At 37.1% G+C, this 72,089-nt stretch overlaps 1 protein-coding gene across 4 annotated transcripts; it reads right to left on the reverse strand.

Annotated features, from left to right (window-relative positions):
* Window positions 1–16,355: 16,355 nt before the first annotated feature.
* Window positions 16,356–55,693, reverse strand: CTXN3 (cortexin 3). Of its 4 annotated transcripts, XM_072413784.1 has the most exons (4): window positions 55,495–55,690; window positions 54,614–54,797; window positions 53,593–53,773; window positions 16,356–17,113 (listed from the first exon to the last, which is right to left on the reverse strand). In XM_072413784.1, the coding sequence occupies exon 4, from the start codon at window positions 17,064–17,066 to the stop codon at window positions 16,773–16,775; it is 294 nt and encodes a 97-aa protein (XP_072269885.1). In that variant the 5' UTR covers window positions 17,067–17,113; window positions 53,593–53,773; window positions 54,614–54,797; window positions 55,495–55,690; the 3' UTR covers window positions 16,356–16,772. The 4 variants fall into 4 exon arrangements, with proteins under 4 accessions (XP_072269885.1, XP_072269886.1, XP_072269887.1 ...); XM_072413785.1 differs by lacking the exons at window positions 53,593–53,773; window positions 54,614–54,797 and having other exon boundaries at window positions 55,495–55,693; XM_072413786.1 differs by lacking the exons at window positions 53,593–53,773; window positions 54,614–54,797; window positions 55,495–55,690 and adding an exon at window positions 35,774–35,951.
* Between the last annotated feature and the right edge of the window lie 16,396 nt (window positions 55,694–72,089).

The following is a 72,089-nucleotide window of genomic DNA, read 5'->3' on the forward strand; positions in this document are numbered from 1 at the left end:
TGGCAGTCCACCAGTGGCAGTATCCAAGGGCAAAAGCTGAGATAGTAGTCAACAGAGATAGCCAAGGTCAACCATGGGTACCATTCCGCTGAATACAGCATCCAAGGGCTAAATGTTAGAGAGTAGCCAGGAGAAGTTACTGGAACTGGACACAGCTGCCAGATGCTTAAGTGTTGTATATAATTTATACCTGCCTACTCAAATAGGGATCAGGTGGGGTCAGGATTGGGCATGTCGTTGGCTTGGAGATGAGAGAAGCAGATCCCCTAGGCAGAACATGTGCCCACCACCTCTTGCAGCTAGCTCAGTGTCTCTAGAGACTGTGAAGTGAAAAGGCAAGCACATGCAACTGCACATGGCCACCAAAGGTAACATGGAAAACCCTCATAAGAAGCCAACAACCGGGGAGCAGCATAGACACCACGGGGACAGTTCTGGCACAATTATTGCTTAGCCATTATCTTCCCTGTATAAGATGCTGTAAGGGTGTTTTCACTATATTTTGTATATATATATTTTTTCACTATATTTTTCACTATATTTTACATACACTGTGTATCTATTGTATAGAAGAGGTTAGGCACCTAAATAAGGATTTATGCAACTCCCAAAATGCATTGGCCTCAAATAAAATATTATAAAAGCATACCATGCATCCATTCTTTTTGCACACTTTTTGTGAGAAAAACAAGAAACTCACAGTAGATTTTTTGGGACTTTTTTGCAATAAGGAGAGGTAATCAAAGGGGGTTCCCAGAATACAGATGGGAGCTGAAAATAATAAAATGTTGACCATGTAAACTGTGAAAACTTTGGTAATGTATTTGACAACAGCATATCTCAGACTTTTCCTGTAAAAGCTTTAATTAGCTAAACTTTACTTCTAACATGGAAATATAAAAATATGAAAAATATGTTGAATATCTAGTTTCCATCTAAACATGGGTGGGACAGTGCTGAAGGAAATGATGAAAAAAATTTGTACTTAGCAATATTAAGCAATAGGGCTTTCAAGGTCAGACTGTACTGAATCAAAAGCCCTATGGTCTTCACGGGCACCATTACTGTAATCCACAAACAATATGTCATTGTTCTAGTATCCTTCTTTTTTCCTTTTAATACTCAAAAGGGTAATGTTCTTTTATCACATATATTATTCAACACCCATTTACCCAAAAACGTAAAACATGATGTCAGATTCAATATACTTTGTACTGTAACTAATTTAGTTTTAATTCATAATTTGACAATGCAAAGAATCACTAAGCATAATAAAAATATTAATACATTTACATAAAAAAGTATCTAAAAATTATATCTATAAAAAAATTTCAGGAATATATTGAAACTGAAGACAACAGAACTTAATAAGTCAAGGTTTGCTATTTTACTTGGACCACCTAGCAGTACTATGGCCCCATAGTTTTATATCTACAGTATGGGATCATTGAGGCATTACTGCTTCCAATCACCATTTTCACAATTTGGAGTTTGTGATCAATACTGTGCTGCCCTGTTGTTATTGCTAAAAAGAAAGCTACTGTGCAAGGATCTCTTTGTTTCTGCTTCATTGATTCTGTGGATTGGTGATGTCTGTATCTCACCTGCTTTTCTTAAATATTTCTTACCTCAACAAAAATGTTTTTAAAGGGACATGTTGAGTTTACTAAGCCTATCATGTCTATTGCCTAGAAGAAGAAGAAATCTGACCCTGGGCATTTGAATGAAAATTATTACTTTTTTTTCCAGATAATAGCTTATTCCAGTGGATTTTGGACAGGTCTCATTTAAAATGAACTAGTCACAATGGCTTGCATGCCCCAGCAGCAGCTACCCTTTTTGATATTTGAGGACAACTCCCCACCAGATAACAAACCTTCAGTTATTCTTTATTCTATTTCAGCCTACTTGTTCATCATATGCCATTTTATTTCAGGCTTTGATTGCATGCTTTTTCAAATTTAACATGTGGATAGAATACGCTGTTTCATCTACCTTTATTCTCGTCCAGGCCTTTTTTTACACATGTCCCTAGGAATGCCAGCAAGGCATCTCTTCATCTAAACATAATGTCATTGTGATAGATTGCATTCATTAGGAGATCAGTGCTTTGTAATAACAAAGCACTTACATAAATGTACAAGCGTTTATTTAATAAACCACAGTAATACAGAGCTAATACCAAAGCTTCAAAAATAGAATTTTCTCTTGAAATCCTTCATCTTTGGTTTAATTGGGATTGTTTACATGAACTATAAATAAATTGTGTATTTCTATAGACAGAATATAGGAGATTACAATATTTATTAAAACATTACAATGATGTCTTTAGAGAAGGGAAACTACCGTTTGTTTTAGCCTTTAGTATCCATGTTGTTGAAGAATTAGCTTATTTAAAAGTAATATTACTTTCTAGCAGATTTATCTTCCCACCTACAAATCCTGGCCTTCTCCTGGTTTTGTCCACACACAATAGAATCTAATTGAGAGCAATACAATATCCTTGTAAATCAGACTCCATAGATCAAGCATGTCAAACTGAAATTAAATAGCTTACTGAACTGTGTGAACTAAGCTCCAAGCAAACATCTAATTACATAGATAAGCCCATATATAAGCACATATAAAAACCCGCCCAAGGTGTGGCAGAATTGTTAGTGGCCAGAAGAAATCTCAATGAAATAATCAATAAAAGATTGCAAGTAAAGTTTTTCTATAGTTACATGCTAGACAGTCTAATTTCCTGTCTACAGTCTAAAACCTGTCACACACCTTTACTTTTTACAGAAACAGTCTGTGAAACTATACTTATCACAACACCAAAAAAAGTTTACATAAACTGAATTCTTTATCTGTAATTTGGTAGCCTGAAACACGATCCACTTACTGGCCCTTCACTCTTAATTTTTAGGTCCCACAACAAACTGAAGGGTAGGAACTACAAAGGCCCGAGCCCCTTTCCCTAACCAGCAGGGCCTTTGTCCCTAACAGTTTCAGAACTCGCCTCTGAACTCCCCAGGGGTCTAGCCAGCATGTAAAAACCTTGCCCCAAGACGGCCAACTCCATGACATGACAGTGCGGACCAATAAAAAACATACATTGACTCAGGCCCACTTAAAATAGCTGCTCTGTGACTGCAGACCTAGATGTGATGGAGACATAACTCAGTAAAAGGCCACTACTGTCTAAATACCAAAGGCATATGTATTGATAGTTGAATCTTCTTGTACTTTATATACATCTCCTTTTGATAAGAATTTTTCTTTATTAAAGGTCAGTCACTACAGCTCTCTATTTCTTTTCTTGTGTCTGACCCCTACTGTAGTTTTCTGCAGGCAATCCTAAGTAGTTGGGCTTGCTGGATGCCTCTCGTAGCACTTCTCTCAGCACAGGCCATGTTCAGCAAAGTTTTGATGTCACTGCTTCATTTATATGTTAATATTTTGGTTAGCAAAGGCATCTGGTGTACACAAAGTGGATTTATATCTTTTGTAACTGTTAAAGAATATATTTGTAGAGACATGATCCCTAAGGCCTATTTAAATTTCCACTTGTACTTTTGGTTTTACTGTAGCACAGTGGTTTCTACAATATGATGTTTTTAGAGGCTTCTTATTGTAATAAATCTCTAGGAAATGGACCCTTTGAGTTATCTGCATGTGTGAAAAAAGCTAAGGCACAGGAACTGCCTGGTGTTCACCAAAGATATTTCCAAAGGGTGATGGGCTTTGCTGTGGACTGCTACCAGCTTGCGGCCCTCAGACACACCTGTGCAGTGGACCAGGAATGGAACCAGACATGGTACACAGTCAAAGGGAGTCTGAGATGAGGGACAAAACAAAAGGTTGCATCTGGTGGTGTACAATTGTAGTCAAAAAGTTAGTAACCAGAAAGGCAGGAATGCAGGAACAAACATGGACTAAAGCATTACTGCAGAAGGTACAGTAGAGTAACAACGATTCCTGGGAATGAGGTCAATCTCAATTGGATTCCCAGTTGCACTACACAAGAGGTAACTAAGTGGAGGCACTCCCATTTTCATGATTTCACATTGCAGATTCCCATCATTCAAGTTACTATATAGGTGCATTGTATTTTAGCAGCCTGAACAGAGAAACATCTAGGGTTACATACTGAGAGCCAAACAGGGAAGAGAGAAAACTACCCTTCCAGTAGAGTTACCCCATGCTTCTACTTTCCTTGTCTCTTCTGCAAGCTTCTTCCTCCAGCATAAACAGCCTCCCAAAACCTCTTCTCTTTTGAATTCCACCTATCAACCATAGACTTTATGTCATCATGTACAATGTAAGACCAGCAGTTCTGCATTGAAGGCGATATCTCTAAAGATCTGTATACAGTCCTGAATGTCAAGGAAGAAGTAAGCTTTAGGTGTCAAGAAAATGACCTATAATGATTTTTTTACACTCTATTACTTTACTCTATGTTGTTTTTTTTTGTTTTTTTTTATAATTAAGCATTTCTTGGTATAATTTTGTTTATGTAAAACTTTGTCATACTGGTATGCTTCTCCAGGTGATGAGATTCTGATGTCCAGATATCCTTGCTGCATTTTATGCTCACATGTAACAACCTCCACATGGATTATTCTATAATATGTGGTTTGGGATCTTCTTGATGACCTACACTAAACAGCCATGGAAATCAGATAATCTCTCTAGCATTCAGGAAAATAATCAGATTATTTTGATTTTGAATGGTGAGCTTTTTTAAAAGCAACTTGTTTGTACGGTGCAAAAATGGATGAGCATTGTCAATACTAATGATCTACACTTCAGGTTAAATAATCAGGTTTGAAAGAACCATTTACATAAAGAAAAAACAAATTTATAGCTCCATCATTGTCTTTTCAAAGATATTTGGCATTTTACACAAAGTCATTCTTAAATAAATTTGACAATGAAATTAGGTAAAAGCTAAATATATGTAAACATAGATGCCATTGATTGACTGTGACCATTAAATTGAGTCTATGATGAGTTGTAGTGTCAATAAAGCTGGGTTTACATTTTAGGAAAAATATTGTTTTGATTCTGAGTTGATGGGGGCTGCTTAAGCTCTGGACAGTGTAAGGTAAGGTCCAGCACCAGTGCTCGTCAGATGCAATTCCCCGACACTCCTAGCCGCTCAGGCTCAGAAGACTACCTGTGCTGTCCAAGGATGGAGTCTGGGGAGGGACTGAGCAAAGACCAGGATTCCACAGATAATGAAGAACAAAAGTTTCCATTAGAGACAACTCCAGAATACAGAGTCAGAGGTTATTCACAGTTAATCAGTCCACCATACATGTATCCAGGCGTAAAGGTAAAGGAGAGTCAGGGTCACAGGCAAAAGGTCAGTCCAGGCAGCATACCATTGCAGGGTCAGAAACAGTAAATCTATCAAATAACAGTCCAGCTGCAGCTCAGCCCAGTTTATTCCTACAAAAGACACTAGTGACTGAAGCAGAAAGGCTATAAAGTTCTATGAGCCAATGGGAGCGAAGGATTGAGACCAGAAACTACTCTGCTCATTGACCGCAGCATAAAGTCCAAATCCCCTTCAGCTGCACACGGTCCCAGAACAGGGGATTCCGAGAAACTATTCAGAGCTAAAGGAAAACTGGGGATGCCAAAGACTGCAGAGCAGGGGACTGAAACTGAACTGAATATATTTTTTTTTGATGGATGCATTACTATAGAAAAAAATTATAAGATTGTAGCAAACTATTAAATTGATCTTCTCTGCGGCTGTAAGCAGCGCCTTTGGAGGCATTAAACAGGGAGTGCTGAACTGCGGTGGCTTACAAAACAGGATCGATGGCCAGCTAACTGTCTCATAACAGTTTCTTTGGTTTGGTGTGTATGGATCTCTGTATTCCAGAATGGTAATTGCTTCTTCCAACTACTGTTAAAGTACTCCAGTGGTTTGTTTGGAAAGGTTGTTATTCTGAGCTCCAAATATGTACTTGCCTGTGCAATAGTCTAGCCTTGAGCCTAAACTAGTGAGTCGGACGTAATTGGAAAAAATATTAATATGATACTTACCATTCTGCACATATTTTTGTGCAAAATGATAAGAACAGTATTAAAGACTCATCAAGGGAGTTTCATTGAGAGGTGCTTTCTGAGCAGAAATCCCACTTCCCTGTTTCCAGAGTTTCACAGATTCCCACCCAGAGTCCCACAGATTCAGAGCGTGCCCTAGAGTCAAGCATTAGAACGCTCTTTCGGGCACCTAGTACTCCTGGTATTTGACTGTCATTGGACACCAATAATTGGGCTAGAGGAAAAATAATTTTTAACTTAAACTCCTTACTAAAGGTTTACATGTATAGTTTAGTAATTTAAGGCATTTTGTGTGGATATATTACATTTAGACTCAACATAGCTGTGCACCTTAACGCACCCTGTATTCTGCACAAGGTAGCTCTTGTGTAACCTCTTTTTGCAATCTGTGTAAGCATGTCTTTGATCAGGTTTTCAAAGTGGGAGGTAAAGGTACAATCTTCAAAATATTTTTTTATTCTGGTTGAAGGCATACTCTGGTTTTTTTAGTTGAAACATTGGGCAAGTGCACACTCCAGAGCCAGGAGGCCTACGTTAACAATTTGCAACTAGCTTATAACTTTTTTTCTATATTAATCTAACTGTCAAATATTGTTGTGTTTGGCCTGGAGTTCTCTTTTAGCTACCATTCAATATAAGTGTTCTAGATTCAGAACACAGGACACAGTAACCGCTCTTTTGATGAGAAAACGAGTTGCAAAGGATATTGTTTTTTTTTTCTTGCAGCTATTTTCAAATAAAATTGGACAACCCTGGCTTTTGTTCCACTAAGAACACCATTAATGTTTTCCTTGCACCTATTGCCAACTGTTATTTTAGACTTATTGTTTATAATTTATCATAAATATTCTTTAACAATAGATCTCATTTAATCTCTTGCAGCATCATTAAAACAAACTGATGATTCATTTATTTCAATGTGTGTGATTTTATTCCTGCATGCACCAATTTTTAGCCATAGTGACATCTAGTGGTGAAAAAGAAAAAGGCAGTTATGATTTGTATATCATACCTGAAAAAAATACTGAATACTAGACTAGATGTTACTAGCATTGAAGTGCAACTCAAAATAAGGCCAGAAAAACCCCTTTAACTTTAAGTGAGCAGTATACATGGCAGTTCAGGGACTGCAGATGACCCCTTGTGAGTTGACCTGCATTTCTTTGCATGCAGCATTATGTATTTATATGAAAACTCCAGGTCAGTGCTAAAATATGTGTTATAGCTTAAAAGCAATTATTTACAATTTCCAGGTAGATGATGTATAGAAGAATAGATGAAGTGCTCTTATGATGTAAGAAAGCAACACATATCCTGCCACTGACATATACTATCTATATGTAACAGAAAGAAACTGTCAATGTGTGCTGCTGCTAATGAAGTGTGTGAATCATGAGGTTTTTGTGGACACAAAAGAAGTCTGAAAATGAAAAAATGATTTCCATTTCCCCTTTAAAAAATGCTAGCTACTTGGCTACCATGCTGACCCTACTGCTTGTCTTTTAATTTTGGATTCATCGGGCCGAGTGTCTACTGATCAGTTACCCATTGTGTGTGGACCTGAGCTATTGAGTATTACAGTGCTGCATAATATGTTGGCACTATATCAATTCTGTTTATTATTATTATTAATATTATTAATAATATAATTATATAAGAAACAGAGTTCTTTAATTAAAGAATCAAATTGAAAAAATATGTTTCCCAGATCTCATCACATCAGAAGGACATGGCTTTTTCTGCATCTAGGGGTGGATTCCCTTGTTTTCATTCCCATGACAATCCTATTTTGTTTATGTTATCATTTACCCTATACACAGGATTTAGGGTATACAATTTTTTCCTCTTTTGGTGTTGTTGGTCCCAGTTATCTTGGCAGTCCTATACTGTATGTTCTCTGGATAAACACACCCCTCGTCCATATACAAGACAAGCTCTATACAACATATGTGTACCCCATTATCCTGAGGAAGTGACAGAGAAACATGCTCAGATACCCAAGGACATACTTATCTTTGTTGGAATAAAATATTTGTGAAATTTTTAATGTTCTGTAGTGGGTGACAGTTGTATAGTTCGCTCATATGGGATATTATGTAATAGTGTGCCTCAATATGTTTATTTTAAACTGTATGTTATAAAACATTTGTTCTTAAATATTCTTGTTCAAATTAATTGGTACCTTAAAAAGTTGCCATTGAATCTTCATCTTTTTCCTAAGCAGTTTTAAGTCATAGGGATGATGATTCCAAGTGGCTTGTGCAGTAACCATTGAAAATCATGGGGACAATTGATAGACCTACCTCTTCTTACAGGAATAGAAAACGAGGGGGAAGTGAAAGGGGGAATAACAGCAGCAACTGCAGTACAACCCTACAACTGGGGTATTTCCTTATAATCCCTTATTATTATGCAATCATAAATGCTTGCTAAACACTCTAGTAAGCAGATGTGGTTCTCTTGCCAGACACAGCTCTTAACAGCTTTGCAACTGCTTGACCACCAATGTAAGGGAACACCTCCTAATTTACTACCAACGTAAGGAAACTCTTCCCCACTGACCACTAATGTAAAGAGTTTTTTCTCTCTCCAACAATCTAAGAAGGGATGTCACTATCCAGCCAATTAGGAAGGCACTTCTTTACTGACCACCAATGTCAGATGACATTTTTGTTTTTTTCATATATGTAATGGGACATTTCTTTATAGACCACAGTTATAGGGAAGCTCCTCTCCATCAACCACCAATATGGATAGGCATTTCCCCACTGCCCCCCAATGGTAATGGGAACTGTTTTCAGTACTTCCCTACTGTCCACTTCTGAACCTCATTACCATGTAATAAGACACTCCTTAAGTGATCAACAATGTAAGTGAAAACAACAATTCTGCATTTAATAATTTGGAAATTCATATTTTTTATTTCCAAAATTATACCCTAAGAAAGGGATGCTCGTTTTTTGTCAGTACAGTTTTAAGAACCTCTAAAATGTCAAGTTCCTAAATTTACCATTTATGCTATTTGAATTCATCTCTATTTAACTGTATTCTTATTATTATTTAAAATTGAAAATGTCTAACGGTTTAATGTGAAAGGTTTTTATCAAGCATTGCTAGAAACTTTTTCCATTGACCCAAAGGTCAGATCGCTAATAACCTGTCAGCCATGGACTTACTGTGATACATTTTATTTTCTGTCTAAAAACTGTTTTAGAAGTGGTTACTTCTCACATATCTAGTATGCCACTGACAGTAACCTTGCCTGCATGAAAGGTGACATAATTCTTGCTGGTCAGGGCACATCCTGATAGATTTAAGCCTTGTCTCTCTACAAAAGTAATGTCTTACTGCCCTGATGGCAACACTATAGCATTTTATGTACTTTTGTGTCTGAATACTGCCCATAATTAGCTGTTTTATAAAGAAGCAATACACCCTGCAGCTAAGCCACACAACAAGTTACTTTGTTAGAGATGAATAAGTTTACTTATGTATAGAGTAAAAGAACCAATAAAAGGTAAGAGGCTAGTCATCAGCATTGCTTGTTAACTGATATTTTATCCACCACAGAATGTGAAAACAGGAGATAGGATACTTGGGTAAATAAGAACTTCCACCGATTTGTCACTATTGTAAATTAGCACAAATAAAAACAACATAATTTATGAAGTCCACCATAAACTTGTTTGTTGCGGAAGTCTTCAGCTTTGTTTGTCCCATACCGTCTTTTTGACTACTACTTCTGCACATTTGCAGCCTTTTCCCAATGACAATGCTTAAACACACTCATGTGCATGATAGCCATTGCAGGGTGCTGCCTACCGGTATGTAAACTCACAATATTTCTACAATACTTTCTGTATCCGTCTGCAATATATGATATAATTATCCCAGGAGGCTGCAGGTAGCCCAGCATGCATTATTCTTGTTTAGGTGAGAAAGGTGGACAAGGTAGGTTAAGTGAAGATATTTACCCCCAAAAATTTAAACTTGCAACGTTTTTGTAATTTGTAGGGGGTAGGAATGCAAAGAAACTATATTGAATGAAATAAACAATATAAATATAAAATAAAAATATACATTTACTTAAAAAATAAAATAAAGACAAGAAACGTTCTCTATAAGTTCCCCTTTTAAAAAGTGCAATCACACCCTCCTGTTGACAGGCAGTGATGTTGTCTGTTTACGTAGACAGTATTCCAAGAAAGTATGTACGGGGAGGAAAAGAATAATATGTCAGTCAGGGCTGTTACCAGAAAAAAGTAAGGCCTGCCTGAACCAGTTCCTGAAAAATTAATACATTTTCTGTTCCTCGGCATTGTTTGTGGGTACTCTGAAAGTTGTACAGTATAATGCTTCAAAGGAAGAAATCAGAGACAGAGCAGATAAAGTGCTTCTTAAAGTCAATAGAAGAAAACAGCAAGGAAGCGGCACCGGAGCTCCGGCAGCTCTGGCTCCGGTAGCTCCTAACGCCCCCTGGCCGATCTGGCATTAGGCCAGAACGAACTACCGGCTAGGCCATATCTGGCCTAAAGGCCGGAGTTTGCCAACCCTTGCTGTAAGCAAAGGATATATATTTACATTTCTGGATGTTTCCTATACCACAGCAAATCTTCCTAAATCTTCTTTTTTTTAAATTTAAGTTTACTTTAAATGTAGGATGGAATATTATGGGGATTTTATCTATGTTGTTGCTTTAATTCTATTTCGGGCCATGTTGTTCCAAAATGCAGAGCCATTGCCTTCCTTAATGCAGCATTGATAATTCCAAAGCATTCAGATATGCCTGGCACTAAGCACGTTCAAAAGTACAAATCATCAAAGTGGAATAAATTGCTGTATTTAAATGATAAGCATTGTGTATGCACAGGCACAGATATTGATATATTTGTTTCAATCACTTATCAAAGATTGTGTATTCAGCTTAGGTAGCCTCAGTCGAGCCAGTGCATTTAATCAGATTTCTTACTGTCTCCAGTCATTAGTTTTTCTTGACATGCATAGGTCTTCTTCTGGGCAGCAGCTTGCTTTTTTTTGCAAAAGTACAAGGAGATTGTCAATTTAGATGAAATAAAAGGGTAAACACAGCTGGAATGGCACTTCACCAACCTGCATGGCAAAATGTCTACTTTACCCCTGCAGCCAAAGTGTAGTTATGCTGTTGTTTTTAAATTCTGTAATATGAATAAAACCCCTATGGAAATGAATGTAATATATACCTAAAAGCACAAATCTGAACTCAAGACAAATAGCTAAAGCTGTATATGACACATACAATATCTTTTTTGCCAAAAGATTCTTAGTAGCCTATTTTGTGTCCCATCTACCCCCACTAGAAAGCAGGTTTGTTTCATTAATTGCAGATAAAGAACCACAGCTAGGGTTCATGGTTAGTGAAATATGGGGAGACGTGCTAATTAAAAACAAATTTACTGGCCTATGAAAGGCCTTTCTTTTCCTTAACCAGAGCACACGTGTGCTTTTTCTCAGGTCACACAAAACCTAATGTGTATTGTGATATATTGCTTGTCTGAAAGTCACAGTAAGGCAGGGTACATTAAGCTTTTTAATGCTGGGCCCCAATTTGAATGCTGATACTATACTGGGACCCACAGTGCCATCACTTGGGTTAGTATCACCTGTCAAAGGAACTTGTAGGCAGTGCAAAGATTGTGAAATATCTCTGGCACTTTTGGGCTGTAATGTTGCATATGGTGGGTGAGGCCAAAGTGCAATGGATGGGGGACATATACACACTGCATACATGTGCTCATACAATCACTTACCCATCTATAGTCATGGCTGGCTTTCCCCATTATCTTGCATGTATAACTGTGATCCACCATATCACTACTGCTACCAGCATGCACTATGGCATCTCCTGCTCCCAGCTATCCGCTGCCAGCTGGAGTCTATGTATGGGTGATCCAAGACCCAGGATAGAAGGGGTCATGATGCCAGCCAGCAAAATTACCATTTCATTTTAGCCCAACAAGCATATGTGTGCAAAGCCTTGAAAAGAGAAGTTTCAGTTTTCCTTTTGAAAGGAATGCCAGAACACTAGCATTTACCTGAATTTCTAACTGTGTATATGGTATATTGTGGTGGTGACTGGCAGTTTAGAATAGGCTCATTTATTACTGTGCTTACTGAGATACTCATTTCCCAGAACAACTGCTGGTAGACTATTGAATTTCCCCTAAGCAGGACTGTGAATGCTACGTGATAATTTACGGTATACTTTGTGATCCAGCACTGTAATTAAAATGAATCTGGCCTTACCAGTGATAGTTATATATTTGAATATTGACCACACAATGACTGGCATGTTCAGAGCTGATTCACTTTTCGTTAATGACATGTATATACTTAGGGGGTCTATTTAAAAATGTTTTTATCCAAAATTCACCCAGATTTTACACTAAATGTACACATTGATAACTTTGGTTATACATAGATCAACTTTTACTAATGATTAATATATTTTCTAAATGAATCCAGTGTAAAAAAGGGGAACACTTTGCTTAAACGTTGGGTGAATCTTAGCAAAAACATTTAGGTAGACCCCTTAGTGTGTTTGATAGTTGCTCTTAAAGGATCACCAATATAACATTAATTTTAGTGTATTGTGGTAATGAGCCTCTTTAAAACACACATCCGTTTCATAAATAAATAAAAGTCTAGTAATAAAAAACAGCATATTAACTACTGGTATTTCATTTTTTTTTAGCTTGCTACCATGCAATGCAAGCCAATCAGATTGCCTTTACCTGTCCTATTAAGACTTGCTGCTCCCTGAATGGCTCTTCTAACTGCTCATAGAAGTAAGGTCATGTCCGTATAATATTAAAGTGAAGCCTTGAGCAACTGTGTGAATGGGCTGCACCTTTCATTGACTTGTGCAGCTCTTGCAATAGGGGAACACACCAATCTAAGCAGCACCAAGAGGGAATTCATAAAGAAATTATTGTACTAAGCTAGGGAAGGGAGCCATGTAGACAGCGCTCCATGTTTTTACTGCACACGCCACATTTCTTTAAGGGCTGTTACTAAACTTGCTCTTAATAAATAGGTGGTTCAGCATACAGAATGGCACCCAACACCCACCCTAACTAAATAAACCTATTCTATATGAATGGTCAAGTCAAGGCCCATTAACGTGTAACATAATGCTTGTTAACACAATGCTCCAGAATGGCAAAGTGTAAATGAATCAGTTTGTTATTAAATGGATTTCCTCATACTAATATGGATATTAATTACAGCTACTTCAGCTGCTGTGCTGTCATTACCCATCATCTTTGCTATAAGTCTGCAGTACAAGTTGCTTTCTTCATTCTCCCTTTACCCCTAATACAACTATGAGTAATGAGTATCTGGGGTTAATATAACTGCATTTTTTGACGGTGTTGGGGGGGGGAATGTGCCCCAGAGAAATCCAATGTGAACATGGGGAAATTCCTTGAACCTATCAGCCAGCACTGCAGAGGAGAGCAATTCTGAGCCATCCATGCTGCCCATTTGCAGGTGTATTACTTTGTTTTCTTGGCCATCCTAGGACTTTATTGCTTTAAATCACCATTAAAACACTAGTCATTTTTTAAGGCCACAGCCAGCGGTTTATTTTATTTATTTATTTTGCTGTGAATGTGGCAATCCTTCAACACAAGTCATGTGCAGCCTGAGAATGCTGGGATTACCTGATTGGCTGCATGCTATGATACACATTAGTCTGATATGAAATGTGGGATTATGGCACTGCAGGTTTGGATGTCATCAAATATTAGGCATAATTCTGTCCTAGGGTGACAACGTTCGCTGCACTGTGCCTATAGAGCAGCAATGTTGTCACCCTAGCAAGGACTGGTTTTAACTAAAACGAACGGAGTGAAAGTTATGCATAACTCCATATCTTGGACAAAAGGGAATGTTATAAAACTGGACACTTCATATCTTTCCAGTTATAAACGTGTATATTATACAGGTCTCCCGTATTGTGGTGCAATAGTCACCAATGATTTGGTAAAATTTGGCTCCTTGATTTGATCTTTTGTTTCATTTCAGAATTTGTCAGCTGCATTCAATTTGGTGGTTCTGCTATTAGGTGAAATACCACTCTGTTTGGTTTTATATTTGGCTTACTCCTTCTGTTCATAGAGGTACAAAGGGCTTAGTTTAGCATGTTGTGCACAGGAAAATGACATTATCATTTTATCATGGTTAATTTGAATCCTAAATATGATTGGTTTACTTTAATTGTCCCTAATGTCTTGCTGAAGGGGCCCTGCACAAGATGCCAGCTGCAGCTGTAAACAAGCAATAATTCTACTGATCTAAAATATATAAGCAGCACTTTGTAACACAGAAAATGGAAAGCCAAACCTAAAATTTAAACTACAATTATTAAAAATTTAAAATTAAATAAAAATTTACAAATTTTTAAATAGCAATATTAAACTGAAAATTGTCTTTGAATCCTGCAGTCAAAGACATGTCTACCTACTAATTTGTGATGTGATTGCCAATGCCCATTCTCCTTTCAAGATCTTCCATGATTGACTTTGTATGACTTCTTCATTACAGTTGTTTGCATAGTCAGTACAAAAGTGATTGTTACAACATACAAACAACAGCAATCAAGACTCAATTTAATGAGAAGAAGGTAATGCAAATCAACAGCAGAAATTAACAATCATTCACATTAATAGTGCCTATGCAACTCTTGGTACAAGCAACCTTTATTAGTTCTTGATGATTTTATTGCAATGTTTACTTTTAAGGTTATATAGAGTTACATATGGATGCAGAATATTTTGAAACTGGAAGTTATGGGTCAATAGGTGTCAATATTAAGACAGATTAAGAGAATATTAAAACAGACAGAGAATATATCTAGCACTCTCCCACTAGTTATGTTGGATTATTTTATATATAGGCAGCATCTACAGGAATATTCAATTCAAGCAAGACTTTTGGATACAGTGATGCGATAAAGTGCATAGTAAAATGCAGATGGATAATATTTTTTTGTGTGCAGACTTGGTGATTGCACTTAAAATATAAGTTAAAATAAAATAGTAAATAAAAGTACAGATGGGCAAAGTGTTATAATGTACTTTAAAAGGTGGACAGGGGGCAAGTGTACTGACAAGTTTTAATTCCATGTAAATGTATATGGAATGGAATGTGCTCTCACTTTGTATTACAACCGGGGCTTTTTTTTCTCATTTAACGCACCGGAATTCCGAGTTCCGGCACCTTTTTTCGACAGATTTTCGTCCGTAAAAGACTGTGAAGGGAAACAGCAGTTGGTGAAAATGACAGATCAGCATGTGAATACAAGCTGTGCATGTATGCTTCAATACTGGACAGTGGCTGAGCAGCCTAAGTGCTTGGAAAGTGTCATCACGTGCAGCGTGAGCTACCTGACCTGTGACAACATTTGAGGAGGGCGGGTTGTTTAAATGTGCCGGACAATTTCGCGCCAACACGGTGATTTAGAGCATTCAGCTCACGGTGCAGTGATACATGCCAGCTTGTCTGAGGAAAAGGTAAAGGAGAATTACAACTCTAAAGCCCTTATAAAAGCTTCTCTTACTTTCTTTTCCTCAAATACCTTTGCATGAAGTGCTCTATGGGGAAAGGTCTGGTGTAGTATCCAGAAGGGGGGGGGGACCTGTGTCTGGACTTTGGAGGATTAACAAGATGTGAGTTCCTGCACTTTTTTTTTCTTTTACAAAAAAAATACTGACTACATATATTCACATGGAGCAGTAAACAAGCTTTAAAGAAGCCCTATTTTGACCTTTCTAGGTGCTTTTAATATGAAGTTATTCTTTCTCCTTCCCTCTTAAGATCACAGCCAACACAAGTTTTTGTTCCTCACAGCTTAGAAACATCTGCTGGTTGTGTGCATCAGAGGGCTGTCAGACTGCCTATATTTTGTTCTCATAGGAAAATACCTTGACAGATTTCCAATAAATTCTTACAGATACAGCAGTATATGAGAACTTATTTTAAAGTACTTTTACTGTTTCTTTAAAACATGAAATTACTTGATAATGTATAGTTTGACAAGTTCACTTTAATGCAGCACACACATAAAATCAATATACCTTTCCACATGTATACAGAATCTGTATAACAAACCACCTAAATTCCAATAATGTTTTCTATAGGATTTCCTTTAAAAAAAAGGATAAAAACACATTCATGGTTAAAACTGTAGTGGAGCTCACCATGCTAGCTTTCTAAACACCAAACTACAGGCAGAGAGAAAAAGGGAGAAGTTTTTCAGAAGAGTGTATTTATTATCACAGATTTTATTTTAACAATTTTAACTGCGTTTTTAGACATGGTGTTTTTTTTTATTTCATGGTAACACATCTGAAACTTTTTAGGCAATCGCCTTTATGGAATCACGCAAAAATAAGAATCTTGGCTCAACCACAGAAAATCTGTCTATCTAGTATATTTGTGTTATAATACAGCAGTGATCTACACATTCATCATTGAAAACATGATTATTGGAAATACTGTTGTAAAAAATCCCTGTAACACTAATATTTCAGATACGTGTCTCTACTACAAAAACTCTTTCCTTTATTGTATTCAGGACGACTGGTTTACAGCCCCATGTGTAATGATATCCCTTTTATCTTGGAATTATTTTGCCAAGTCCAGGAAAGCACTAGTGGGTTTGGTCACTATGCAAGAGCATAGTCAAACTGCCCTTTTTCAAGTCCGTCTACTCCATCTGCCCAGGTGGAAGTTGGCATACTCCGGTACGGGTCAAGAAGGATCCTGAAACACCTAACAATAAGGACACCCAAAATGATAAATAGTAAAACGACAAAGGCAAATGTGGTCTTTTGTTCCAGTGTCATTGAGGAGCCATAGGAGGCGTTCAGCGTGGGTAACATTGTGGAAGATAAAGTCTCTCCATCCATCGTCCAGGAAAATGGAAAAAAACAATTCCAGAATGTCTTTTTCCTCTTCATAACGTCTCCGAAGTCATGATGGAAGTACTTTGACTTGAACTGGGAGTCTATAAAAGAAAAAATCTTAGGTCATGTATAACGATTTTATTGCCGTTTTTACACATATTAGCGTTGCAGTAATGCACCTTCTCCAGCACACTGTATAGTACAGTGTACTGACTAAAATAGTGCAGGTCTAATTATTGCACAAATGAATGGGCTGTCTTGACACAGTTGCAGCACATGTGTCTGAATGGGCCCAAAGTGACAGTCACAACTGAGAAAACACAAATTACCTCACTACCCTCAATCAAAAATATAGCTGTTCAGACCACAACACAGATGTTCAGTATGCTGTTCCTACTTTAGTACCTGTGCATTGGATATCCCACTTGCAGATGCACATTTTGTATGAGGGCTAGGAATAAATATTGATGCACAAAAACTGCTCTGGAATATTTCAGATGTTTGTTTTGCTTGATGTTTCAGATGCAGATGGTTGTGTGTTTTGGCAATGTGCTGAAAATTTCCTTTGTAAAGAATACCCAATCACAAGCAATGACAAGTAAAAAAAAAACATTTTTTACTTGCACACAATTGTATGGTGGAATTCATTGAAGCTTCACCTCAATATCTAAGCTAATATGAACTCCCTTGCAAGGTTATTATTTACTTTGTTAAGTAAACAAAATATATTCCTATGGTCAATCAGCCTCAATAATAATATTTTGTCATCTAAATTGTCTGGCAATGTTGCAAACTGTCATACTTTTTATTATCATTAGCCAGTATGTGAATTAGTGCCGACATATTACACATCACTTTACGAAGTCCATAGTCATATCACTATCCCCCTGAAAGGGATTCACAATCCAATGTCCCTACCATAGTCATATGGCATATCATATTAATGTAGTCTATAGAAATTTTGTTTTGTAAAAGATTAAAATATTTGTGATTAGCTAATTAACGTCTGATGTCTTTTCAGCAGATTGATATTTTCTGATATGCTTGCAGTTATAGGACATGCCAGATCATACTTGACACATTTTCTAGTTTCTTAGCATTGTCAAATTTTGTAGGGTAATTTATATTATCATTTATCATATTTTGATTGAGAATTACAAACTTTATTGAATTTGTGTGCATTTTTTATTAATTGTTTTTAGACAAAATAGCAAAATTAAAGAAATCAACAGACATTGTTTGAATTAAATCTCATAACGCCCGAATTAAACAAAACTGCAATGTTGTAACATTAACCACCAGTCATTTTTACACAATATATTTTTTCCTGTTTCCCTATACAAATAGAAAAATTTACAAAATGAACTCCAGCGACTCTGGCCCCCTGGATGTTTGAGGAAATGTCAGATTCCCTCTTTTATAAATAGAGCCCCAGGACTAAACTGCAGGTGCCGACGAACCTTTTTTTGTCTTCCCCAGTGTTCTAAAACTCTCATTTGTATATATTTTATACATATAAAATATTTTTGGATATTTTACAGAGGGTCTTAAGTCCTCCAGTTAGGAAGTAGAGTTAGTTACAAGGTTATGTAATAGACTGTATTGTATTGTGCTTTTTTATGTGAGTTCCTATTTTATTTATGCTGATTGCCCTACTTCCCAGGTCTTGAGAAATCTTCAGTTTGAGCTTATTCTTATTCTTATTGAGAAAAGACAACAATGGGTATAGTTTGGTTTGGAAAAGGAGCACCCTTTAGGTTGTGATCACCTTGTTGGAACATAACTATTTTACCTGAACAATATTATTTTAGTACAAAAGTTTGTTTTAGCCTGCAGTTGCACTGGCCATTCCTTTATTTAAAAATGGGCTAAATTACATTCTCCTGCTGAAGCGTGGCACAGAAAGGAGCCTGGTGAGTAATATTTGTTTGTCTTTGGATAGGCTTTGTAATAGGCTGCTTGGCCAATATTCTCTGGAATCCACTTATTGTGGCACATGAAAATAATTATGGTGCAGCCTGTAACCAGCCAACCAACACAGAGGGATCCTGGTAGACCTAATAGTCCATGGAACTTTAGATGGTTCATCCTCTAAAGGCATGGGAGACCAAATTACTGCTGAAAGCACCTGTCAGAAGCAGGATCTTACAAATATGATATATGATATAGTTGGCAGGATAGCTCATTGGTGGAATATCAAATACTCTAATTGGACAGTATATTAACTAGATAAAAGTTGAGGGCTGGGAACGAGTAGCTGGGGTCTTCAAGACTTTATATGAGTAGGATTTATTGTGTTATCATCTGCCTACTATGATAGATATGTGTTAGAAAAAACTGAGAATGACATGGACTTCAGTTTATGGTATGGGGTAATGGGGTAACTATGTTTAATACTGGCCTTTGCATTGGGCCTTTACAAGGCCTGGCTTTCTCTTGGCTTGGAAGCATTGGTATTATGAGCTCCACATCTGGAGAGATTACCCAAGTGCAACCCTAGGATCACTGTTCCAAGTGCTATTACTGTTTATATGACTTGTTGGCAGGGTTTGGAAATTCCCAGAAAATGGGGACTTGGAGCAAATTGAAGTGGAAACATTTAAGGAGCATGACTGGTCTACCAGCCTGCAGTCTCCAGAGTCAATGTGGTGAAATTGGGGAGTCTGGTGGAAATGGTGGACTCAGGCCTTCAAACGAGTCCTGGGGGGGAAGTACTGTGGTACTACATAAAAATACTACATAGTAGCCTCCTAGAAGTACCATTGCAGCTGAGCATCCTAGCTACTAATTGTTGTAATATTAGCAAGTTAGTTATTCCAAAAAAAAATACTATTTTTTAGTGAGAAATTGCCTAAATAAACAAATGAACGTATTTGAATTAATTCTCAGCATGACACATGCCTAATTGTTAAGCTGTCTCTAGACTTTGTATTGTGACACAGGAAGCTACCTGGCTAAGCAGTGACTGAACCACCTACCTGGCTAAGCAGTAACTGAAGTTTAATCTGCTAATGTCTTCACTAGTTCCTTCTTCCTTCTTCTCCCTGAATAACACGCTAATGAAACTAAAGCTAATTGAATTTAAAAATTTCCATCTTAATTATCTACCTTATTATAGACAGCATGACATCATCACTTTGTCTCTTTACGTCTCTGTGCAATCCAAGTACATTGGTGAGAGGGGCAGTAGCATTTTGTACATAACTTCCACAAAACCATCACAGCACCCTGCTTCCATATTTCTTTCAAGAACCTCAAACCTGATACAAACAGTAGACTGGGAGGGGTTATACAAATAATCAAAATGGTTGGATGTCATTCTGAATTAGTTGGCATTACTAGGCAAGCAGTATTTGCATACAGATCACCTCACATCTGTAACGGAGCCTCCATTAATGAAACGATTGAACTCCAATGAATGAAAGCAGTAGGTCAGGGGCAGTAAGGTTAAGACTGAAAGGGATAGATGATGCTGGACATCCAGCAGCCGGGAAATTCGATGGGCAGTTCTTGATGTGCTGCAGCTTCTAATGCCAACTTGAACTTGATTTTGTGTATGAAATCATAGCAATCATTTTTGGTACAAGAGACTGTAAAACTGTGCAAAGGTAAGACTGCAGTTCAGCCTCGAGGCGTGATTAAGCTTCTTATCTTGAATTTATTTTTCCACCTAATGTTCTTCTTTTTATGTATGCACAACAATGAATTACAGCAAGAAATGGCATTCCAAGTGACTTCTAATAAAAAGAATAGATACAAAAACCCTATGGATTTTAGGGGCAAATGTCACACTTCTTTCAACAGCTATCTGGTAATTCAGATTTGCACCACAGTCAGTGTACAAATAAAATCAAATGCCAGCAAATAAAGGATGTTTTTTCCTGAAAAATGTTATAAGGTTTCCTCTAACTAAAAACCCTGTACATTTTAACTGGCTATGTTTATTTCTGATTTACACTTACAGGTTCCTTTCCCAGCCTGTCTGAACTAAAAAGAAAAGCAGAAGCCTAATAAATGAATCTCTCTGTCACTTCACTTTAAAAACATATATATTTAATAATGTATTAAATAATACAGGGCTGCATTAATTTGTGTAATTTATATCTGCCTGCAATTCCATGAGGTAATGCCTGCAAATATCCATCTTTAATTCATTGCCCAGCCTGTGATCTGTAATAGGTAAAATGATGGCACACATTGCTGCTACCAGCCACTGAAACTTATAAAGTGATAAAAGTTTCCAGAATTCATCATCTGAGAGTTTTGTAACTCTGCAATAAGATCCTCACTTCTGTTTATACTGTATAGCACTGAAGTCTGGAATACTAAGACATTTTCCCCCTGAGGCGTTCTTTCTCAAATGACTAAGCAAAAGTAATGGTATCAAAATATTAGTAGTTCCGAAGTTAGTAGCAGCACGCTGGAGGGTAATATATTGTATATTCTCTGTATGGGCAGTCAATATCAGTGATTTTCCATGTAAATTAAAACATTTTAGGCTGAGTAAACATGCTAAGTAAAAACAATGGAAAATGTCATTATTAGGTATTTCCCAGTGGAGGGACTGGATGATATATAAGGTCACTTCGTCTTTTATTGGATCATTTGGTCTGTTACATAAACCTAAGGCAGGATCAACAGGTAAGAGAACTATGTTACAAGGGGATTCATAAAAAAACAAAGACTGCTGTGTTAATGCTGGTGACATATGGCATCATACACCAATATTGGTTACACAAGTTACCATGTATTGTGTTACCAACACTCTGTACCATATAATTATGTGAAAGGGCACTGAATCACTGTGCAAGGTCAAATATGCATTTAAGGCTTCTGACTTGTTTTCAAACTCTTCTGATTTGCAAATATTTGCATAGTCAGTGATTGAAGACTAACTAATGACTTAACATAACGGCAATTCAACCAGTATTTTAAGAAGGGGGGGTCAAAGGTAGATTGTGTTTAGGCGTGATTGCAGTAATTTGGCATACACCCCCTAAGGACCAAAATGTACACCTCTCAAAAATAATATCTGTGTTCATTTGGGTACAGTTTAGTTAAAGGTGTAATTCACATCAGTGAGTTATAATGCAGTTTCTGTACACATAAACAAAATGTTATCTCTACTCTGTGATTTGAAAAAAAAATCCTATTTTTGTCTTTTTTTGTCTGTTTTTAGAACTGTATGCTGGAAACAGGTTACATGGCACCATCATGGTTTAAATTAAATGTGAATAGTGAAAAGTGAAAAAGTGAAAAATATCCCATGTTTACAAAAATACCCTAAATCAGGCTTTGCTAGCACTAGTTAGACTTACAGTTTTATGCTACACTGTATAAGTCAATAATATGCATTTATTCCACAAAAATACAATTCAATATAACGTTATTGTGTCTACAGCCTGGAAATAGGAGAATAGAATTGGTCAACCACACAAGATATCACTGGGAAATGATTCTGCACCTGTTCCCAACCTAGGCCCACTCCAAGCCAAAAGTGGGCTCTCAGTAATGGTAAAAAAACATTCTGTAATGGTTTCTGAGTGGTGTGGGGGACAAGTTTAGAAGTATGGTTTAGATAACTGTGTAAAGCCTGCCAGTGTTCAGGTTCATGTTATACTTATTTGTAAAAAAAACGTAAACATGTAATATGAACAGGTATGGAATGCTAGGACTTGGTCCAAGTACAGAAGTGGTCGGGAGGCTTCTGTGTGTATAATCCACTGTACCCTTCAATTCTGAAAAATAAAATAGGTATGCAAAATATTAAAAGGACAAAACGATAGATTCCTTTTTAAAAAAAACAACCCCCTTTAAATTTATCTTTGGGTTTACCCTAATTATCATTGAGATCCTTGGGTATAGCCCAAGGTATACAGTGTCAGACCTAGGTGGCCATTTGCTAGGCCTTAAAACATGAGGAGGAGCAGAAGAGAAAAGAACCATTGTGTAAACTCAAACACCATACGAGACACATCGTACAACACAACAAGTTTGACTTCTACCTTCAATAAGGAATGGGGGGCTCATTAGAAGATGAATAAAGGAAGGAGGACTGAGTGGGGGTTCTAGCCTAAATCCTACCTAAACTTTACATAAAAGAGTAGACAATGTTTTTATGTAAGGTAAAAATTCTGTTTGTTTTTTTTTTGTTTTTTTTTTTTTAAAAAAAGGATGCAGCACCACCCCCTAAATGAATGGGAGCGCAAAGCCTCTCGGGATACCTATGTCACGCATCCTGGGAGGCTCTTGGTTGCTTCTTCTGTGTATGCCCGAGTATCTCGAGCATGCGCAGAAAGAGCCCTTTCATCAAAAGGGAAAAGAACTCACACACATGTGCAGTGGGATCGGCAATTTTTTTTCTCATCTATGCCACCTGATCTCATAGGAAGAAGAACCCGCAAAAAGAGGAGAAGATGTCGACGCCTGGCATGCCGGCCCGAAGACGGATGCTGGGACGACGCGGAACCCAATGGAAGAGACCTCCAGCCGATCAACTGCTCTACGGGATTGAAGGTAGGTGTATTTTTTTTGTTTTGGGTGAGGTTTGCGTTTACTTCCTCCTTTCAGACATTTAGTAAAGACAGCCATGTTAACACATTTGAACTTCACCTGCGCATCTCTCAATTTGCTGCAAGACTTACTAAATGTGGATGGAACCCCCAAAGCCCTATCAAATCTTTACATTCACCTGCATTAGCAGAGATAGGAGATATGTCTGCACCTACCTACCTATTAGGTACTTTTTCCATGTTATAGAATTAAATCATTTTTCAGCAGAGATTACCTTTTAAAACCAATCATGTGTAAAAACATTTAAAAAATGAATTTTCATGCACGTGACAGGAGCTGCGTAATCACCATACTTAGTGAACAATCTCTCTTAGCGAATAGATCTTTTCCTTAAAATAAATACTCCATATACCTAAATAAATTAACTCATTTTTTGTGAGTTACCAGAAAAATGAGAAAGAACAATTCTGCTTCCAGGGGCACAATCAGGGACTTTTTCAGTTAAAGCAGCACCCATGCTCCCCGCTTTCTTCTATAATTCAGCAGCTAGAGCACTCCAACTTGTCAGCATGATCTGAAATTTCTTCAGGTGTGTGTGTAAGGGGGGGAAGTTAATGAGCAAATAATAATATTAGGTATTACAGTAAAAATGATATCACTCCACTTGTTTGTTGAATATATGGGCTAAAATAGAATATTTATATATGCTTTAAGATCACTATTTGTTGGGATAACGTCATATGGTTTAAAATTGTTTAAAATGCAAGCTTCATAGGTCTATCACCATAAAATAAATTGGTAATCTACTCAGAAAACCTAGCAAAATACACATTAGAATAATGATTTATACATGAACAATGCTCCAGGTCTGGTCTATACACAAAAATCCTCTTTACAAAAATGTTATATTCTGTGACCACAGATTGACAATATTAAAATTAGATTAAGCCTTATTTTATATATCATACCAGAACTACTTTCTTGTAGCCATAGTAAAAAAAGCAATGGTATCTAACATGACTGATGCCTTAATCTTATGTGTTGAATAATGCAAATGTTTTTTTTGTATAAGAGACATATCGGTAGTACAACTTTTTCAGCCCACCTTGTTTATCTTACTCATATGCTGTATGTACAGAAGTAAAATACATTATCTTTATTTTGAGCAGATATGGTTCCAGATGAGGTCTTTGAATAACTATTTGGATTTTTAAATAAATGTATATATCACTGACCCTAGTTTAGGTTGGATTTTTGCTTTATAGGTATCTAAAACAATAGAAAACTGATAGCTAGTGTCCCAGAGAAAATTTGCTATTGCACATTAGACTAAGCAATGTTGGTTTACCTAGCTCTTTCCTTGAAATGGCTGTTTCTTCTTTCCAGTATTTGTATTCAACAGTTTCCAACAGATAATAAAGCAGATGTACTTGCACTAAGTTTGAAAATTTTCAATCTAAGCGGATTTTTAAAGTATTGATAATTATAGATACAAAGGAATAATCAAGTGTCTCTTTTAATTATCTCAAGTTCAATAGATAAATTACCTATGCTTAATTGAAAAAGGAACTTATTTATGCCAAAATCCTAAAATGAATACATTCATATAGTAGACATTGTGACATTTGCAAATGTTCAATGCAGGTGAATCTTCCTGGTGCGTGAGTTTTAAATGACAGTGATTGATTTACCTGCAGCGAATGTTTGCTGAAAGTCACATTCACTGCTATATAAATATTTCTCCAAGTGTCAGAATCTCTACCCCTTCCTGGAACCTCAAGATTAGTTTTCTTTTTAGACTCATATATATCACATTTGCATCAAAAGACTTGGGGACCCTAAAATGTTAGTTCTAAGAGCAACAAATGCTGAATATTTCTGTGTATTCAATCCCGCCCTTTTAAATAGCAGTTTAGTGGTGATACATTTGTGTTATATTTCAAGATAAAATTTCAAGATAAATGCAAAAATATTTGTTTCTTTGCATTGTCACTCTTGCTAAGAATTGCAATAATGCTGTTGTTTTGTTTATAGCAAATCCAGGGTATTTAACAGCCTCCCTATTTTTCTATAAAGCCTTGGCAATGCTCTGACAAATCCAATTATTGTATATTTTGGAAGTACTTACATTGAGATTACCTCTAATGCCTCTGCATGAAACCAAACTCCTTCTGCCATCAATTCTTGTCACAATTACAAAACTAATCAGAAGAAATGCCTTCTTCACCTGCACATCCTAATCCTATATTAAGCTTGTAGCCCTCACCCTTCCATTCTATGCATCTGTGTTGCTGGATCTGCCAAAGATTCCCCTTCGAGCCCATAGTTAGTATCATGAGAATTACTTTTACCATTTGCTTATCAAATAAGAATGCCTTCCTGTAAATCTGCCACCTATTAAAAAAAACAGAGCACTAGTAAATCAGGCTTTTTAAAACTTTCATTTGATACACTAAATCATCACAATGCCTTTCAAATAATGTCTTATTCATTCATATAGTGCTATTATTATCACACTGTAATATTAATTTTCTTCTACTGCATGTCCTGTTGATATAACCCAATGATACTATGTTGTAATTAGCAAAAGTTTTTAAGGGCAGATATAGCATCTAGTATACTCTCAAGTTTTAAAATGGTGCTTGCTGCACATACCAATATTAATATATAAATGTGATATATTTATAATATTGTAATCATAGGAAGTGACATATATCCTGTGTGATTGGAACAGCATTGTGATTAACTCTATAACCTGAAAATTATCCAATTGTATATTGGATAATATAGCACCTGATTCACAGGTTTCTTACAGCATCTTTTATGGAATGTTGCAGTGTCATATACTCTACATTGTACATTCTGATGGTGATTCTACTAGCATAATATTCTGTAAGGGTTATTTTAACATTCACATATACACCTGTAATCCTTACTATATGAAATCAACCACAGGAACCTTCTGCCAACTAGAAGCTATATTATGTGTCATTAAGTTTTATGTATCGCAGTTAAAATTAAGCATGCAACACTTTGAAACCTGAGCTAAGCAATTTATTGCAATAGAGAATAACATGTTGCTAAGCTTGTATGATTTTTAACTCCGGTACCTTGTTCTAGTCGATAGAAAACTTGGTCCATTCCCAGGAGTATGTGTTATGTACGCAAATCTTCAAGTTTTATTCCTGCAAAATCATTTTCCACACAGCCTGGAGAGAGCAGCTTAAAGCCGGACATTTTGGCCATTGTGGTCGGTGAGCAATAAAATGGAAGTAACTTTTCGGTCAGCTCGTATCTAGTAAATGTTAGATGTCAAGAGCTGATGTTGCTGCATGTTCTGAAACGCAGAGTCTGATTTCCATTCTATCTCAGCAGCCCTTCGCTTCAATGTATTCCACAGCTGAGCAGCAGTCGTGCAGCTTGTCTGAAATCCTCTTCAGAAGGACATTGAAATTCATAGGCAGTACAGACTTCGCAGGGTATTCCCACACCATACACAGCCATGCGTTTAGAAAACGTACCTCTCCCACTTTATTGATTACTGTCAGCAATCAGCTTTTTTTTTTTCATTCCAATTAGCACTCCCATGCCAGCCAGCCCTCACGTTGATCCCTATTTGTGTCCTTCAGACATGACCACATGTCAAATAATTGAAAAACATATAAGGCACATCACTTTTTTTGACTGTCTGACCCTCTATAAAATTAGATTGAGGGAACCTAAGGATTGACTGGGCCTATAAACAAATTCCACACAGAGTTCTGCAGCCCCTGTCACCGCCATTGAACTGCTAGACACACTTAGATTTCAATTACTTAGTGGATATAACGTGTTTGCAGGGGTGGATCAGTGCAGAGTGAGAGATTACTCTTGGGCCTCGTATCCCCTGGAGAAGGCAGATCTTGCTGACTTGTGTAGTGTTTGATAATGCTGTACACCTTGATTGATGCATACCAAAACATACAAACAAATCAGCAACTGACGAGGTAATCATGCAACTAGTAATGCCTCCTGATCTGATTTGTTTTAGTAAATTTATATTGATTATCTGTCATTCTGAAACTAAACACAATGTAGAGGGGGATGTCTTTTTCTCTTTTTTTAACCCATGATATGTTTGTACACTGACAAACTGGTAAAGCGGTTGGCTTGAGTGGTTTGTTCTAAAAAATACTTCTTTTTATAAGTTTAAAATGTATTTTTTGGGTAATACCTAGATTAATTCTTGACATATATATTATTAAACGGTAATTATATACCACCAACATATTTCACTGCACTGTTCATTAAATAGGGGTTGCAAATGCCAGATACAAACAAGAAACAGGAGCAGAGAACCCTGCTCAGAAGAGCTTACAGTCTAAGACGAGATTAAAGTAACACACACTAGGAGGGGGATATAGATTGGCGTTGGAGTAGTGAGGGTCTTTAAGACAGAAGAAGACGGGTAGGTAAATTTGAAAAGATGGGTTTTAAGAGCTCTTTTAAATGTTCAGAAAGTAGGAGCCAGCTGAATAGGATGTTGAAGACCATTTCAGAGGGTCAGGGCAACCTTAGAGAAGTCTTGAAGCCTTGCATGTGACGAGGTTATGAGTGAAGAAGTCATTACTATGTCATTGGAGGAACGAAGAGTGCAGCTGGGGGTGCATTTTTATATCAGGTCCGAAAGGTAGGTGGGACAAGAACTGTGGAGGGATTTGAAGGCAAAGCACAGGAGCTTGAATTTGATTCTATGGTAAAATGGAAGCCAATGAAGAGAACTACAAAGAGATGCAGCAGAAGAGAAGTAGTGGGAAGGATGGATGGGTCCGGCTGCAGCATTCATAATAGATTGTAGAGGAGAGAGTCGGGTTAGTGAAATACCAGAGAGGAGGATGTTACAGTAGTCCAGACAAGAGATAATTAGAGTGTTTACAAGGATTTTGGTGGTCTCTAGGGAAAGGTAAAGGCAGATTTTGGAGATTTTTGCACAGGTGAGAGTGACAAGACCTGGAAATGTTCTGAATATGAGCAGTAAAGGAGAGGACAGAATCGAAGATGGCGCCAAGACAACATGCCTGAGGTAAGGACGAATACCAGTGTTATTAACAGTTTGAAATATGTCTGGGGGAGATTTGGAATTTGAAGGGGGGGTGGGGAGATTGATGAGTTCTGTTTTATCCAAGTAGGGTTTCAAAAACCTGTCAGCCATCCATGATGAAATGGCCAACAGGCAGCATGAAACCTTATCCAGGACTGAGGGAGACAGGTCAGGGGTGGACAGATAGATTTGAGTGTCATCATTATACAGATGGTACTGTAAACCAAAGGAGTATATGAGACTTCCTAGTGGGGAGGTGTACAGGGAGAAGAGAACCCGTCCAAGGACTGACCCTTGGGGAACACAAACAGGGAGGAGAGTGGGTGAGGAGGAGTTACCATTGAAAGAAACATGAAAGGAATCGTCAGACAGGTAGGAGAAAACCAAGAGAAAGCAGTGTTACTGATACAATGGAGCGCATGATTTGGATTAGAAGGTGTCTTTGCCAGCTAAATTTGCATCTCCATTTGATAGAAACAGCTAACTGTTGACTTATTTAGGTTTCTAAAAATTATTTCTTTTAAATGGCATGAAAAATCTGAAAATGTACAAAAAAAATGAGGGCTCACCTCTACCTCCTGACACCAATGCATAATGTAAAATATTATATGCACAATTCCATGTTCATCAAATTAGAACAACAGATTTGTTTTTGTGATTACCATAACAAGTAAAGAAAATATGTATATGCTCACTATGCATTGCCTATTATTTATTTTTTTATTTTAGTATTTAGTAGTTTATACATTTATTTTTTTAACAAAGTTTTGCTATATAAAGTGCCATATAAAGCGAGTTGCCACTTTGGTATAATATTTTATTAATCCTACTGTTAACTAATTAAAATATTTCATACACATATTTCCAAAGCAACCATAGTAAGATCAATTGATTATAAAAAAGAAAATGTATTGCCGCTCTGAACTGGTGAACAGTTCTTGTGGGTTTCCTGCTTTTTGTAACCCCAGTAAGATGCTGACACAATAGTTAGTGAGGCATCAGTATAGTGAGGGTCCTCAGTGTAATTGCCCTTCTACCTTAAAAACAAGTTCTAACATTGGCAGATATTCCATTAATGAATTTGAAGAAAACAGATTATACTCTGGGAAAATGTATTTAAAGTCTATCCGAATAGACACATGTTAAAATTGAACAAATAATCCAAATAAATTCAATGGATGTCACAAATTACATTTAAATATTAGTCATTATATTGTCTTTTTAAGATAGCAGCCATTGGTAGTATTTTTTTCCAGATCTTTCTGCTATGCCATCCAAGGCATCCGGCATTTAGGGGTCTCCTATCTGCCCTCAAATAATGTTTGATACCTAAAAATCCCCTGCCTTTTATGTATATTCAGTAAATATCAAAATTAATTTTAAAATGTTCCTATCTTTAAAGACTATTTATTTTTTATGTGAGCTATTGAAAGTTGTAATACTCTTCAGGGGAGAACACCTTCCCTAGGTCTTTTGCTAGATTTGCCCACAGATATATTGTGAGAAATTAAATGGCTTTTTAGGAACAATGCAATACAGTGTTCAGTCACCCAGAGGAACTGATTAAAGATTAGTTTTCACTATATCAGACAGCAGACTAATAGATGTAAACCAGATGTTACTGCACACTACTACCTAGTATATTGGATAATAGGACGTAAAGTGTTTCTGTACTGCAGGTTAATTGAAACCTAAACTACATTTTTTTTTTAGTGAATTTGTGTTGCATGTAGTTGCCTACCATCCTCCATCCCCCCACCTACTATGTTATGCTATGCTATATGCTATGTAAATTACTGTATGTGACATGTTTGCTTTACCTTCTGTAGAAAATGTTGGGTATGACAAAATTTGTAAACTAAAGCTGCAGGTATTTAGCTGACAGCATGTATTTTCTGCTTAGTCTATGAATGTACTTACACTAGTTTCAGTTTCACCAGAAGTTAATTAGCCTAGCAGTTTTGCTGCAGATATACAGAAGAATATGAAACCACACTTTTAAACTGACACAAATAGTGAGAACTGAAGCAGTGCTGCAAAACCATAATGAGGTTTAGCCAACCATGGTGCTAACAACAGCTACAGCTTTTCAGATTTTGTAAAAAGTCCAGCATAAAATCCCCCCAATACTTTATCAACCCCTTAAAGCAGCGCTCACCAACCGGTGGTCTGCAGAAAAAAATTGGGTGGTACGTGGCTCAGGCTGGGCGCACCGGCCACAGCCATAGACCATATCTCCCATATCAATTGCAGGCTCAGGGCGGTGGCTGGGTTGTGTCTCTGGTCTGAGCCTGCGATGGGAGAGTGGGCAGGTTCTGGCATCATGACGTCACTCTTGGGGAAGCTTCTTACCCTTTGAGAGACACACAGCTCCCCGCGTATGCCCCATCTGGAGTCCATGCATTTAGTGGTCTGTAGGTCCGAAAAGGTTGGCGACCACTGCCTTAAAGGATCTCTATGCCTGCAATGGCAACTTTTTGTGAGTTAAGAGATAGCAGACCCTGATTTTGTAAATAATTAGTGATCATTGAATTGACAAAAAATAAGAACCAGTAACAATATGAATTGTTTATTATGTTGGTTACTTGGATCCCTTTTCATTACAGGATCATAAGCCTACCTTTTAATACGGGCTACCAACATTAGATGATAGTCAGGTGGACATTTATGAGCTGGTCACCACACATGTAAAAGAGAAAACCACACTGATTTTGGATAAACATAAAAATCTTTAATTAGTTAAACCAACCAATTTAAAGTCCTAGTGTACCCCAAAGAAGAAAATGGACTAATGCTTAAACATATTTTAGTATTTTTCATCATCATATGATTATGTAGGAATGACTATGGAGTCATGAAGGAGAAACATGTTAATGTTGCTTGAGTTGACATGGTGCCCATGTTCCAAATCTTTACTTAACAGGGACCCTGCAGAAGGACCACAACATATTTAAAGTTAGGTTGGTCACAAAAAACTATATCTAGTGATTCAGCCAGCATAATATGAAGTCTTTTCCAACAAATGCAGTAAGCCTCTTGACTTACTCAGACAGAAGTTATTTGGTGCATGTTGGAAATGCTTACCAATTGCCTTCTTTTGACGTTTGTCTAAACATAACTTTAATCTCTTATTTGATTTGGGAATATGATAGGAAGCAATTAAGTTTGTATAAATCGGGGCTGTTTTTAGATTTCATGTCTGATATATGAATGATAAGTTCTTTTTGTCCCAGCTGCACTCCTGATTAGGTGTTGCATGAGTATTATTGTAAAATTTAGACACTAAATTCTCTTCTGATGGGTACTCCATACTTGGGTTTCTGGGTGTTTGGTGACTGTTCTCAGCAGTCTTGACATTTATCTTTCCCTATTAACTCTGTCTTTAAACTTGAAAGTCACCAGAAAAGGGAAAATTTCCTAAAAAGACAGACTTTATTATCTGCCCTAGGAACTGACCCTCTAATGGTAATAAAAACTAAATGAGCACCCAATAGGATCTTTACAGAGCTTATTTCCCTACAACAATAAGTGGAATTTTGAAAATAAAAGAATAAAGTATGTTTTCTTTAACTGTAAACCATAATAATTGATGTTCTTCAGGCTAATTGCTCATTTTACTAACCAATGTAACACATTACTACAGTATACGCCAAAATAATTCTCATGGTGCACTGACTTGAGCCAGAGGAAGTTACTTCTTAATATATATGGGTTTAAATGTTGGTGGCATTTATAGGTATTACTAATCATAGCATGTCAGTACAACTCTATGCTGAATTCAGCAATCCTAGCCTGACAAGCTATATTTCTGAGATGAGAAGCAGTGGTGCATTACATTTCACAGAACATTGTACAATCATTACTAAGCAGTCTCTATAAAATAATACAGGGCTTCACTTTCCAGTGTTTCAAATCCCGACCTCAGGAAAGGAACCCATAGGGAACATAACAGAGTATCATCATAAAATCACATAACAAACTTAGAGTGTATGTGACTTTTCAAATGACACATTGGGTAAATATATTTCCTTTTTTACATTTTGAGCAAAATGGTTGTACAGTTCATGTAGAGTGAGGATCATTACACAACCGCAGATATGATTCTTTATTGTAGATTCACGGTTACAGTTCCTTGCTCTCCAATAAAAAGATATCTGATACGTTTTCTTTAACTTCATCATATACCTAGAACATTGGAAATGATTTATCTACTTTATTGTATGTTTTATATTCCCAGCATCCTCTTCTTTGAAAGCATAAAACAATAATGTAATATTGTATATATATAATTAAAAAAAAACCCACATTGAGTTTGAGTCCAAATGGTAAATCCATTCCATATATTTTGGTTAAAGTTTACATTCTTAGTCCATCTCTTTGTCAAGATTTGATGTGGTCAAGTTTAAAAAAGTGCTTCATCACATGTAATTTCCCTGTGTCTCTTTATGTCTAGGTACTTGCTATATTTTTTCAATTCAACATAGCCCAGTAGTGGGCTATCCCGAATGAGACCTCAACGCACCTTAGCAGCAGGACTGCCTTGCAGTGCACCACTGTGCATAGGAACACATTCACTGTGTAGGAGGCATCCTATTTAAATAAATGGGCAGTGTACGACAGAAATGCGGACCCACCTTTAGATTTATTAATTTGTCTCTTCTCTTTCTTTTTTTGCTTTTTAACTTTTTTAATTATGTATTCCTATTGTTTCTCCATTATGATAAGTGTGTTTCAGAGAAGTGTGGAATTTAGTAATCTGGGGATAAATAACTTTCAATATTTGTCAATTTTTTACAGATATTGGTTTAGATCTATTTAGAAAATGTATTAACTTGGCACACAAATGGTGTAGCATCATTATCAATATAATACCCCCTTTCTGATTATTTATCACACATCTCTATAATCCTCTTTATTTTAATCCTTTGGTTACTGGAAATGTGATTTACACTTCTAATCTGACTTTTTGGCTTTCATTTAAATACTGCACCATGAAGATGTAAACCTCTATAATGCATTATTTGATTTGTGTATGTAAGTTTAATGAATAAATCACTAAATATCGTGCCTTGTCTCAACTTGATTTAGTATCCAAAAAATGAACACTTTGTGTAGTACACTATATTAATTTCAGAATGTTTGAGACCTGGTATTTGATGACTTGAGAAACAGAACAGCTTGAAACTGTAATTTTATTCTGCATATGCCAGTTTTACAAAGGTAAATATAATATTCTGTATAAATATATTTTTCCAGATCAGTGTTTTTTTCATCTTTGTTAGGCATTTGTCAGTATGTTTGCATGTTAAGTTTTTAATCTTAAAAATGTCTGTGGTTTACAAAGCTTCAAAGCTCAAGATGTAAATTTATTCAGAACTGTTGCTGGAATTCGAATAGCTTTATTATAAAATTAATACCTCATTGTACAATAATTTGTTACCAGAATTACCTCAATTTATTCAAAACCTCAATTTAGACAAAAACCAGATATCTCTTAGAAAAAAAAACTCACCTCAATATTGTATTGCTTGATTGGTGAAATTAACAGTTTTGGATTTGCCGGAAAGGTAAGACTAACTTCGTTGTCGAAATTTTACCTGATCAAATTAGCTGGAGTTTTCCAACTTCACCGGCGTCATCCCTTTTTCCCGCAGGCTCCAGGGGACGCCCCTTTCCTCTAACCACACAACGGGCCCCCGAATGCGCTCCTCCACAACTGGAGCACTCATGTTTGAAACGACAAGTGGGTCCAAATTTACAAATCCCCTCATTAAACGACCAGCAAAGCCCCTTCTTCTTACCCGCCAGGGATCCTGCTGGCCCGGGACCTCCGACGCTCCCCAGAAAGGGCTGATGCGACATCCTTGCCGACGTCATCAGCCGCATCCAGAGGCTGATATCCTTGTGGTCCCAGCGCATACCCGGCCTCAAAGCCTTCCGTTGCCTAAACTGTTCGTCGTAACGCAACCATGCAACACCACCATAAACTCTGTAAGCCTCACTAATGGCATCTAGATAACAAAACAGTGCAGAACAATTCTCAGGCGCCTTCTCCCCCACAATACATGCCAAAATTGCAAAAGCCTGCAACCAATTCTGGAACGTACGGGGAATCAATCGCCACAACCCCTTATCTTCCCCTGCACGCTTACCTTCCCCTGGCTTGGATTCTCGCCCTCCAAAACGCTCCACAGGCAATAAGGAGAAGATCTCCACATACTCACCCCTCCAGATCCTGTCCCTAACTTCAGGAGCAAGATGAGCACCCAACGGACCCTCAAAACAAACATACACCTCACCTTTTGCACCGTCCGCTACCCCTATTAAAATGGAAACGTATTGCCATTGCAAACCTAAATTTAAAGGAAACCTGTAAGTAGTCTATGGGTTTACAAACTTTTGTTTGTATTTGAGCTCCTTTCTTTCCTTGTACAAGTCAATGCAAATGTTAAAAAAACAAGTCAAAGCAACTTGATGAAACTGAGAACCAGCTGATAAGGTCAAAATGCAGGTCTAAATTCCTGATTAGTCAATATAAACTGAGGCTTATGGGGACAAAGTTGTCAACTATCCATACACTTAGTTGCTGATGGTCAGTAACACATTTCTATGTATAACAAAAGGTTCCAGGCTTCTATTCAACCTGCCAGTAGGATCCAGCTAAGTTCCTTTTGTGGCTTTATTTTCACTGTTGTTGCATTCTTTTTGGTTAAATTGTGTACTTGTGTACTGTGTACTCACAGTTCATCCACTACAAAACCTGTAGAACTGTACGCAGTTTTTAAACGTCATCATGAATCTTCCAGCCTCTTCACCCTCAACCTTTGCATGCCTTTTGTAGATATGATGTCTGATCTTGTTATTGTACTGCTAGAGCTAGCTAGTAATCTAGAAGGAGGGGAAGCCAGACCATTGATTGAATTATGTTCTAGAATGTGTTGAGTCCGAAGCCCATTTACCCAATGATAGGCTACAGTCCTACAGTGCTGCCACAAAACAATGCCACCATAAATCTTTGCATGCCATTTTTTGAACCTTTACTCCAAAAGTATGGAGATATTTAGGCATAACTTGACAATGGCTTTTTATTTGTTTTAGATGCATCTTTGAATAGTAAAACATTGTTAAGGATAGCCACCTCTGTAAAAAACATATCAGATTATCATACCTATTTCAACAGGTTCCCTTTAAAGACCTTAATGGAAATATCAGATGTGGAGACTTTCTGGAATTTTGATAAAGTGAACACACAAATTCGTAGTGACCATGACTAAATAATGTACGGTATTGTTGCAGTTCCAATATGCATAAGGCAGAAGATACAAGGGTTTAAAAAGATTTATACATAGCTTACACTAGTGTTTTAAACACTGCTAAATGTACTATAAATGTTAACTTTGATAAAAAAATTCTATTAATTCCATGTTCCAGTGCCGGGTTTTGGGGCACTGGAACATGCAGTATTTGGTGATACTAATGTACCCAAAAATGCACATAAACACTTCCATTAAAATTATTATAAGCATTATGGATGTTTAAGGGCATTGAGTTTTTTCTCTCTTCTCTATCTCACCTTTTTCTCTACAAAAAAGGAAAAGGGCCTAATTTATAAACACCTGGGTAAACACATACCATTTCCTTTTAAATAAAGACAATTTTTGTATTATTTCTTATTTTCAAAACAGAAGGGGTTTTAGCCACAGGCAAAGGATATAAACTGAATGTGATGTTTTTTTTCTGGCTCTTCTTGGCATTATGGCTTGCTGTAGGCAGACAGGAGTTTCTTCTACTAAAGGGCACTCTGCCGGAGTGCTGAGCCTTGGCAGGTCTGATTCATGCAGTAGTAACTCTCTTCTCACAACATGGTCAATGGCTATAAATGTCATGAGCAGCCTCTTGTGCAAAGGGTAAATTTTTAGACACATCAAAAGCGTTTTGTGTTGATTATGATACTTATTGATTTGCCACTTGATTATAAAGTAGCAGAATGGAGGAAATCAATATGTCTTTTTATCTCCAGAAGTATAGGGAGATGCCACAGTTCAGTCTAACCTTCACATTACACATGACCTGTTTACTTTATAGAAATGATGTTAATCTTTTTACTTTTCAAATAAAAAGAACCAAACAGCCTTTGTGGCTTCACGCAGACCTTAATATTCAGATCATGTCTTCCTAGAGTCAATTTGTTTGAATACAAGTGATACCAGCATTGTGTTAAATAAAGCATAAGGAAAAGCATTATGTTTAGAGGGATGCTACCGGTATTAACATTTTCTAGAACTGATAGCAAGAGTTAATCAATCCAGACCCCATTTTTGGTTTTCTGTTAGGATCCATTGCTTCTTATATCTTTCCTGGACTCTTATACAAGGATGGTGCACATAAAGTCATCTTGTTGTTTATAGAGACATTGGGCTATGCTTGCAATATTTCTCTGCTGAAGTCTCTAGGACATGGCTGTCCCACTCCAGTCCTTGAGGGCCAACATCTGCATATATTTTTAGAAGTTTGCAAATACACAACAGTGAATTTAGTAAGGTAAGATTTACAAAGAGTCTGAAGATGACTGTTTATATAAAAGTCCTGGCCCGTATGTAGTTCTTGAGGGCTGGAGTTATATAGTCCCACTGTAATTCAGTTCACCAGGGTAAATCTCTAACCTATTATTCAACTGTATGATATATTTTCATGACTGATAGTTGTAATTTTGTACCAGTATACTTATGTATTCCAGCTTGTTGTTTACCTTGCAAACCGTTATTTAAATGGTGGATGTGAAGGGCAGCACCCATCTAACAATCACTTGCCAATAAAGACTGTCATTGGCTTCTGGCTTTTGCTAATATACTCAATAGGTGTACGTTTGTTAGTAGGATTAGTAACTTTAACCTGGACTGGTGCATTTTACCACCCTTAGTAAACTGTACTTCCTAATAGTGATGGCCAAATCTTCCTATATTTGATTCACCTAAAATTTCATGAATTCATGAAAAAATTGTTCAAAATTCTGTGAACCTGATCTGCAAGACACATCCACTGAAGTCCAGAGGAGGATGAATGTTGTCATTTATTTCAAGTGACTTTTTAGGCCTTATAGGCAAACTACTACCGTGTTTCCCAGAAAATAAGACCTACCCCGAAAATAAGACCTAGCACTTTTCCCCCAACCTGCCCTAATATAAGACCTACCCCGAAAATAAGATGTGCCAACTGCCTTTGCTGAAGGCCTGGCTGTCCCTGCACCCAGTCCACCTCCAATTCGGGCGGAAGAGCCGATGCAATCGGGCTCTTCATGGCTGTCAGCGCAGAAAGGTCAAGAAGGAGGAATTAGGGTCTCTGTTTGTACTGTGGGGAATCGGGCCATTTTGTGCGATCCTGCACAAGGAGGAAGTCGGGAAACTTCAGCGCCTAGGGGGGGTCGAGGAAACCTCCTAGGTGAACAGGTATGTCTTCTAAAGTCAGATTGTGTGTTATTGCCTGTTGAAATTTCCTGGAGTTCTAATGTGAAACATTGTCAGGCCTTTTTGGATCCCTACTATTGGGCCACTTGAATCTGTGTGTATATTGGCTATTGATGACTCCCCTCTGCAGCTGAGGAAACCCATAACAGTTACTCCTGGGGTTTTGGTGAAAGTGGGGGTTACCCATTCCGAAAAGATTGATTTTTTTCTGCTTGATATGCCTTCCTCACCTGTAAGTTTAGGGCTGCCTTGGTTGCGCAGACATAATCCCATAGTTGACTGGGATTCAGGACAGATTAATAAATGGGGTAAAAAATGTTTTGAGGATTGCTTAGTAAACTTACTACCTTTCCATTATGCTGGTACATCCCTAGAGAAGCTGTCCATTCCTTATTCAGACTTCTCGGATGTATTCTCTCCACAGGCCGCTGTTGTTCTTCCAAGGTCCCCCCCCCTGCTTCCTGCTTCCAGGTACTAGGCCACCCCAAGGGCACCTCTATAATCTCACTTTCCCTGAAAATTTGGCCATGAAAATGTATATAAAGGAAAATTTGGAAAAGGGCTTTATCCGGCCTTCTACATCCCCTGCTGGTCCTGGGTTCTTTTTTGTAGAAAAGAAAGATGGTAGCCTTAGACCGTGTAATGATTACAGAGGGTAAAACAAAATTACCATTAGGAACAGCAACCCTTTACCCCATATCGATGACCTGTTTGGCCAGTTAGTCAGTGCCCGAGTTTTTACTAAGCTTGACCTAAGGGGGGCTTACAATATCAGAATAAGGCAGGGGGATGAGTGGAAGACTGCTTTTAATACTAGGGCTGGGCACTATGAGTACCTGGTTATGCTCTTTGGGTTGTGCAATGCCCCAGCAGTCATCCCGGACTTCATGAATCAAGTTTTCCTTGATGTTCTTGGGAAATTTGTAGTGGTTTACTTAGACAATATTTTAGTCTTTTCAGCTTCTCTGGCCCAGTATCGTGTGCATGTTAGCGGGGTTCTTAAGAAACTTACAGATAACCATTTGTATTCCAAATTAGAGAAGTGTGTTTTCAAAGTTCAACTAATTTCTTCCTAGGTTACGATGGATCTGGCCAAGGTCACTGCTGTCCTTGATTGGCCTCAGCCCACCAATTTGAAGGGCCTACAAAGGTTCCTAGGTTTCGCAAATTTTTATAGGAAATTTATTAAGAATTATTCGGTCATAGACACTCCCCTTACTGATCTGACACGGAAGGGAGCAAATCCTTCCCAGTGGCAAAAAGCCTTTTTTTTTTAAAAAGGCTTTTTGCTCCGCCCTTATCCTTGTACATCCAGATACTCAGCAACCCTTTTTTGTGGAGGTAGATGCATCCGAACTTGGGGTAGGTGCAATTTTGTCCCAGTACGGAGGAGAATGTTTACACCCTTGCACCTTCTTTCCCCGTAATTTTCTCCAGCAGAAAAAAACTATGATATTGGTAATCGTTAACTCTTGGCTATCAAGTTAGCTTTTGAGGAGTGGAGACACTGGTTGGAGGAGGCAGAGCATCCAATAACTGTATTCACTGACCATAAGAATCTGGAGTACATAGAGGGTGCCAAAAGGTTAAACTCCTGACGAGCACGTTGGGCATTATTTTTTGCACGTTTTAACTTTACCATTACATATAGACAGGGGTCCAAAAATGCAGATGTCCTATCACATAATTTTCCTGAAGCTGGCTCCTGCACAGATTATGTGCCCGAGTTCATCCTTCCTTCTCACTGTGTGCTTGGGGTGTTATCTGCCAGTTTGCTTTCCCCTGATTTTATCTGCTATGTTGGAGCCTCATCAGTCTGACCCACCTCCAGGCAAACCCCCAGAGCGGGTATATAATGCTGGGAGAATAAATAAAGTAACCTATAGGGTAACCCTGCCTCGCTCGGTTAGGAGTGTAGACATTTTCCATGTCTTCTTATTAAAATCAGCAGCTAATGCGGCACCTTCCTTGGAGCCTCCCCCTCCTGTGGATGTGGAAGGTGAGCCTGAGGTGAGTATGAGGTTGAGAAAATTTTAGATTCTCGTTGGGTACAGAGGGGGGTTTTTTAAGAAAGGGCCCTCCAGGCATAAGTACCCAGGCGATACCTCACCGCAGAAGGGCGTGCGCAGCCTATTCCCTCTGGCGGCTGAGCTCACGGTAGCACTAGGGTTGCAGGATCAGGGACAGCTGGTATTGTGTGGCAGCTGTTTACCTGTCATAGTCAGCCTGTTTGTATGACAGAATGACAGCTGTTATTGTTCGGCAGCCTACTATACCTGTCAATGACAGGTATAATATAATTGGAACCAAGATTGCCTATATTGAAAATAATTGGATCTAACCACCACTCCATGGTGGAATTCCTCCACTGATCTGTGACCACCAATGTAATGGCCACTACTCCAATGACCACTATTGTAAAAAGGGCTGTTTTCCACTGACTGAAAATGTAACAGGTTGCTTCTATGATGATTACGAATGTAAAAGATTGATTGAGGTCTTTAAATTTACAAAAGGCTTGCCACCTTCTAGTCCAAAACACTAAACCATTTCATATGATTTACCAAAATTGGGTATGGCTAGTCCTTATGTTTTTTTAAACAAAAAACAATGACAAAATATAGGGCCCCTTTACACCTATGCTTTTTAACATATGTTAATGCAAGTACGCAGTCTTGGCACTGTATTTCATTAAAAAATTTTTGATGGGATACTGCGGATGGTGCAGACAAAAGTCAGAAAGGGTTTTTCATTACAAATGTTAAACACAAACTAGTTTATAACTTGATATCTTTACACTTATTTCTCCTCCCTCTTACACAATCCTCCCTTTCACCCAGGCCTGGACTCCATAATTGGTGGACCTTGTATAATTATACTACTGTTCACTCTTTATTCCAAAATACCTAAATGCCCGTTTTTCTTATATATGCCATTAGGACTCCAGTTTTTGTCCTTCGTCCATATCTCCACCAGTAACTTGACATGATTAGCCACTTTTGAACATGTCTACCCTTGCCCCCCCTTTATCACCAAAGCTCATCCCTACAATATACAATATGTCCTGACTAGGAAGCCTAGTCTTTCATCTCATTTCTATGTGACCATTTGGGAAAAAGACCTAAACGTTTAGAGATCACTGAAAGATTGTGTCGCATATGGTCTCATATTTCCAAATGTTCTATAAATGTTCTTATGCAAGAATTGGCCTTTAGGATACTTACCAGATGGTATATGGTGCCTATTTGTCTGGCACATGCACATGCCTTCCATTCTGGATGTTGTTTTAGAACAGTGTTCCTCGACCTTTTAACAGGGGGAAACCCCTTCAATTAACTTTAAAGTCGTCAGAGAACTCCCACTATAGAATAAGAATACCTCCTACATTGCTGATTAGTGGGAAGACTGTCATTCTTACAGATAGTCAAAAAGACCATGTCAGTCAAATAGAGAGGCACAAAGTTTTCATTGCTCAAGAAACCCAAAGCAACCTCAGGAGAAACCCTGTTTTAGAAGATGTCAATCTCCGGATGACACTATTTGCTGGTCATGTCTGTTTATCTCCAGGTTTTAAACAAAGATTTTTAAAATGCTTCTGACACATTTTAGAATTACTTTACTGAAAGATCCATGACTTGATTAGGTCACACAGGACATACATGCTTTTTTTGCTAATGAGAAGTTAACTATTACTCTCATAGATAGTCATGCTACTTTTTTACATGACTGGGAAACTTGCATCCAATTCACTTTCCCATCCCTCCCTGCCATAATGCATTTAATGGATGAAACTGCTTCCTCAGGGGATAGATAGCAGTGTATCACCAAAAGACCTTCCGATAGTTTTAGCATATGCCCAAATATACAGCACCATAGCCTAGGCTTCAGCAGCATTAGGTTCCATCCTTTTCTGATCGTCGTGCATTTAAAAAATTTAAAAGGAGCCATCCTTTCCCAAGTCTTGGAATGACAACTTACATATTCTCCATACCACACTGTACATCCAGGTGTTCTTTACATAAAGGCATTGCACTACATAACCCAGCAATTACATATTATGCACTGACTAGCTCATATGGTGCTCTTCATCCTAACACTTCCCTATTTCTAAAAAAATACGTTTATATACCATTGTCAGCAAGTCCCTCTGGTCATTGGTCAGTCTGTTTGTTTATTAATCCTGTATTTTGTATGCATTGCCATATGTAATATTCCATATGATTTCGTTTTGTTACCTCATTTTTCCTTTTAAAACACAATGGAAGTTTAATGAACACAAACAGGTAAAAACAGGACAATGATATCAGTGCAAACACATATGTCCTCATATACAAAATATATACAGTAAGTAGGACGTGTCTACACAGGAGATATTGATGACAATTGATTGATATAGAATAGACATGGTTGGAAAGGTGTGAATCTAGCTAAATAAACAGTGAAAAGACTTTTAAAAAATTCTGTAATATTGTTTAGCCAACTTTCTAATCTAGGTGCTCTTCGACATTGGATGTCATCCAAGTAGCTTGTCTGTCTGAGCCACCTAATGACCTCTACCTTGGCTGATTAGCTCCACAGTCCACAGTCATTCACTCACTGCTAATTTGGGCCTCATTGCATATCCCACATTTTCCACACTCCTTTTACTGCACATTTCAAATTTAGCTTACTATTTTCAGTACATACCCCCACACACTGTATATCTCAGATTCTTCCCCCTCCAATTTTACTATAAATTTACCTTACCCCTCTCACTGCAGGGCATAGATTTTCCTTATCTTCCCCCCATTGCACATCACAGACATTGAGACTCCCGTCTACTCTAAAGCTATGTACACAGATTACATTTTTCTCATTGGAAATCTTTCACAATCATTTCCAATGACAAAAGACTGAAAGATGAATGAACAAGGGCTGTACATACAGCACCGTTCTGTTCTATGGAGGGGAGAATGAGCGAGCGGCACCCCGCTGTGCTCTTTCCCCTTCACTTCTATTGCAGTTGTTGGTCTTACGTCGTTTCTGGATCCGCCAGGACAGATCCATGAATGATGTCGGACTGCCGCTGTACACATTCTCGTACGAGACAAGCTCTGAAGCAAGAATCGAACAAGAATCATCAGCCTAATATTGAATGAGTCTACCAGTTAGGGAAAGCGTGACTTTCAGACAGGTGAAGACCGAGTGACACACCTGTAAGCCACTCATTTGGGGCCACCAGTGGCATAACATAGACCTAGCTGGAAAACTGGATAACCCTAATTTACAGTATTTTTCCAAAGATTTTTTGTTTAAAGGCCACTCACAGGCAGATAAAGGTTAACATTTAGACCTTTGCATTAAATACACATGCACCTAAAATACTGCAATCCTATATAAAATAGATTTAAACTCCAGGTAAACATATAACACAATTTAAATCACTTATTTCAATTCCAAGATGCTGTCATAGCCTTAATAATCAAAATAAATGCACATTAGTTATTTAAGAGCATACAACAAAACCATTGATTATTCACTATTGATGGGTTTAATGGAAGAAACCCATCTATCTATGTGCTGCAAGTTTCCAGGATGTGATGTGCAACCTGATTTTGCATGGATTTATACATTAAGACTGCAGCTAATGGGCCTCATGTGGAAAGTTTCAACCGTTTAAAGGTTCCACCCACCACTTTTCTGTAGGTACTGTACAGTATAACGCAAAGCACATCATTCCTGGCTTCTATTCATTCAGTGCACTTTGTGTGCCGCTTTGCTGCTCAGATTAAATTCCCGGGATCCTGGAAATGACCATTGCCGTTTAAATTTGAAATTCAGTTTTCAAGCCTTTAAATAATTGAACACTTATTCAATTATAAAGGCAGATGTGAGAAATGATACTTTTAATGCTGCAGCTTGTGGTGGAAGTGTGTCAGATGCTTGAATTCAATTTAGCTTTGTTACATTGCTTATTGAACGCAGCTGGGCTTCAGCAAGACTAGAACCTTTTTATCCCCGGTTCTCTGCTGCTTGCCTCTTCTATTATTCTGAGAATGAAAAGCAAAATCTAAACTATAATCAGGAGTTCTATTATATGTGTCTGTCTATTCACAATTATTTGGATGTTCTTGTTAGGACTTGAAGTTTTATGAAAGGAATATATTCAATTATTCTTGATATTTTTGGGGACAATTAGCCAAAAACAAAACTGTAGCTGGGATTAAAAAAAATTTGTTTAAAAACAAAAAAGTAAGTCCTTGATAAAAAAAAAATCCTCTGTGATCTAGTGCTGACCCCCCACAGACAGACCACCCTGAGGCCAAGGAATGCAAAACGGGTGGGAGCAAAAGATGAGGTGGACAGCCACAGCATCTCTTTAAAGATGCACTCCAATCAAAATTCATCATGCAAGGAGTCTATTCAAGGAGTATTTCAGTTTTTCATCCAGTCACTGCAATAATGTAATAGTATTTTTCAGTATTCATGTGATTAAAACTGGTTTTACAGCTATATGTTTTAGTAATATAGAGGAGAAAAAGTGCATTTTAACACCTGGAAAACCACGCATTTTACCATGTTACCTGCTTGCACATTTCTTTGTATTACAGACGAATGCACAAATACATTATCTGGCAATGCACCTGCTCTGTAGTATATTATGCATTGTATTACATTGCATTACATTACATAAAAGGTTGTATGGATTTTTTTTTTTTTGTCCTTTACCATGCGTTGGTAGTCCCTTTAAATTTACTGAACCTTAAATTAGAAAATAAATCATATGATTCAAACTCTAAACTCTTTGCATTAATCAATGGCTAACATAGTACAAGTCTCTATTACTGGTAAAGATTTGTATAAAAGAGAACATGTCAGACTTGGCTTTAGATGAATTGCTGATGAAAATTATAAAGTTCATGTAACAGCTTTTGAAAAACTTCATATTTATAAAAGCCTATCCTATCAAAATAGCTGAAGAAAGGAACAGAATCAGCATCTGTGATTTAGGACACTGTGAAAAGTAGAAATGACATGTGCACAGAGGATCCCTGGACAGAAGCTGTATGCCTGGCTTTGTGCAATTGTGAATTTTTTCAGTACAGCCAATGTGTACAGCAACTCATTGAAGCTTATTTGCTCTCCAAGAAAAGTAATTTGGACTTGGATAAAATAAACAGACTGAGCAAGCACACACTAATCAACCGGTACATTAAAAACAGCTTTGACTCCACAGGACCCTTTAAAGGTACCCTGTAGTATATCAAGACATTAGCAATATATCTTTCAAGTCACAGTGACTCCATCAACTTTCCTTCTTCCCTTGGTACATTCTACGCCATCTCCCCCCTAGGTGAACAATACACACACGCATCCCCATCCAAATGATTTCAGTAGAAAACAAGATTCTTTAGACCACACCATATTCTTCCATTGCTCAATGGTACAATTCTGATGCTAAAATGCCCACTATAGGTGTTTTCTGTGGACAGGGTTCAGCATTGACACTGTGACTTGTCTGTGTTTAGGCAGTAAACTGTATTGCACTATATGAATTCACCCCTTTTTTTTTGTGGTCAATATTAAGATTTTCAAAAATGATCACTGCAGTAGCTCTTCTTTGGGATCAGAATGGATGGGTTAATTTACCACTCCATGAGTCTTTATTCACCTCCTTGAGTCATTGGCAGGCATTACCCATTACTGGTTTATTGACTGTCCTTCCTTGGATCACTTGAGGTAGAAACTGCTTATCACTGCTTATCAGAAACATCACTTGTTTTTTTTAGAAATTCTCTGACACTTTCGTCCAGCCTTTACAATTTGGCCCTCATATTTTTACCCTGCTGCTATCAACACATCATCTTCAACACCTGTTTACTTGTTTCTACTATATCCTGATATATCACACCTCTTTTAAGGAACCCTCCCAACTCTCCTCACTCCATTATCAGTGTCAACAAGTTTGTCTTTTCTTTGGGTCCTTGCCTACCCTAATTGGCAAGGCCAGAACAACATAACTCCTGCACATAGAACTCATTCATTCTCACCAGCCAGCCATGCCAGGATTGTATACTGAGCTCTACATGTGCAGCCCAAAGTACACTGAATAGAAACGGGTAAACAGGCAGGAAAGTTTATTTCATTAAAGAAGAAGCATTTTGGGTGACAACACTGATAAATAACACTGAACTCACTGTAACCAAGCAAAATATTTCCCCGCTGTCATTTCCTCTCAAGCTTCCAACCCACAGCCTCTTCTCAACAATTGACTCCCTCCTAAACCCCACACTTGGTCCCCCCACTACATCTTTCTCTGCCCAAGACATTGCCACCTACTTTAGAGATCAAATTGACAAAATCAGACATGATGTCTCTGCTCACTGGGCCACTCCAACCATATTCACCCCTTCCACCTGTAAATCATCACTGGCCTCCTTCACCCTTAATGAACATCATTGGCCTCCCTTAGCCCTGTGGATGAAGTCTCCTCTCTTCTCTCACCATCTCCATCCACTACCTGTCCGCTTGACCCAATTCCCTCCAATTTATACTCCATGCCCATTTCTCCACCCTGGCCCCCGCCCTAACTGAATTATTAAACTTCTCCCTTTCTACTGGTATCTACCCCTCGGCTTCCAACATGCCATTATTCTCCCTATCCTGAAGAAGCCCCCACTAGACCCCTCTATACCTTCTACCATCCTATCTCTCTTCTCCCATATGTTTTCCAAATGCCTTGTCTACAAAAGACTCACCGATTACCTGAGCACCAACTCTCTCCTTGACCCTCTCCAGTCTGGCTTTCGAGCTGCCCATTCCACCGAAACAGCCCTTACTAAAGTGGCTAATGACCTCATCAGAGCTAAGTCTCACGGCAACTTTTCCCTGTCAATCACCCCCTTCTAATACAAATCATGCGCTCCATTGGTATCAGTGGAATTGCTCTCTCTTGGTTTACTCTCCTCCCTGTTGGTGTTCTCCAAGAGTCAGTCCTTGGACTGGTTCTCTTTTCTCTGTACACCTCCTCTCTCGGTAGTCTCATATCCTCCTTTGGCCTACAGTACCATCTCTATGCTAATGACACTCAAATCTATCTGTCCACCCCTGAATTGTCTCGCTCACTCCTGGATAAGGTCTCATGCTGCCGGTCAGCCATCTCATCATGGTTGTATGACATATTTCTGAAACTCAACCTGGAAAAAACAGAACCCATCATTTTACCCCCCTCAAATTCCAAATCTTACTCTGACATATTCTAACTGTTAACAACACTGTTATTCGTCCCTCCCCTCAGGCACGTTGTCTTGGCATCACCTTTGACTCTGCCCTCTCTTTTACCCACATATTCAGAACATTTCCAGGTTCTGTCACTTTCACCTACGCAACATCTCCAAAATCGGCCCCTTCCTGTCCCCTGAGACCACCAAACTCCTTGTACATGCTCTCATATCTCGTCTGGACTACTGTAACATCCTCGTCTCTGGTATTCCACTAACTCGACTCTCTCCTCTACAACCTATTTTGAATGCTGCAGCCAGACTCATCCATCCTTCCCACCGCTCCTCTTCTGCTCCCTCTCTTTGTAGTTCTCTCCATTGGCTTCCATTTCACCTTAGAATCAAATTCAAGCTCCTGTGCTTTGCCTTCACATCCCTCCACAGTTCTTGTCCCACTTACATTTCTGACCTGGTAAAAAAAATACTCCCCTATCAGCTCTCTCTGCTCCTCCAATGGCCTACTACTGACTTCCTCACTCATAACCTCATCACACAAGTTTACTTGTGTCCATTTTGAGTACTATTTTACTACTATATTCAGGTTTATTGTTTTCGGTTTACAAAGATAGATTGCTTTTTAGCTGTGCTTATTTTCCAGTTAAGTAGGCACCTGAATAAAAAAAAAATGAATGCTGCATCAATGACTAGCATGTAACACATTTTACAGACCAGTGATTGCTCTTTTTGTATCTGTGGCCTGTATCTGACCTTTTGAATAACTTTTTTACCATGTGTGTAAATACCTACATCTGCTGCATGTCTTTTGCACAGTTTTTTGTGGCTATTTCTGTCCATAGGAAGCTGAAGCTCTCCCTTTCACATTTAGTATATATGCTACAGCTGTGAGGTTCAGTTCTGCCTGAGCTTCTGCATGGGTTATTGCAATATGAATTGGTTTGCAATAAGAGCAGATCCTAAATTATTAATTTCTCTTGTACTTTGGGGAGTTTGTTCCAAGTACAATTCTGTCACAAATCATTTCATCAATATCAGTGAAAGACAGTCTGAAAATTAGCAGTTTGTGCAGAAGGTAACTATAAAACTTACACAGCATTTTTCCTTCTATTATTTTATATAAATGTAATACAGATAAATTACAATTAAAGCCTAGGAGTGACATGAAAACTGCTGGTGACCTCCTACAACTCGTTCCTGACTACCCCCTTGGACCTGTTCACTAAATAACACAATAAAAATGTTGTATAGTGGACCATGGTCAACTTAATCTATTTATTAGATCAGGTACAGGTAATATTCCCAACAATATTCACTCACTGGCCACTTTATTAGGTGCACCATGCTAGTGCCAGGTTGGACCCCCTTTGCCCGCGAAACTGCCATAGACTTTTATTGAATATATTTAACATGATGAAACATTCCTCAGGGATTTTGGTCCATCTTAACATAATAGCATCAAACTGTTGTTGCAGATTTGTTGACTGCACATGAATAATGCAAATTTCCCATTCTACCACATCCGAAAAGTGTTCTATTGGACTGAGATCTGGTGATTGTGGAGGCCATTTGAACTCGATGTCATGTTCAAGAAATCAGTGTTGTATAATTTAAGCTTGGTGACATGGTGCATTATCCAGTTGGAAGTAGCTATCAGGAGATGGGTACTGTTTTTTTTAAAAAGGTATGGACATGGTCAGCAAGAATACTAACATTGGCTGTGTCATTTAGAGAATATTCAGTTGAAACTAAGGGAGTTCATGTGTGCCAAGAAACTATCCTATCCCTCACACCACTACACCACCACCAGCCTATATTGCTGATACAAGGCAAAATAGGTTCATGCTTTCATTTGCTGATGCCAAATTCTGACCCTACCTTCCAAATATGATAACAGAAATTGACCCTCATCAGACCAGCAAACATTTTTGTCTCCTCTTTGTCTAATTTTGCTTTAAGGTTAGAGGTTTTTTTCTGTTGTAACAAGCGGTTATTTGAACTACTGTTTTTTTATCAGCTCAAACCAGTTAAGCTACGTACACGCTTCCAATTATTATCGTTTGTAAACGAACGACGAACGATCCTGCACGATATCTGCGAACGATCGTATAGCACCGATCCTGTTCATACAGATAACGACACGATCGTTCAAAGATATTGTACACACGTATATATACACACAGTATATATGAATATATATATATATATATATATATATATATATATACTGTATTTTCCGGCGTACAAGACGACTTTTTAACCCCGAAAAATCTATGACAAAGTCAGGGGTCGTCTTGTACGCCGGGTACCAGTACTTACCTGCAGCGCCCGGTGTCCTCGCGAGTCCCCTCTCTGGTCTGGCGTCCCTGCGAGTCCTCCTGTGCCTCCTTCTGTCTTCCTGCTTTTCAGCTTACATGAGTCCTCCTGGGCAGGCTCGCGTTGCTTCACAGCAGGACTCGTGTAAGCTGAAAAGCAGGACGTGAGCCTGGATTGGCTCTCCAGTGGAGAGCCTGGATTGGCTCTTCACTGGAACACGGCCATTCATTAAAGGAACGTGCCCATTCATTACTTAGAACTAGTAGTGTACAGTTCTTTCTGCCTCTCAGTTCTCACACAATAGTGAGAACTGACAGGCAGAAGGAACAGTACAATACTGGGCATATAACATGACCCCCAAATGATTGGTTAGAGTGGGGGGTCGTCTTATACGCCCAGTCGCCTTATACACCGGAAAATACGGTATATATATATATACACACAGTATATATGAATATATATATATATGAATATTCATTCATATATATATATATTCCAACGACGTTCATTTCCAACGACTATCCTCGTTCGTCAGGGTCGTTGGTTACTTTTTTTACAAACGATTTTTGGGAACAGAACTGTTGCTCTCTACACATTTTCCATTATATTCTATGTAAATTCTTTCATCCTCAATCAACTTTAAATAGTGGTTTGGGTGCTTAAACACATGAAAACCGTTTTTGCTGCTGCCCCATCTTGCTATTTCATTGCAGTTCCATAACTGATCATCTTTGATATCTGCCTGTACAGAGATCTGGAAGATACTTTGTTAATAATCTTTGTTTCTCCTGGCTAATACATGCAATGCACGCGCTGTCAATTATCCAAGTTGCAGTACATGCAGTTCTAAACATACAAATGCTGCAGAATTAGCATATACAGTATACTCAAGAATAAATGCATTATAAAATAATTTATCAAGATAAAACAATGTTGATCAATAAGAAAGCCAAGTCTGCCAATCCTAAATCAATTTATTCCAACATTTTAAAATATAAATATCCTTTTTATTCTAGAAAGGTTAATGCTTTTCAAAGTTTGATTTGAACTTTCATTAATTTAATGTCTTCATTGTTCCTAAAGTGCAAGTAAACATCTGTCACCCTTTAAGGTGTTGCCAATGGAAAAAGCAGGAATAAATTATGCATGAACAGCTCTTTTCTCCCTGCTTCCTGAATAAAAGGGGCTGTCTATGGTATGGTGGCCATCACTGTATTTAGCCAAGGTGAGCCAACAGTGCTTTGACATATGCTGTCAGCTGTGGGCAGAGTTTATAAAGGGTAATTGGGCCATTTGCCTGCTTTTCGTCTTCTCTATTGAAATACAAATAAATGAGAATTTAGGAATATAGGAAGGATACATGTCACAGCTGCATCTCTCTAGTAAAATAGTGAGTGCAAACATTAGATTACCAGCCTTATAAACATAATTATCAGCCTTATAAACATAATTATCACTTATCATATATTGATAAAATGTTTGATTCATTTAAAGGGTATAAATTTACAATATAAGCAAATGTACAGTCTTATCATATAAGGATTCATGTGTTTTTTGAGATGCAATAGGTTACGTTGGGATGTGTTTGCATAGCGACATGACTATGGACTTTGTAATGTGCTGCATAATATGTTAGCACTTTATAAATACTGTGTAATAATAATATTAACTGCAAAACAAATCAAAAGCAGGCTATTGCCGTACAGCACTATGTTGTATGCCAAAGACAACTTTGATAACATTGTAAATCTACTTTATCCTAATACTGAACATTTTATGGTATATGATCTTAAAATTCTTTTTATTAATATTCTGTAAACCTTGCTTTTATGTATACTTTAAAATTTGTATGCACCCAATGGGGAAACTACATTTGCTAATCACATATGCAGTATTTTCTCTTTGCACAGATAAGCCTTGATTGTACTTTACTTCTGATAATACAAGACTGTAAATAATCGCACACCCTTAGTAGCTGATATTGTAACAGTTGCTAACGCTGAGAAAGAGTCATTGTACTAAGGCACTGAGGGCTCTCCCTAGTGGCAGATCGAAAAAAAAATATATTACCATAATAAAGCAAAAACTTTGGCAAACTTTAAAAAAAAATACTTACAAAAAACTGTTTCTTTTAAAACAATATTTTTTCTTTAAATTGCATTTATTTTTTTAAATACATTACCACCCATTTAGGTCAGATCTCCCGAGCCTTTATATTCATAAAAATTATAGCCCATTTTTCTAGTTTCTGCTATAAAACTCAACAGCAAAATATGACAGTACTGGTAATTCCTAAACTATTCCAAAAACATGCAGTTAGATGAATTGGCTTCCCCCCCAAAAAAATTTAAATTTTTTTACTGTAATAAAGACATTTGACTATGGTAGGGACATTACATTGTGAGCCCTTTTGGAGGACAGCTAGTGACATGACTATGGACCTTGTAAGGAGCACTAAATACACACTAGTTATAAATATTAATAAAAAATAAAGCTACATGCACAAGCTAGATAATTGTGATCATCTCAGGTGAAAATCTAGTGCCTGTACTGTGGTCCCCAAATGTCATTTAACAACCCATTGCAGCAGATCACTAAACATCAGAGTGTGGATGACCACTGTCATATCTTTTAGAGGCTGATGTAGCTGGCTGCCTCTCATTCAACTTTCCCCCCTCCATAGAACCTAACAGCACTGTGTGTACAGAACTCATTCGTTCTAATGTCACTGTAAACAATTGCGAAAGATTTGTTCCAGCGGCAGAAATTTGATGCAGCTTTACACAGAGTCAAGTAAGGGATCAGTACAGATTTAACTGTTTGGTTGCAGCTGACACTTTTTTATTTCCCTGGACTTGGGCTTTTATACAAACCAACTAGTTACTAAATATGGGCATTTAACTGTTCAAAAGATTGGGTGTACTCCGTAAGAGCGGCAGTTTTTATTTTATGTACCCGTACTATTTTTTTTTTTAATTCTGTACATTTAATCATAATAGGAGACAGAATATCTCATTAACAAATGAGGAATGAAGTATTTAAAAAACACTACATGCATTGTTTTTGAAAATTGATCAACTTCCCACATGCAGTAAGATTTATTGGCTTCCCCTCAAAATTGACCTTGGATTACATTAATGACATAGGACTATGGTAGGGACATTAGATTGTGAGCTCCTTTGAGGGACAGCTAGTGACACAACTATCAACTTTGTACAGCGCTGTGTAATATGATGGCGCTATATAAATACAATGTAATAATAATAATAATAACATGCTAATTGATAAGGATAGGAAAGCCATATGCCAGGGCAATCCAATGGCACTTGTCTGCTAAGAGAATCGCTGTAAATTTGCTCTTAGCTTAAAGGAAATTAGGGAAAACATGGAAACTGACATTTTATGTACCTGTACCTTTTCTTAATGAAAATATTAGTTAACTAGTTATCATTTTGACCCTGAGCTTCAATACTTTAAGTCACTGTTCTGGAACAAGAATGCTGATAAGGATTTCCATTCCCAGATCTGCATACTTGTTCTAGGTTAGTGATTGAAAATGTGTAAAAGTCAGTGGTCGGCATAACAATAAGGCATCCCGGAAGGTCATCAATGGCATCCCCATACTTCTCATATGATTAATGAAGACAAAAAAATAATGTACGCTCAAACTGAAAGATAACAGGAGATAAAAATATCTGATGAAAATTTGAAATAGCAGGAAGAGAAATTCTCTTATACATAATATGACAGTGAGACTGCATAAATCTGACAACAAGGTGTGATGTAAATAAACATGACAGCAGGGTATTTTAGCTTGTCGTTTTAGGAATATCTAGTGAACTCTACTGGTATTTGATTGACACTTCTGAAATGTGAACAGTAAAGCTGCAACTCATAACTGTCCTTATCACTCAGATATGACATTGATTAACTGTAACTCAGTTTATCAGCATTACACATCCAGTTTATTAAATAAAAGAATACAACCTTACCTTGCACATGATGAAATGGATACAAACAGCCCTGTCTTCTTGTAAGAAGCTAGCAAGTTGCTCATTAAGTTAATCAACCTGCTTTGACAAGTCAGACACGATGAAAGAAGCTGGGAGTGGTCTCGGTGCATGTTACCCTCTTGGAGTTTTGGAACTCTCACATATTGAAGACTTGTGCCAACTGGAGATACACATAGCAGTTAACTCTTCAATGACAAGGCAGCAGCCCCCAATTTATATTTCATTTCAATAATGACAAACTACTGGATTTCTGCCTACTTTTAGAATAGATTTCTATTATAACAGCGTATATTTTAAATTATTTTCCAATAAATATGCTTCTGAGAAGAGCCTGTTCTGTATACTGTACAGAACCTGCCTAAAGTACTATTATAAGTTATCATTGAGCATCTTCATAAATTTAATTATGAATGTAAGTGGATAGCCATAGATTTTATGTCCGACACTGCTTTAAATATTAATACCATACTCAAAACCATTTGGATTTTTATAATGTGTACCTTTACTTATAAGTAGTGATACATCTCAGCATCATCTGATTTTACAACCACTTATCATCTAGCAATGCTAAAAATGCGTAACCATGCAAAATGTCTTTAGTTGCAAAAGTTGTTTCCAATCCCCTCAAAACTTAAAATGGAATTGAAAAAAGGGTTTTTTAAATAGTCTAGTCTGTAAATCTCCATTTCTTCAGTTTTTGTCTTTTGTATCAAAGGATTCAATACTATTTTGACTTCAACGTTTAGACATAGCCTCACATTCTCATTAAGCACACTTTGATTGAAGCTGAATTCTGGGTTGACCCAATGATTCCAAGCTGTCCATACTCTGAAGCATTAATGCCATCACAAACCATAACATTTATATCACCATGCTTTATATTTGGTATAAGAATCTTCTTAAAGTGGAACTAAAATTCAACTTTTAAGTTTGCATGATCAGGCAGGTCAATATTACAGAAACTGAGAGACAATGTCTCTTCTGCAAAAATCTGTCTTACCTGCCTGATCCCTCCAATTTTCTGGCAGCAAAACTGAGCTGCGTATGCAAATCGGCAGCTTTGTGTGCCAGGGAAGTCCATCAATACAGGCTTCCCTTGCATATGTTGGGATAAATGAGCTCCCGTGCACCTGTGTGAGAATTACGCCATCCCAGAATCGCCAATCAAGTTGGTCAAAGATCATCTGGTGGAAGAAGAAGAGCAGAAAGATGATGAAAAACTGCACTGGAACGAGAATAGGTGAGTCTTGCGGATTTATTTCTGCTTTACATGTCATATTTGGTGTGCCTTAACCATTTCAACTGTTACTGGGAAAGCAACTTTACCTTTCAATCATCAGTCCACAGCATATTTGCAGAAAGCCTAGTCCTTGGCTGTAAGTTCAATAGCACACTGTAGTCTTGATCTAATGTTCTTGGACAGCAAAATCTTTTTTTTTTGTACAGCTCCCATGCATTGGCAGGGCAAATGGAGTTGATTAGACATGAACTACTTCTCCAATAAACATCCATCCGTTTAGAATTTTAGGGACTGCTGTTCATGTCGAACTGTTTACTGGACATATTGCTGTGGGTCAGCTGCAACTACATTTGTGATATGTCTGTGTGGCAGGTTCATAGGTGTGATGACCATAGCAGGGTATAATAACAAACAAGATAGTTTAATGTTTTGTATACTACATAATAACAATGCGGTATTTTTTTAAACTAAAAAATGGGAACACTGTCTTTACCAACCACCTTCTAAATTATTTTCCAAATTATACCGAATCTGTATGGAATATCCCAGCCACTATTAAAACAAAATGACAACATTTTATTCTTGAATTGAATTGAATTTATTCTCAAAATCTAAGAACAAAGGTATTGTAGTTGACTTACCTAATTGCTATTCAAAATGGTAAACCGTTATCATTAAACTGTTTTCATACTAATGGATGTGCTTTCCGACTGAATATGATTCATGCCAGTCCATGATGTCACAGTGGCTAGTCCATGGTGTTACAGTGGCCTAGGTAAGAATGCTCCTCCTTTCTCATTTACTTTCTCCCATTGGACCATGGAATTTACAGGTCCTTCCTTCCTGCATAGCAGATCAAAACCTGCCTAAAACATACAAAAAGATTATGAAGATTTCCTTATGTGCAGGTTTGCCATTGAAATGAATTGCAGGAAAAATAGTCTATTATATATGTTGAATAGAAGATGTTGGTTTGTTCATTTGGAACCTGTACCCATAAGAACTACATAGGGTGATACTCAAAAATACTAAATGGTGGTGCTCATTAGAACTTCACAGGGTGGTGCTTTATTACTAGAGAATGGGAGGTCAGATTTTGCTGCAGATTGTAGGTTTTGGCGATTACCATACTTACTGTCTGGTAAAACTGTCATCTGGACAGAAAGCAAGAGAAAATCACTCTAATTGAGTTCCAATACAGTAGAAACCAAGCTGGTGTTCTAATTATTCCACAAACTAAAAATAAAAAAAACTTGGGCTTGGCTACACAATAAATTGGACATCTGAATCAGCAGCAAACCTTAAAATAGTGAGGTGACTGCCTAATCTCTCAGCATCAAGTTAATGAAGCAGGATGCCTGGTCAGTTTTTCTAATGCATGTACTGTAATCCATTTTATAACTTGCTAAGCCTCTAAAATTCTTCAGTACAGCATTTGCTGTTTCATCAATTAACAGTTGCCCATAGTGTTGTGTGCATAGTTTATGTCAAGGCAAAAAAAAAAAAAACAAATCAGGCAGTCAATCCATATCAATACATGTACATTACCATATATTGTAGCACATTAAAGATTCTGCAGGGTCTATCCTCTCCAGTTTTGGAGACCTTTAATAAATCAGGTCCCATGTATACAAAGTGTTCTGATGCTTTAAACCTAAATTGAAGCAAAACCTAATGAATTGCAAGTTTGTTGTCAGTGGAAGGAAAAATGCCTCTACTTTATTGGGAGTATTAAATGCTCTGGTGGCAGTGAGAGTAATAAATACCCCTGTCAGTGAACAGAATAAGGCCCCAGTGACAGTTTGAATAGTTACTGCCATTTGACTTGTGCAAGTCATGGTATCCCATTGTCAGTGGTCAAAATAGTGCCTTTGTGCCAGTGGATATAATATTCTCTGTGCCAATAGGAGGAACGGTGCATTGTATCAGTGGAAGCAATTGATTTACAATAAGAAATTTTGATAAAAAATAGCACAATTTTCTCATTTTCACACTTATATGTACATTATATATATATAAGCATATAAATAATTTGCACACATATACAAAAATGCACATAGTTCTGCCTTTCACACACAACATGGCATTGTATGTATTAACATTCACACATTCTGAACATTACGCACACACACAATATATTACATACATAAGTATAACAATCTGCACATTACACACAATCAGCATCTTCCACACACATAAACACATATACATACAGCAGTGCATTACATACATACATACATGTACACCCAATCTGCACATTACACATAAATATAGATACAATCCGCACATTACACATAAATATAGATACAATCTGCACATTACACTCAAATAGCACTGCCTTATACATAAACATACACACACAGTAGACATGCCTGCACAATAGATACAGTCACAATCCAGCCCACACCTCGGTCTCCCAGGGACACTTGCCCAATTTGTATATCTCAAACCCAAGTCCTACAGGCAATACAATGGACAACAAATAATTTAGTGGTAATGAGTATGTAATATTGGGCCTGGTATCTGTCATGTCAGTTGTGGCGAGGTAAAGGCCTGTGATCTTTGTGGGGTAGGAAAAGTGGAAGTGACCCACGGTTGGGGGTCACCGGGTAGAAAAAAAAGCCTATTGTTCAAAGGATATATGGAAGATTACAAAACGTGTACTGGGTGGAAAAATACCTCCAGAATCCACAGACAGTAGAAAGACAGAAATTCATATTTCCAATTCTAAATTTCTTTACAAAACTGTGAGTACTGTGACTTTTATATTATAACATTAACCTTCAAATACAAGCAATCTCATCACCATCCTTCAATGCAATTACATGATATTTGGAAGACAACTCCCATCCGTTAAAAATAAAATTTATTTTTAATTATTTCCCTGTTCGATCTACAGGCTGCAGTAGGAAATCCTTTAAAACCGAAACAGACGGCAGTGTTTGCTCAGGGAAAATAAGATTACTAAACAACATTGAATCTTCATAATGGATAGGTCACTTTCATTAAAAATAAAGTTAAAGTTAAAGAATTTATATAGCGTTTTTCTTGTATATATCTGCAGTAATATAATATCAAAATACTTTTTTATGTTTTCAAAACTGAAAAAAAAGAAATATCACAAATTAATATTTCATAATTTTGCACTGAGCATATGATCAACTCTAAACAAGCTCTAGCTCAGAAATAAGCACAGTGAATAGGAAAGACCAGATTATACACACAGATGAATGTCCCAGAGAAAACATGTCCCTGTGTCTTAGCAGTGATGGTACCATATGACGTAGTTATGGCTAGGCTGAACACAAACATGCACACAATACTTTCTAGACATAGTGCTATAGATGAACCCTGTATTTTTTATTAATATTTTTACAATATTAAAAATATATAAAACATTTTTTTACGTTAATAAAACTGTGCACCTAAAAAATAAATTGAACAAAAATTATTTTTAGTTTACATTTAAAAACAGTACCATTTGGATCTACTAGCTACATCATATACCCAATTGAATTTTCGAATAGGTTTCTGTAAAAAATACAGTTGTGTGCATGTGGGAGGATTGAGAATGTTAAAGTGAACCATTCCTTTGGCTGTGCACATCAAAGGGAAAGAGTTACTTAGTTACCCTTCCCCAGCAGAATATAATTTACCTTTCCTTACTGTCCTGATGCTCAGCTGAAAGGCCCAAAAGTCCCAATAGATCCCTGTGTAAACACAAGGCTTGTAATTCCTTCCCCAACCAATGTGACAGTGCTGAGTCAATCAAAAGAAATCAAGACCTGTCAGTCACATGCTTATAAATAACCAGAATGATGGGTATTCAGTCACATGCTCATCTATACTTGGAGTGTCAGGTATTTCACTTTGCTCCAGGCAAGAATATAAGCTCCAGGCACTAAAGGTTTCATTTAATTATATTCTTCAATACCCACAATATGATTTGTATGCATCAAATGCTATTGCATACTTGGTTTTCACTTTTTTAAAGTAGTAGTGTTATTTTCACTTTGTTGCATTTAGCCTGTGCAGAGAACAGATTCATGGGGAGGATCCAGCAGGCCAACCCACCACAGGTTGCCTGCAGAAAACTTCAGAGGCCGGGAAGATGGGGGGGTGGATAAAAGACCAGTCACCCTGCACCAAAAGTAACTGGCATTTTTTTCAGATAGCAACAAGATTTGAAGATCTAAATCTGAGTCCAACTTAAAAAATTGACAAAGAACAAAACACAAATATGTGAGAGTAATAATGATTTTATAAATTTGTTAAACTGTGTTCATTCAGGCAGTCAGCCTGCGTAGAAGCTGCTGGTGGTTTTCACTACTTGTGCCTAAACAGTAAAGGACAGCAAAACCGGTGAACTGCTATATTTAGCACTTGTTTTTACATTAGATGTCTACGCATGCCCAATAGAATCCCATAGGACTTCCATAGGGCTGGGAGACAAATGATCTACAAAGGACCTGCACGCATATCCCACATGCTCCTATATGCAGCACTTCCAGTAGTGTCGATCTATGGTTCCTAACACTGGCTTGGCAGGAGAAATCATTAGGTGATGGGAAGAACTTGAAAACAGGCATTTTTTTTTACTTTGACAGCATATTATCTTTTAAAGCTCGAGGTATACATAGATAAATATCAGCTGGCCTAAAAATGACTATTTGTGTGGTACTCCTTCCGATTGTGAACACTGATAATAGGCCAATGTATTATATAAATTGTTATTATTTCATTTATCAGTACTAAATGGAACGCTGGTCAGTGAATCAGTGTCATTTGTACCCAAGGGGACTTTAATATTATTTAGCAGCTTCATTTATAAGCAAGCTACAAGCAGTATTGTTGTTTCTCATGCCTGGCATTTCCAGTAAGGTCAGAATGACCTTCAGACAGGAAAGGAATCACTATTTATTTAATATCATCAAAATAGCTTTTCATGTCAGAATCTATTAGAACACTGCATAGCTGCTTAACTTCATATCAGCATAGAAGTAAGCCAGGGTTCAAACATTCATTTCTAAATATGAAATAAACTGTACAAGACAGGCAAAGCTGTTTTCTCATTTGCTTACAGATACTGGATTTCACTCATGCAAATCTGTATAGATAGAGGTATCTCTGGTTTATGTAAAGGTAATTCATCCTTTTTCAAAGTTACCTGCACAGCATTATGAGTGAAATATTAATATTAGCACACAATTCTCAATTACCAATGTATTGTTAAAATTAATTATTGTATATCTACCTACTGACAGTGACACTTCCTTCAATTTATATCTCAATGAACAATAGCTTTTGACAGGACAATCTAAAATTTAAACTTTTGCAGTATAAAATCTTCAGATGAGCCCTGCTTAATATCATACATGCCAACAATCATTATCACGATCAGGGCCTATTTGGTTTAAAACACATTGCTATATTGTCTATTTTAGATCAGATAGAAAAAGCAGCAAAAAGTGGAAATGTTTTAATCATGGGAGATTTCAACTACCCTGACATTGACTGGAGTAATGGCACTACAGGAACAGCAAAAGGGAGGACATTTGTGAATTTAACACAAGATAATTTTATGGTACAGTTTATAGAAGCACCAACTAGAAATTATACTCCACTGGACCTAGTTCTTTCTAACAATGCACAGCTTATAACAAATGTGCATATAGAAGAGAATCTGGGTAGCCGTTACCATAATATGATTTAATTTTATGTAAGCTGTAAAAAGGAAGCAAAAACAGGAAGGATAAAAACATGTAATTTTAAGAGAGCAATTTTTTTATTATTAAGAGCACCTCTCTGTGACTTGTACTGGGAGAAAATATTGTCCTCAAAGAACACTGGGAATGTTTCAAGTCTGTTCTACAAAGGAAAAATGAAAAATATATTCCAATTGCTAATCAGTTTAAGAGGCTAATAGTTTAAACATGTGTGGCTCATAGCTGATGTTAAAAAAGCCATAAGGAACAAGAAGAGGGCATTCCAAAAATATAAAAATGAAGGATGACCTTCACCGTTTGAAAACTATAAAGAATATAACAAAAGATGTAAAAGGGAGATAAATTGTGCAAAACTTCAAAATGAAAGACAGATTGCAAAGGGGAAAGTAAGGCAAACCCCCTCCAAAAAAAAATAATAGCAAAAAGATCAGATCTGAGCATGTAGGCTCCTTAAAGGATGTCGCTGGGTTGGTAACTGGGGATAAAGAAAAGGCAGATTTACTAAACACTTTTCTTAGCTCTGTGTACACAAAGGAAAATGGCAGAGCTCAACTCCAAACTCATAATAGCAACGTCACTCCCTTGAACGGTTCACAATGGCTCAAATTTGATATAATTGAGAAGCAGTTGGGCACAATTAAGGATGACAAAGCACTAGGACCCGATGGATTACATCCACGTGTCCTCAAAGAGGACTATCTTCAAAAAGGGAGCAAAGTCATTACCAAGTAACTACAGACCGGTTAGTTTAACATCCATAGTTGGAAAGGTCCTAGAGAGCATGATAAAGAACCACATAGAGGAGTTTCTGCTTGAAAATAATATTATAAGTGATAGTCAGCATGGCTTCAAGAAAGACTGAGGTTGTCAAACAAATTTACTCTCCTTTTATGAGGAAGTAGGTAAACAGGTAGACAGTGGAGTAGCAGTTGATATAGTGTACTTGGAGTTTGCTAAAACATTTGACACCGTACCCCACAGACAGTAAGTATGCAAGTTAGGCTCAATAGGTTTAGAAAAGTTAGTCTGTAAATGGATAGAGAACTGGCTTAAAGATCGCATCCAGAGAGTTGTAATTAATGATTCATACTCTGAATGGTTCAAGGTGTACCCCAGGGTTCAGTTTTGAGACCATTACTGTTTACCATTTTTATAAATTATATAGAATTTGGGGTTAAACGTACTATTTCTGTGTTTGCAGATGACACCAAACTGTCTACAAGCAGACATGGATGTACTGTTTGATTGGGTAACCAAGAGGCACATAAAATTTAATACAGATAAATGTAAGGTTATCCACTTGGGAGCTAACAACATGCATGCTTCATACTGTCTAGGGGGAATACATTTAGGGGAGTCAGAAATGGAAAAGGATCCAAAGCCTATTTTTTTAGGTTGTTTTTTTATTGCTTTGGAAAAAGCACCAAATCTTCATCAGATTTTCCAGGGGATTTCCATTTACCTTTTGTCTCAAACTCTTAGCAGGAAGTGAGACAAAAACTTTCCAAAACAGGCGAATATTTCATTTTAGGCAGCTGTCACCAGAACAGGTTTTATTGGAAGCTTTACTGTTGTTCCTGTGACAATTTCTTATAATAGCTATCACTTTTTTTACTGGAAATAATAAAGACCATGAAAATACAGAGTAAGAATCCCACCAGTAATACAGACCACAATAAAAACCTTCTAAATCTTTCAGATTTGATCCATCAGATTTCCATCAGGGAATGTTTGAGGGAATGTCAGATTCCTTGTTTTATAAATTGAGCCCTAAGTACATTTCAGATGGGTTAGCTCCAGTGGCTTTTCCTAACTTTCCAAGTCTCCAGTAGCAAGATCTTGGAGCAACTTTAGTCTTTAGCTATTCATACTACAGTTTCTTGATGCACAGTAAAATAAAAATCTAGAATTTGAACCATATAATTTTGGTGGAATTTATTGTTTTAATGAATGCCAGATCCACTGCTTTATAAATAGAAGATGGAAGCTAAAGAGTATAAAGTAAAAAAGATATTAGATGATTTACCCCAACAGCTTACTTCTACAACTGAAATTGTATTTTGTTGTGGACTGCCTTTCAAAGGGGAACTGTGAAGTTAATTTTTGCTTTCCAGGTAACATTTAATACAAGGTGAATAAATGACGAATACTTCTAAGAACACTATGGATTTACAAAAGAGCATATTAGCAATTTTTTACTTACCCTTCTGATAGAACTTTTAAGAAGCTCTTTGAATGTAGTGAAGGCTAGAAAAATTACTATTCTGCATTCCAATCAAGGTACAGAAATATTTCAGCAGTGATCAAGACAAAATAGAGGCATCTGAGCTAAATTTTAAGCGTAGTTGCAAAAGGTAATAAAGTTTAGTAATACATTTTAGTTATAAATTTACTAAATTGTCAAAAACCCTGTTTTGACTGTCATTATGGGGTACCAAGTGTAGAAAATATAGATTAAGAAAAAAGAATTTAAATGATTGTAGCACCAGGCTACACTATATAACTAACACTATATATATACATGTTGTAATATATGTAATATGCATGTTGTGTGTATATATATATATATATATATATATATATAAATATATATATAAAATTTATTTATACATGTTGACAATCGAAAATCGATGGCCAGGCCATTGATAATCCGGATCCTTCAGTTTCCGGGCATGATTTTCAGATCGCATGTTCAATACAGGGACTGTAGTACACTGTTCGGCCACTAATGTTTTGCTGGAGCTGTTCTGCAGAAACAGCTGTTGAGTCTTGCTTGCTATGCTAAATACACGTTGAGACGTCCCTGCTGCCTGCTCCCTCGAACTGTGCCAGATGTCCACTGGTGCTGCAAAAGCAGTAGTCAGCCATCATTTTTGAATGTCAACCTGTATATATATACATTATACATAATTTAAGTATTTTTCTTTCTTTTTGTAATACTTAGTCTTGCTAACTACACAGGTCAACATGTTATTTTCATCAGATATAATATTATGTGGGCTTTGTAGTATTTTTGATGCGGATTTCAAATCTGTTTTCAGTTTTTCTCTAGCATGTCTAGTTTTTGTGATGCAGCTAATTACATATTGTGTGAAATTTGTTATAAATAGGCTTAACATAATACAACATTTAACAACAGTTTTTTTTAAGGTTAGAGACTGCACTAACTGCAATTGATTTCATTTGTCATCATGCCTAGAAATTGCCTTAATGATCCAGACAGTTTCTGTTACGTGTGTGGTTCATTCACGACAAAAGCACAACATCGCCAAACTACCACAGAACTTAAAAAGACATACAAATTATGTTTCGGCTGTCCAGGATAAATCTTGGGCTTCAAATGTCATCTGTACCAGTTGTTCAAATGGACTGCGTGACTGGCTAAATCGGTGTAAAGCAGCAATGCCATTTGCAATCTCGATGGTGTGGAGAGAACCGCAAGACCATCTAATCGACTGCTAATTTTGGCGTGTCATCAAAGGTGGATTCCCAAGTAAAACTAAGCACATAATTGTATATCCCAGCCTCGATTCTGCAATTAGGCGTGTTCCCCATGATGATTCACTGCCAGTTTCGGTACCGTCACATGATGGACTTGCTCCTGTAGAAGGTGATGAGGAATGCGGTGGAGTTGCAGCCAGTTACAACCCCGAATCATCTTATACTGACTACTTGGCCGATGAAGATTCAGAACCAGAGACCTTTACACAAGCAGAGCTGAAGGATCTCATTCATGATCTAAATCTCTCTAAAGGAAAAGCAGAACTTCTTGCTTCAAGGCTTAAACAGAAGCACTTGCTTGCAAAGGGTGTAACTGTAACTCACTACAGAAAACGAAATTATAAGTTGACAAAGTTCTTCACTAGTGATGGCTCACTGTACTACTGTCATGATATAAATGCACTCTTTAACAGTTTGTCACAGGAGCATGTTTCATCTGAATGGCGTATCTTCATTGATTCCTCTAAAAGATGCTTAAAAGCAGTCTTACTACATAATGATAATTCCAAACCAAGTTTACAGATTGCCCATTCCATTAACCTAAAGGAGTCCTATGACAACATGAAGTTACTACTTAAAGCAACCAAGTATAAAACACACCAGTGGAACAACTGTGGAGATCTAAAGGTCATTGGCTTGCTGATGGGAATGCAAGGAGGATTCACATGCTGTTTCCTCTTCCTGTGGCACAGCCGATCTATAGGGAGACCATTATGTCAAGCGTTACTGGCTACCAAGAGATACCTATAAGCCTGGAACAAACAGTGTCAAGTTTCTGCCTTTGGTTGATCTGCATAAAATATTTCTGCCACCTCTCCATATCAAGTTAGGCTTGATGAAGACCCTTGTAAAGGCCATGGGTAAATCAAACTTCATGGGTTTTCAGTACCTTGTTGTGAAGTTTCCAAACATAAGCACTGCAAAAATGAAGGAAGGGATATTTATAGGGCCACATATGAAGTCTGTTTTGTAGGTTGATGTTTTCAAACAATCTCTCTCGGCAGATGAACCAGAAGCTTGGCATGCATTCAAGTGGCTGTCTGAAAATTTCCTGGGCAACCATAAGTCTCCTGCATACAAGAAAGGAATTCAGAATCTGCTTGATTCATACCAGAAACTGGGTTGTCGCATGTCATTAAAAATACATTTCTTGCACTCACATCTAGAATTTTTCCCGGAAAATCTTGGTATGGTGAATGACGAACAAGGAGAACGTTTTCACCAGGACATTCAGTTAATGGAGCACCATTACCAAGGTTTCTGGAATGAAAGTATGATGGCTGACTACTGCTGGATGCTGTACCGCGACAGTCAAGACAAAGAGTACACAAGAAAATCATACTCTAAGCATTTCTGAAGAAACAATGGTACCTGACTGACATTGTTCAGTAAATCTATACCACAGTGTGCCTTATTTTACTTCACACTGAAGATGTATTAACATTCACTTCAATGATGCTTACGTTTTAGTACAAAATACATGCAAGTATAATGTTACTTTATTAGTACTCATAACTCAGGAACTGTATGTGTTAGGGGAAAACTGAAAACAGATCTGAAATCTGCTTGAAAAACTGATTTAGAAAATTTTGCTGTGGCTTCTGATTATTATCATAACTAATTTTTTGTTGACCTGTGCTATTGTAATATGTGAACCACAGTTAAGGTCTGCTCAGCACTGCCAACTTGCCCATCTGTTTACAAGATCATTCAAACTGGCAACTGTAAAGGGAATTAGTGTCCCTAAAAGTTTACCTTGGAACCATGAACATTATCATTTGTTCTCCAACTGAGACCATTTAAATTGACCTATAAAATATTTTTATTGCAACAGTTCCTTATAAATGTCATTATTTTACTTTTGGAGGGTTGCCCAAAATATAAGATTGAGGTATTACTTCTTCGTTGTGGACAGCTGGGGTCAATTTATTTATTTTGTCTCTTTCGGTCTTTTTTATTCATTTCCTTTTATAATGTTTTTTATTTATCCATGAAGTCAGTGGTAAAAGTTACTTGTATTAGTTCACATTTATCTAAAGCTATGTTAGAAGATCTACTACAATTGCTCCTTTCCAAGGATAAAAATTAACAGAACCATCAAGAAAATGAATTCATATAGAGGTTTTGTGTAGTGCCCATTGCATGTCGGATCATCCATTTACATGGAAGGTAAAGGATAAAATTAAAAATATACTTACCTTATCCCTGTTCCCACCCTTAGGACCCTAGGCAAGAAAGACATTACCATCATACTTACCTTATCCCTGTTCCCACCATTAGGACCCTAGGCAAGAAAGACATTACCATCATACTTACCTTATCCCTGTTCCCACCATTAGGACCCTAGGCAAGGGTGTCATTATCATTAAAGTGGGTAGGGTCTTAAGTAGTCTTAAGTTAACTCTGTATTAAACTAATAGAGCTATGTGGATATTGGGGGTATAAGCCATTGTTTTGCTGCCCTATAATATGTTTTCTTTTTCGCCATATGTCTCACAATTTCTTATCAATGTATTTCTCTTTCTTAAAAAAAGGGTAACAAAAAGTTTAAATGGATGTATTTTGGGGCTGACATGCTTATCCTTGGTTTACCATTAGTTATTCACTAAAAGAACAAGCATGCACTATTGAAAGGCTGGCATACCCAACATGGTTGTTTGGGTCACCATGCATGTCTGGTGTTCCAAGTTATTAGTAAGAGTCCTCCAAACAGTAATGTACCTAAGACCTGACTGTATACATGATCTTTGGTAATTTTAACTATATTATGCAAAATGTTCTTTCTGAACTGCAACAACTCTGTACCGTTGTGGACCCTCTGGCCAAGAACACAACAAATGTATTATAGCTAGGTGAAAAAGCAAATTGTTAGTAACAAATAACAGCTGTGTATTTGTTAATGTGATTAATAATAACTCCTCATATTAAAATAATGTCATCATTTGTATTCTACACAATACCACTTTTTATGAGTGAAATACATTTTACAATATGATTAACACACAATGTTCCATTTTCAGAGTTCTGAAACTTTGTAGTTATGGCCCACTGTAAAGTACATTACAAGGTCGCTTTCATAGGACTTGAAGAAATGTCTCGGACAATGAACATTCTGCATGCTAATTTAAAGTGTGAATCATGCTAAAATATATTTGCAAATTAAAAATGTGCTAATGTGTTCACTATAAGCCATCTCAACAATGTCCTTTCGATAGCTAGGTCAGTTATAAGAAATTACATCTCAAAGTTATGTCCCTTCAGTACGTACACGTATTGTATTTTTTTTTTTTTTTTTGCAAGGGTTAAGGTTTTTTTTGCATGTCATAATTTTCAATTCTTGATCTTCCGTCAGTGGAGGGGAACTCTCTCACTAACACAATGTATTTATTTTGCTGTTCTTGGGATTGGTTTAGCAGACTAGTCTTGTTCTTACATGGTCTGTCTATATACTGTATGGTTCTGGATAGTAGTAAAGAACAAATTGGGAAAAAAGTGCAGGCAGGCTGGTTTTGTATGACAAAAGAGATGATATCAGTCTTTTCAGTCACAAATGCTTCTAGTTGCTTGCCACAACTTTTTGGTTTGCCTAAAAGTTAAACTACCGGTGAGATGAATTACTGTACCCGGCCAATCAAGAGGCTGAAGACTCCAAAACCATAAGAAGACTGAAGCACCAGACACTTAAGAAAGTGCAAGGTTTAATGTAAAGGTAAGTGTAAGGTATTACAGCGCTGCGTAATATGTTGGCACTATATAATTCCTGTTTATTAATAATAATAATAATAATAATAATAATAAGGTAAGTGACATGCTGGGCCTGATTTATTAAAGCTCCCCAAGGCTGGAGAAGATATATAATGGGGGAACTATGGGGGAGATATAATATTGGGGCGAGTAATCCAGAAAACCTGGATTGGATCTGGTCCAGGATTGAAAACATTTACCAACAAATTCTAAGAAACCCATTCCAGGTTTGCTGGATCACCCGGGTTCTTCCATAATAGTTTATTTTCTCCAGTCTTGGAAATTAGGCCCTTTGTGCAAATATGCAGCACATTCTGGCATTTGACAAAATCTCACTTGCATGCATGAACTTATGTTTCACTTTAAAGCCCAACACCAAGCAATTCAACTTTCCTATATTTTGCACAGTAAAATATAAAACACCCCTTTTACATATTTATTTTAAAGCAGCAATGTATCAATAACACTGTTTCCTAAATGGGCCCTTAAATCAAATACAGGTACCTATACTGCTTGTATTTGATAATAAAATTGATGTATTGATGTATACAGAAGTGAATTCATTTGCGTCTTTTATATCAGCCTGGAGTTCAACTTTAATAGTGCTACATGGGAATTTTGGACTCCTTTCTTACCTTTAAAACTCTGCTATTTTATTTTCCAATAAACAGGTATGATACAGCCATTGTATAAAGTCTGTCTAACTCTTAATTGTTTTATGATTAGCTCCTCACTATTAATCAGTACGACTGTATTTTAACTTTAGGTATCTAGACAGCTACCGCTGGGATTTTTATTCAGGTTTGGATGTCCTGCCTAAAGCATTTACTAATAGAATTTCTTTGCTGCCATTAATCACTCTGCGTAAATCTGTCTTTTCCCACGGAGCTATATTTGTAACATTAGCGCAAGTTAACCTTTTGATTTATAGAACTCAACTGTAAAAGTGATGTGTGCCTAAAATAGCCCACGTACATCATATATATACGTTTACAGACAATATTTATGTTTGTCAAGCAATAAGTCTTGGATGGTTCTTTGACCTACTGGGTGCCATTGGTTAGTTCAGTAAAGACATTTCCATCTGTCTTTGCCAATTTACATAGAACATGTCTTATCTAGATATATAGGTGACTGAGAAGTTGTTTCAAGAAATCTGACAATATTTAAATAATATGTGGGGATTATTTGGAATGTTCAGTTCAGTTCTTCTGTGCATTTAGCTTAAATCAGGTTTGGTATTACTTTGTGGTAACAAAGTTTAAAGAATTGTTAAAGTGTATGTAAAGGAATTTTTTAGTTTTGGATAAAGTAAGCAAGGGTCAACCCTCAAATCTTTGGTGCTATTTGTGTCCCTGCTGGAGGGATTCACCCCTTAATTTGCCCTGGCAGCCACTGTCACTAAAACAGAAAGTGAAGGGAAATCACTTTCATCACTTGTCATCAGAGCAAGAATTAAAGTAGAATTGAACTAAAACATTAAAATGTGAGCAGACAGGCTTTTTCAATTTCAATTCAGGCAAAAAAGTGTAAAAAAAAAAACACTGCCTACTAAGCTTTGGATCAGCTTGCAAATGTCTTCATAGACCTTGCAGTTGCTACTCTTTCCTCTTCTTAGCAGTTGCCAGTAGGCACCAGGAATGCTAGTCTGCTCTTAAATTGCAGGAAAATAAAATATAAAAGAAATTAGAGGCTTTTGCAGAAACAATAAGCAGCTGCTCTAGGACACACTGTGAAATGAAATGCTTATGACATAAAAACCTTTGTAGGTATGTTTTACATTTTTTACATTTATATGAAGAATTTTTGTGATTCCTTGTCTACATTTTACCAAAGTTTTGAGCTGCATTAGTTTCAGCTAATTTCTCCATTATTTCACTGTAACCATATTAAACCCTTTTTTGGATTATTGCAGAACCTGAAAACTGTTATTTCATTCCATAAAATTTATCTATATTTCAGCTTTTATTGTTAAGGTATTTTTAGAAAATGTAAAAGGTACAGTAATTTAAAATCAATGGAACAGTTTGTTCTAAGAGCTAATAGCCAAGAAAAAAGCAGGCTGAAGATAATGAAAGATGCAGTTGAGCTTACACTGAGAATGTTCCTGTTAAAGCAACTGTAATTGCAGAATAACAACTTTCTCTGTGTGATAACACTTAAGGACTCGTTTATAAAGCAGTGATGTGGTGTAACTTAATAAGAACTCCTCCAGCACATTTATAAAGTTTTGTGGCATGGTTTAAAAAATTCTTTGGTTTACTTTAGGACTCTGAAACAATGAAAACCCTATTCATTCTTATAAATGCAGAAAACTAGTCAACTTGACCTGAAACAGGCTATGTAAGACAGGTCATCTGTCTAGCAACTTGTAACATCTTCAGCCTCCCTTTAGCCGTGCGGAGATATGTCTTTCACGGCATCCCAGCACTTACTAAGAATATTTCAGAATATACGTATGTCAGCATTTTCACTGTTCCTCCCTCGGTATATGTCTATATACCTAACTGTACATGTATATCTAAATCTTGTTTTATACCCTTAGCTATACATTATGGGATGTATATTGCTATCAAAGTCACAATTGACAGGCAAGCATCCTTTTGTTAGGATACATGGAATGCATTAGCTAACAATAATGTAAAAATAGGGAGAATGAAAATCATTGTAGACAGCTGATTTAGTATGGATCATTTACTACCTGGAAGTAGTCTATGCATCTGGTTATATGGTGCTCTCTTGCCAGTTTGTGGAGCTGCCCACTGAGAAATGACTTTGTATCCAACATCTCATCCTGATGACATACTTGAAAGCATATCTGATCTGATATGTTATTAAAACCCTTGTAAAAACACCCCCATTATTTTTAAGAGATCATGACACTTGACACATTACTCTAACAAATCAAATTTCATAAAAATTGGACAAATACAAAGGAAAAAATATATTCATGTTAATGAAAATGCTCTAAAGCTCCATCAATTCATGGAGGGCAGAACATGTTTGTGGAATTTATGTAAATAGCATTTATTCTGTCATTGACAGTGCTTTAGGGTGCTAAGGACATTTTGGATTGGCACCAAATGCTGGACCACCCACCCAGCACAATCTCATTTATCTCTCACACCTGTATACTTTTTTTTTTACCGAAGTAATTTTTACAGTTTTGCTATTGATTAGTTTATTAGGCAAGATAACAATTTATTGCTTTTGCAAGACAAAAAAGGCTTTCTTTGGCGATATTGTTTTGTAAAATGATTTATTTGTGCAATTCAAAAACAGAAAGTTTATTATAAAAGGTGTTAAAGCTTTACCTTTTTTTGACTTTGTATACTTAGGGACTTATTATTACTGTATTTAAAAAGTACATTTTATTTTATAGTTTGAAGGTTTTTACAAATGTAAAAAATGTTTGTTTTTAAATTGAACATTTTTTTTTTAAATTTGACTAAAAAAATTCACAAAACAAATATGAAATATGTATGAAAACAAATAATGATTAGCAATATGTTATTAATGATAATTAAAAGGGAAATAATTAGGACTGAACAGTGCAAACAAAGAGTTATTACAGAATTAAAAGAAAAAAATACTTGTCATGCTGCTTTAGTGACATCACTACTGTTTTACTTCTCCAGATCACGGGGATGGGCTTCAATCTGCAGAGTAGACACAAAATTAGCAGTACCATGGATATGGTATTTTCTATCCCACTAGAGCCTGAACTGTATTTATAAACACTGTGCAGTCAGTTCATTTTTGGACAGGGGCAACTTCTATGTCCACAACTCCTGCTGTAATTTTTGACACAGAGGAATTATCACAAATAATAGACTACCAATGCCCACAAACTTAGCAAAGAATGCAAACATCACCCTATGTTTGTCTTCATGCATTGTGAGATGCAATGCAGGTTTATTTCAGGTTTTTGCAAGGCATGGTTGTGAACTGCTTTTGAAAACATATTACCAGCCATTGCCGAAAAGGTTTTGGAGATTGTTTTTTCTAAAAAAAGAAAATACCCAAAACAGAATACATTTTTAAGACATTAAAGGCACTAATTTTTTAAGTAAGTCAAATAGTTGTAATTGAAAAATATGATTATATGATTAAAAATTCAAAGATATGTTAGCTGATACAGAAACATTGTCTGTACGTCCAATCTCACAGTGTTTGACATGTTTCACAACATAAGCTTTCTCAGGACTGATAAGACCGGTAAATCTAAAATCATATCTACCAAGTATTAAAACCAACAGAAGTAG

The sequence above is a fragment of the Pyxicephalus adspersus genome, chromosome 6, assembly GCF_032062135.1.
Source record: "Pyxicephalus adspersus chromosome 6, UCB_Pads_2.0, whole genome shotgun sequence".
Lineage (NCBI taxonomy): Eukaryota > Metazoa > Chordata > Amphibia > Anura > Pyxicephalidae > Pyxicephalus > Pyxicephalus adspersus.

What these genes read in the sequence shown, in the direction of transcription:
- CTXN3 (XM_072413783.1), bottom strand. Translation starts at nt 26,666, where the DNA reads ATGGACCAAGTTTTCTATCGACTAGAACAAG. An exon ending in TTTCTATCGACTAGAACAAG is followed by an intron (nt 17,114 to 26,635) that starts GTACCGGAGTTA and finishes TTTCTTTTATAG; the next exon opens with ACTCCCAGTTCAAGTCAAAG.